Source organism: Marmota flaviventris, chromosome 19 (assembly GCF_047511675.1).
Source record: "Marmota flaviventris isolate mMarFla1 chromosome 19, mMarFla1.hap1, whole genome shotgun sequence".
NCBI lineage: Eukaryota > Metazoa > Chordata > Mammalia > Rodentia > Sciuridae > Marmota > Marmota flaviventris.
In genome coordinates, this window is record NC_092516.1 from 36,821,870 (window position 1) to 36,893,656 (window position 71,787).

Genomic DNA, 71,787 nt, shown 5'->3' on the forward strand with positions numbered 1-71,787 from the left:
TGATGCTGAGAGAAGAAAAAGTACCCAGAGAGGTCAGACCCAGGAAAGAGCAGACAGAGGAACGGGAGGCTGGGCCTGAGAGTGAAACTTAGGCAGCCATGCAGATCTAATTATTTGGGGAAGGACAGGGCAATCTGAGGTCAATAGTCCAGGAGAGGGGTGGCCTAGATGTGCACAGGATGACCAGCTCTGTGGGGCTGTTTTGAGGAGGACATTTAGGTCAGCTGGGTGAGGAGAATCTTTGGTAAGCTGGAGAAAGGGAGGTCCCAAGAGAGGGTTAAGAGGGGAGGGTCCAGCACTCTCAAATAGCAACAGGCAAAGAGGGGACAGCCATGCAAGCCTCTGGCCTCGGGCTCGGAACACACAGCACCCTAGGCAGAGTCAAGGTCCACCTGTCCTCTCTCCGAGAAGCTGCTAGGCCCTAAGGGAGATGGTGACAGTCACCAAGGGGCCAGGACCTGGGGATCAGCACATTGGAGTAGGTGGAAGTACAGAGAAGGACTGTGGGGGTGAGCAAGCCCCTCCTTCCCCACTCCATCCTGCTGGAACAGTGCCCAGTGGAGAACAACCTCGCTTTGTCAGACCCCCTCAGATGCTTGTCCCAGGCCAGGGGTCTTTTGAACAGAGCACAGGCATTATGTTGGAACCATCCCAGGCTTTGATGGGACCAAGGTAGCAGGGTGGAAAACCATGGCCTCTCTTGGAGAAGATTCAGGGTTGGAGCCCAGGGTTAGGTGGATGGGAAGATGACAGGAACATTCACTAGACAAGGGACAGTGACTTTGAGCTGAGACTCCACAGAGAAGCGACAGAGGGAGGGGTTGGGAAAATAATCAAATCTCTCTCTCTCTCTCTGGTGCCAGGGATCGAACCCAAGGCCTTGTGTATGCAAGACAAGCACTCTACCAACCAAGCTATATCCCCAGCCCTAAATATCTCTCTTTTTAAGAACTTTGAATAACCCACGAGAGCCCAGCATTATTCATGAATGCACCAACTCAGAATCAAGAGAGTTACTCAGGTCATTTTCTCATTTGATAGTCACACTGGAGTGTAAACTGGGCTCCATTACCCATCCCTCTGGGAGGAGGACATTTGGAGCCAGTGTCTTCAAAAGCTTAGTTTTCAAGGGAATGGTTAGAACCAAGCTTGGGTGATCTCAAGTTGGGATTTTGTTCAAGTATAGCATAAGTCTCTATCATCTAAGAATCTCTGCGGGGAGATGGGTCCTGAGTCCTCCAGAAACAGGGAGTTTCAGGCTAGAAGGGGCATCTTTTCTATTGGAAAGGTGCGGTGACTAGGAGTTTCTTCTCTGGGTAAGTAATGTGACCGGAGGGCACTAACTGGGGTGTCTCCCTACTGAGCAGCCTGGCAAAGACCTCACTGTGCACTGTTGCCCAGGTACACACACTGTCTCTTCTGTTTCATCTCGAGCCCACACCGTGTCTCCACATCTCACAGGTGCTTAGGCTCAGGGTCTAGATCCTTCAGCTCCTCTTCAGAGTCAAATGAGCCTTCCCTCTTCTTCTGACTGGAGCATTGAGATGGGAGGATGGATTCTACCCACATGGTTGAGTAAAGAAACTGGAGTAATGCTTCTATTTTGGGGATTCAGCCTTTCAATATCTAAGCCCCATCACTTCCCACACCCCAAACCTTCAACCATTGCCTTCTTCTGAGCTAGTGTTTCATCTCTCCCATTCACAGATATCCGTCTGCCCCTGACTCTCTTTAACATTGTCCCATCTTCCTGTTCCCCCCAAACCCTTCCTCATTATGGACACTTTCTCCCATGAGGGGAGTGACCCTCCTGGTATCCCTTCCACCCCTCTCCTCTGTTTGGATTACATTTTCTAACCTAATTCCTTTCTCTGAAGGTTTTTCTATCCACGTGGACTTCCTTGTCCCATGTCCTTTTCTCTCCTTCTCCAAGATCAGTTTCCTGAGTTCATCTTTCCTGACTTTCCTACTTCTTCCTCCTCCTTACCAATCACTGTCTCAAATCACTTCTCATTCCAGAGCTCCCTCCCCTGATGGTCCTAGAACTTCATCATCCGCCTCCACCTCCAGGCAGCACTCTGACATGCTAAGGGGAGAATTCTGGTCCTCAGACTGGGAGAATGATTGACAAATGGGCATAGTTCTGCCGATCTCTGTAGGCGACAGGAATCCTAAAGAAATTGAAGTCACAGGTAAATGGATGGAGTTAGAGAAGATAATACTAAGTGAAGTTAGCCAATCCCCAAAAAACAAAAGCTGAATGTTTTCTCTGATATAAGGAGGCTGAAGAACATGATGGCATCAGTCATTCCAACCTGGCAACCAGTTTGAAGGAAAACACCTGTAACTGCCAGGCTGTTTTATGTACATATTGCATTCTCCTCCCTCTGAACATTCCCATTTCAGAGCTCAGTGTGGTGGGAGAGGAAGGAGAATGGCAAGAAAGAGTAGGGAGGGCAGAAATGACAAGACCTCCAAGAGAGAACTAAGGACGTACCAAAGATCTCATGTACACTGAAAAATACATGATGGCATTGTCTAGTGACATAGGTGACGTCATATCTACTGTAAGTACATCCTATGACTTCTTACAACGACAGATTTCCTAATGGCACTTTTTTTCAGAGCTCATCATTGTCATTAAGGGCTGCATGATTATGTGAGAGATCATTATTTTGTCCCAACTAAAATTTTTCTGCTGGACCATGAAAATTATTTTGGCTTGAATTCAGGTCTAGTTTGCATATTCCTGTCTCTTGGTAGACTGTCTCTAGTGCCACCTGCTCAAGACAGGCTACAATTACACAGTGCCTTAAGATCTGTGGGTACCTTGCCCAAAAATGGAGTAACAAGCCCAGGGTTTTGTGCTATGTACTTCACCTCTCCACTTCTCTTTTCCCCCTATGGATGCAGTCGGATGCAATAATGATGAGAGTCATACCAGAGTGATATCAGCGTGGAACAGAAATGTTTTCCAAATACCAGCCTTTCAGCATAAGGTCACATGGAGGAACACTACAGAACAGGTTCTTGGGTCTAGCCTTATCAATTCTGTTTAAATGGGAATGAGAACATTTTCACTTTTGTATTTTCAGATTGGATATTTCTGTTTGGAGAAGGCGACCGGAATCCTAAAGAAATTGAAGTCGCAGGTAAATGAATAGGCTATGAATCAGCCTCCTTATATCAGAGAAAACATTCAGCGTTTATTTTGGGGGGGATTAGCTAACTTCACTTAGCATTATCTTCTCCAACTCCATCCATTTACCTGTGACTTCAATTTCTTTAGGATTCCTGTCTCCTACAGTGGGGTAGAAAGGGGGAGCAGGGGGGAACAGATGAACTCTAGATAGGGCAGAGGGGTGGGAGGGGAAGAGAGGGGACAGGGGGTTAGAAATGATGGTGGAATGTGATGAACATCATTATTCAAAGTACATGTATGAAGACACGAATTGGTGTGAATATACTTTATATACAACCAGAGATATAAAAAATTGTGCTCTATATGTATAATATGAATTGTAATGCATTTCACTGTTATATATTAAAAAATCAATAAAAAGAAAAAAGACATTGAAGTCACCTTGGGAGGAAATAAAGAGGAAACATTTTGGTAGGAGGCAAGGTATGATTAGGGCTTGACAGGGCAGCATTGTCACATGCCATGAGTTCTCCATTGAGTGGGACCCTCTGAACCAGGCTTTAGTCCTCCTGGAAGGTGACAGACCCTCATTCAGCCCTGGGATCCATGTGAATAGGAGCCTTTACAGGAAGTTCTGCCTGCCTCCTTCCCAGCAGATTCTCCACACCTTCCTGAGCAGATTCTCCACACCTTCCCTTTTCCTCTGATAAGTCAATGTCTCTGGACCTTGAAGAGAACTACCCCTTCTGTGACCCATAGAACCAGTAATCCTGGAGGAAACAGAGAATGAGTGCCAAAGGTAGACTTTTGTCACTTATGCTCAACATGGATGCACAAAGTCCAGATTCACTGTCCCAGATGAAACAAGTTTAAAAAGAGGACAAAATATTTGACACATCCATCTTTAGATATTTAGATCATTGAGAAAGAGGCCAGCCCAGCTCATTTCCCAGATGGGGAGTTTCCAATCTACAGAGCTGGGGACATGGGGGATCCAGCATTGTCCCAGTGTAGACAGGACAGAGTCAGATATATAAGGAGACATGGCAGCTTGAGGTCATCGTGCAGAGAACTAGAGAGTGGCAATGTGCAGAGCCCCCCCCCCCCCGTCTTGGGCTGAGAAGGGTGGGTGCACAGTAGGAAGTGAGAACTGGGGTTCAGGCAAATTCTGACTCTGCCCCTCTTCATCACATGGCTTCCTAGACATCCAAGAATGCTTCTATCATCCACCTGATGCAGAGAAACACATAGAGAAATGTTTCCTGGAGGTTGGACGTGTGGTCTCTCAGTCACCAATTGTCACTTTCACTCCCTCAACAAGGATTCAGATCATTCAGATGGTGATGGCACACAGTGTCAGAGTGCACAGCTGAATTATCCGTGTGGTTGTCTACAAAGGGCAGCTGTTAAATCCAAGGCTTTGGTACTGGATTTTTAAAATATATATATATATATTTATTTATTTGTAGATGGACACAATCCCTTTATTTTATTTATTTATTTTTATGTGGTGCCGAGGATCGAGCCCAGTACCTCATACATGCTAGGGAAGCGCTCTACCACTGAGCCACAACAGCAGCCCCTGATTTTTAGTATAGGGAGGAGTTCGTGGGAGAATTCAAGGACTGACATAACAGCATATATAAAGACATGGGGTGGTATATGGAAGAAAATACTTAAATTCTCCACCCAAGCATGCTCTATGCCTCTGCTAAAACAGTGTATATTTTCCAGCTGTAGATATGAATACATTGATAGCCAATATCACCTTCATGAACTTTAACACAGAATAATCCATTTCCAGTGTGAGATGTGGAGAAAGCCCTCTTCTCTCTCTGGTGCAACAACCACCTAGGTTGGAGATGGTGGCCATTTCATTAGCCCGTGTTTCTCAAGGACCCAATGACAAACTGTCTGCACATCTACTGAGGACATAGGGTACACACAGTATACTTTTCTTGTTTGAAGGCATTAAGATTTCTGAGATGTTGTCATTGCATGATCTAGTGCATTGTTACATATGACAAAATACCTGAAATAATCCACTTTAAAAAAGGAAAGGTTTATTTTGATTCATGGTCTTGGAGGTTTCAATCCACCCTTGCTCGTCCTGTTGCTTAGGGCATCATGGCTGCAGCATGTGGCATAGAGGTTCTATTTACCTCATGGCAGCCAGGGAGGAAAGAGAGAGAAACAGGAAGGGACCAGTGTCCCAATATGCCCTCAACAGCATGCTAACTCTTAAATAAATTAGGCCTCATGTTCTACAGTTCCCACCACCTCCTGCTAGCATGACAAGTTGGAGACCAAGCCTTCAATGATGGGCCTTTTAGGGACACTGCAGATCCAAACCACTATACCTAGTGCATCATGATTTTAGATCTCTATCAGAAATTCAAAAGGTTTTTATATGCAAAATTTCTGGGTTTTAATTTAAAGTGTTGACTGTCATTCAGCACAAATTAATTTTCTGAGATTGGCTAGAACATATCTGTTCTTGAGGAGGGATTCATGAAAAACAATACTGTACTATGCAGATGGCCAAAATGAGCCATGTTAGAAATGGTTCTGTTTTCACCTTGTATTCTTAGTGGGGTGAGTTGCTAGGACCTCGTGTCTACGACCGTGCCTGTGTGTTGTCTCTCTCATTCAGGATGAGTTTTTCCAGGTGTGGAAATATTTTGTTTAGTCTAACAAGTGACTTGTCACTTCTCTTGAGTCCAGCTTTTTAAAAAGCTTATAGATGGAGTGGTAGAATTATATTTTCGGTTCCTCTTTGGAAAGTGGTGAGAGAGCTATGGTTAGGAAAAGCAGATGACTTCAGGAAAATAAATTCTGCAGAGGTAATAGATTATAACCCATCCAATTCCCCCTTGTTTGATCTTTACTTAAACCTCAATAAATATTGTCTTTTCCCCCCATGAGGCAATTCCAATCAAGTTTTGAATTCAGGTTTAAGAGTCTGAATAACAGAAACTTGGATACATTTCACAAATTCATGTGAAGTCATTTGGATAAATACTAGTTTTGATCAAGAGGTACAGACTTATGATACACCATTATGATCTTATTAGTGGTTTCCTTTGAAGGGAATTTGGCAAAGTATGAAAGATTATCTGAAATATAAATACTAACAGTATTTATCTTTAAATGTGGAGGCATATCAAAGATGGATGCTGACAGATATTAGGTGATAGAAATAAATTTTAAAAAGCTATGAATAACCATAAATAAAGGTGCTAGTCCATTAATCTCTCACCAACAGAACTGTGCATGTTTATGTCACAAGATAGAGTTCAAGCCTGTGAACTGAAAGAGACTATTTACCAACTTGCTTGGAAAAATAGATTTTATGTTAGAAAAAATTAAAATTAATAAAAGTTAGTGTAAAAACAATAGGGAATTGATTCAGTATCTCAGAGTGGACAACTTCTTTGCGAGGAAGGGACAAAATCAATGCAGGATACAAACTAAAAGCACCATGAGAAGCCATATCACACATACAAGATGGCTAAAACAAAAGAAATGATATCAAATGCTGACAAGGATGTGAAGAAACCGGAACTCCCTTAACACTGTGGTGAGAATGTAAAATAGTAGGAAATAGTTTCCTGGCTCCTGGACACAACTCTCCCTGTGATCCAGCAATTCCACTCCTGCATACATACCCCAGGGTACTCCAACAAGGATCTGTACACACACGGTCATAGCTGCATGATTCACCACAGTCAAAGAGGGGAGACTACACCAATTTCCATCAGTGGGTGAATGTGTAAACAAAATATGTTTTATTCACATGAAGGAATATTTTTGGTCTAAAGAAGAAATGAAGTTCTGGATGTGCTGATGCATAGATATACATTCCTTATGCTTTTATTGCCTCTCACTTGCCAATTCACTCTCTTTGCTTGCTCTGTGAGAGTTGGTGCTTATAAGTTTTCTCTGCTTTGTCAATCCTAGCTCTGTTAAATCTTGGGTTGAAGGGATACTGGGAGAGATATGGAGTTTGATTTCAAACTTAGTTCCCCTCTTTTTAGACAAGGGAACTGGGCTCAGAATGTTGCCCAAGTCACACACACACAGCAATAAGTCACGGCTGGAGCTGAAGCTTGGGTCTGCTGCTGGGGTCCCCAAATTCATCTGCTAAGCAGCTCCCTTCCATGTGGCCCCTCCCCACTTCCTCTTAGGTGAGAGCACACATCTGGAAACCATCATTCCAGAGCTTGGTTTTCTTTTCTGGTTCCTCACCCTGATCTCTCACTCCATCTTGGTTCCCAACTGGCTTATCCCATCCAGGTCCTTTTTCCAGCTCCTGGCAAGGATTTTTGTTTCCATGGCATCTGACACACCTGCATTGGTGTGCAGAGGGCAGGTGAGCTCTCTTGGCTCAAGCAGGCACTGGAGTGGGGTCAGAGGTTTGACCCACCCATCCAGCTACTGAGCCTGGAGAGGTTGACACCAGTCATAACCTACCAACAACCTACAACTGTGAGTCTCTAATGTCAAACAAGGAAAGTAAATCACAGAAAAAAGCCTCCCTGGTTTGCCCAACACCATACAGACAAAAAACTTGCTGGTCTTGGGGTGGGGGGGTATTTTTTGTCCTATCTTAAGAGCATGTCCCTTTCAGTGTGCTTGCTAATATTATTTCACATTTTAATTTTCTTCTAAAACCCCTTTGGAGCAGAAGTGATTATCATATAAATTCTTCTCTTCTCTAGGTTTTTCATGAGAATGTATTTTTATATTAAAATACAGTGTGACATTATCCTGTGTGCGTTATTGTTGGTTAGTTCAGTTACTTGACCATTTTCTTGGATATTGTTAATTTCTTATTTATATATTTTTTAGATATAGATTAACACAATACCTTTATTTTATTTTACTTATTTTTAAGTGGTGCTGAGGATCGAACCCAGTGCCTCACACATGCGAGGCAAGTGCTCTACCACTGAGCTACAGCCCCAGCCCAGATATTGTTAATTTCATTGAATTAAAAAAAAAATGATTGGGCTGGGGGCGTGTGCTCACTGGTGGAGTGCTGGTCCAGCTGGGTTTCATCTGAAGCACTAAAAATCAGGAAATTATTTACTAAATAATGAATGAAAGATTAAATATAGCATGTTGCCAATAGGTAGAGACCTTTTCTTCTCTCCATTTTTTTACAGCATTTCCTTAAGAAAACCAGTGATTGAAATATTTCTTTGTCCCTGAAAAGCGAAATAAGCTTCTTGCCTGCATTCCAGCTGGTAATGTGCTTCTGAAAGCCCTGAGGGTCATCTCTCTGAAATGGGTTGTCTCCCTCAAAGTCCTCCCTGTTTCTGCTTCTAGTTTCTAGTTTAGGGTTTGCCACCTTATCTGTTGTTTTCCTGTATGAAAAGCAACTGAGGATTCATTTTCAGAGTTAAGAAATTTGGTTAATTAACAAGAACCCCGTTAATCAACAGTGTCATTTGACAGCAAAGAAGCAGTCCAGACTGACATGATCACATGCATCACGAAGGTGAGAAGGTGTTTATCTTATGTTAAGTTTCCCCAAGAACGTGCTGTGCTGTGCTCTTCAAAATCATGAAGCACATGTGTTCTCCTAAAATACACACCCTCTTTAAAATGAAGGACAAGTGTGTCAAGGCATGTTGAAAAAGGACAGTTCATTGTTCACAACTAAATAATGAAGACTAAACATCAAATGAAACTTTATATGTACAGCAATTCCGGGTACTACAACTGAACTAAAATATAATAGATATATAAATGAAAAAGATAACAAGAGGAAAATCTCTATTAAAAAGTGAAAATACTTGGGTACATATAACAGATAAAACACCCATCATATAACTGGTTAGGAACAATATGTTTTCAAAGCAATAACTATCTTAAAATTATTTAAAATCAATAGAGTAATAATTCAGTAGCCAACATATTCAAAATAAACCAATAAAATGCGAAATATGTAGCAAAAGTATAACAATACTATGGTTCTAATTTCTTGTTTAAAAGTAATTCCCTCTCCACCAGAACCCCTGCATGCCATCTTCAAATGGTCCTAGACTGTAGTAACTGTATATAAAAAGTAGGACTCTGACATTTTACCTCAAGGATGATTTGTATTCAACACTCTAAAATGTAGGGAGTGATTCAGGAAACCATGGAACCAGAAGAAACCAGTTTCTCATCATTCCCAGGGGAAGTATCCCCCCTACCCCCAGCTCCCAGGATTACAATTCTAGCAAACATGCAGCTGTTCTAGAAGAGTCTTGGTTCTTCTGGACTATCTATACAGAGGTTCTTCTCTTCCTTTCTCATGACTCCCTGTGTCCCCATAGACATTCTGCTGAAAATGTGTCTCCCCCAGTGATCTGGAAGGAAGAAGGAGTTGTTAGACTTCATGGACCCAGTTCTCTAGACGTGAAGGTGAGTTACACACTGAGCCAGCCCTAACTAGAGCTTAGACCAACTTACAAACCTTTATCTCTGATCCTCCATTCTTGACACCAGCTCTGAACCATCTTTTTAATTTTGGTTCTCATACTTTACTGACCCCAACTCTAAAAGGTGTTTCATATGGTCAGGCCCAGAGTTCTGCTTCATTGCAAAGACTTGAGTTGATTCTGCTGGTGGATTAGAGCACACTAACGGAGACTTGGCCATAAGTCACATCCTGGTCCTTGCCAATGACTTCACATCTGAACTGAAAATCAATAACATATCAACATCGAGGACCAGGGTACCAGTTGACTGATCCCTATCTAATCCCTAACAATTCCAGATAATGTCTGCTCCTAACTTGACTGCTTGCACATGATTTAAACCAAATCTTTGCTTTATGCTTTACCCAAATTTGTAACTCTGATGTATTGCTTGTAAGAAGATGCCCTGATATTTCTTAACCTGATGTGGTTCTGACAAACTTCCTTGACCATGAACTTGAGGGGGAATGATATCTTTGTGGGAGAGGAGAGTTTCATCCCCCAAGCAGTGAATCAGTGGACAGAATACCTTCAGGAGTTAGTTCTGTCTGTAAGCCATTTGTTTGAAAGCAAACTGGGATGAAAATAGAGTTAATGAAAATTATCTTCATTGTTGAATATGTGAATAGTTGCATGGAATATCCTAACGGGGCACATTCACATTGTTCTAAATTAATCTTCATACTTGGGGGCTGGGGTTGTGGCTCAGCGGTAGAGCACTCGCCTCGCACGTGCGGGATCCTGGTTCGATCCTATGCACCACATAAAAATAAATAAATAAAGTAAAGATATTGTGTCTAACTAGAACTAAAAAAAAAACTCCATACTTGGTATCCTTAAGGGATGAATGGTCCAAAATGAATTAAAAAGAGAGGGTAAAAAGGCAATTAATTTAGGGCTAGGAATATAATATAGATAGCTCAATTGGTAGAGTGCTTGCCTTGCATGCACAAGGCCCTGGGTTTGATCCCCAGCACACACATACACACAAAAAGGCAATTAATTTATAGGGGGAGAGGGGAACTCGTGGCTATTTCATGGGATATTATTCACGTTAGACAGAGACATTTCATCAAAGCTGGCATTTGGGCCCAACTGGTTTGGGTTAAGGATTGTTAGCACATGTGTGCCTCTGTAACAATTGTTTTTTCCTGAGGTCTGGCTGAGCAGCCTTATAGCACCCACTAGTACATCTGTAGTTTGTGGCTTTGAGGCTGTGAAGCTGACCGGGAGATTCAGATTGTGTGTGCATGTTTGTGCTGTTGCATGGTGTGTAGAGGGTGGCTGTGGGTGGGAGGTGACAGGAGTAGGTCAGCAGTTGGGTTCCTTGGATCTTACTCTTTTTTTTTAATACTTTTTTTTTTAAGAGAGAGAGAGAGAGAGAGAGAGAGAGAGAATTTTAATATTTATTTTTTAGTTTTCGGCGGACACAACATCTTTGTTTGTATGTGGTGCTGAGGATCGAACCCGGGCGGCACACATGCCAGGCTAGCACGCTACCGCTTGAGCCACATCCCCAGCCCATTGGATCTTACTCTTATCATAGACAATAAATGTCCCTGTCATCGGGCCATGGAAACAGAATTTCATACCTCCTCTCAGGCCAATGACCTCAGGCCTCCATGGACCTATGACTTCTAGGGATTGAGGGTACGATCTCGGCCCCACACCCAGAGTTCCGGATTGTAAGTTTGAATCTGGAAAGAAAAAGAACCCCAACAAAAACTGAAGGCTGCCCACTCCTTCCCTGTGCAGCCTGCAGAGTTTTCTCTGCAGATCCCACCTGCAAACCCCACCTTTCCGTGTCTCTCCTATCAGCCCATCCCTCTCCCCCCACAAGCACACACAGCACCACCCACCTCCTCACACTCCTCCCTGGAAACCCAAGTGTTCCAGCCCATGGAACGGATGAACTGATAGCGTAGCTTGTGGAACAAGGGACGCTGGGCGTGGCTCTTCCCGTAGAGGAAATGAAAGATGCCTTGTTTAGGAGCCTGGTTGTCCTCTTCCATATCATTGGCCAGGTAGCTGGGGAAAAAAAATCAGGTTGCTCCTCAGGGATACAACCAGGAAGGACCTCCTCCTGAGGTCAGATTCCCCCAAACGAGGCCAGGCTGACCATCTTTAGACAAGACCGCACCATCCCTATCCAGTGTTATGGATGATCATCCCTTGGTCCAGAGGCCCCTGATAGAAGCCTTCTGAAGGGGGGGCCTCTCTCACACCCTGAGGCTGAAGATAAACCTGATGCTGGAGCACCTGAGGCTCCTTCCTGCCACCCACACCCAGTGCAGTTGACACCAGTTTGCACATCTCTATCTTCATCCCCCTCCCTTCAGTTTCTTCCATGTGCTCATATCTATGTCCCCTACCACAGCGGGGTGCCCCTCTGCTTTCCTCCCACCATCCCTGATAATGAATCCTGACTGGCTAAGAAGCTAGGAGTGTGAGTGAGCACACCATACCCAGGTAGTATCCAGGCTTGTTCCTGACTCTGGATAATTTCTCTAGTCATTCCTTTCCTACCAATTGGCTAGCAGAGGGTCTGGTTCATATGTTTTTTTAATTCAACAAGACATTATTATCTCTCTCTTCCCAAGGTCCCTCTTCCTGGCCACAGAGAATACACTTCATAATGTTCTGTTGAACAGACGAATGAATGAAATCTTTATCTATAATAAATGCCATAATGACCACTTCATAGACTCAATGCTATAAAATAAATTCTTGCAAGATCAAGATCAAGATAATTGAGCTGAGTGTCTTAACAATGTATGAATATTTTGATAGGACCCTGCCTTCCTAAGGTGTTCCATCCAATGGCATTAGGGCAAGGAACAGGGGAGATAAGAAAGTGTAAACTGAAATAAAATATTATGGCCTTAATCACTTCCAGGGTGCAGTAGCTTACTGATCAGGAAGCACAGCACAGACTGTGGTGTTTTCTTTTGTTTTTTTTTCAGACAGAATCTCTCTCTCTGTTGTCAGGCTGCTGTCCTAGGCTCCAGTTTCCTCCCACCTGTGCTTTCTAAGAAGCTAGGAGTGTGAGTGAGCAAGACCATACCCAGGTAGGTTTCAGTGTTTTAGTTGATTTGAAGGATAGTTCATTTTCTTTAGGTACAAATGTGTGGAGTCAGCTCGACAGGAAACACAAGGTGATGGGAGAGAAGAGGGAATTTGGAAGGAACAGTGAAAGAAAGTCAGAAGGAATTTAATGGTAAAAGGATTTAATGATGGAGAGATTATAGAGAAGGCTAAATGCCACACGAGGACTCCAGTTTTGTTCTAGAAAGCCATGAGCAACACAGTTGCTGAGGAGGACTAAGAGGGGGTTGCACCCAGGTTTGGAAAGATTTTCAGGGAATACATAGAAAACTATGAGCTGAGGGATATCCACAGGGAGAATTTTACAGTGGACCAGTGCTGTGCAGACAAGACCTAAATTTGGCATCTTTCTTGGAAATTCAGAGGCAGAAGATAAATGTTGGTGTAGATGTAGGAAGAAAGACAGAGAGTAGTCAGATCACCGTCCCTCCCGACTCTCTACAGGATGTGCTGTCCTTTTCACCTCCTCCCAGGTGAGCTTTATGTTTCCCTTGATTTCATTTACTCTTTTAAACCTGCCTTAAGGTGGTTTGAGTGTTTGTTTTTAGTTGGAGAATTGTAAGAAAACTATATTATTATAATGCTATTTTTTTTTACCCAGAGCAAAAACAATAGAGGTTAAAAGGTTCAGGTCAGGTTAGTGCCCCTCTGCTTTCCTGCCCCTCTGCTTTCCTCCCACCATCCCTGAAAATGAATCCTGACTGACAGGATGAGGCCAAATACTCACAGAGCCAGAAAGAAGTGGATTCGTTGGTACTGCCAGGAGAAGAGGCCAGCCCGGCTAAAATAAGCTATGACCATAGACAGGAGGTACTGATGCAGAGAGAGAGAAAAAAATATGTAGAGATCACACCCTGTAAGGGAAGGAATGTGGGGACAGAGGAATGGGAGGCTGGGGAAGACAGTGCCACTATTCAGAGAATGGTGCCTTGTAGGGTGACCAGCTTATCCAGGGAATGGTACGGGGAGACAATGTCAGTCGATGGCAAGTCAGAGAAGTCAGGAGGAGGGGTGGCCTAGATGTGCACTGGATGGCCATCTCTGAGGGGCCCTTCTGAGGTAGGACATTTAGGTCAGCTGTGTCAGGGGGGTCTTTGGTAAGCTGGAGAAAAGAGGGTCCCAGAGAGAGCTGAGAGGAGAGGATCCAGGAACCTCAGGTTGCAAGCAAAGAAGGGTCAGCCATGCAAGACTCTGGCCTCAGGCTCAGAACACAAAGCACCCAAGCAGAGGCAAGGTCCACCTGTCCTCTCTTCAAGAAGCTTCTAGGCTTTGAAGGGAGATGTTGATAAGTCACAAAGGGGCCAGGACCTGGGAGCATAGGAACTACGAGAAAGCATAGAGGACCAAGGGGTTAGAAAGCCCTCCCCATTCCAGGCTGTGCTGGAGCAGGATCACTGCCCAGTGGAGAACAACCTCACCTTGTCAGACACCCTCAGCTTCTTGTCCCAGGCCAGGAATCTTTTGACAACAGGCTCCTCTGTGAACAGAGCTCATGTGTTAGTCTGGAAACCAGAATGGGCTTGAGTGGGAGTGAGATAGAGGGGAGGGAATCAGGCCTTCTTGGAGAATATATATTTAGGGTTGGGGCCCATGTTTAAGGTGGATGAGAAGAGGGCAGGAACATTCACCTGCAAGGGACCGTGGCTTAGACCTGAGACTCCACAGAGAAGCAACTTAGTGAGGGTTTGGGTAACAGCCAGGTATCAATATGATTAAGAACTTAAACCTTGAGGGCCCAGGATTACCTCTGACTGCACCACCTCCGAATTAGAGACTTATTCAGGTCATTTTCTCATTTGATAGTCACATCAGAGTGGGAACTTGGCTTCATTTCCCACCTCTCAGGGATGAGGATATTTGGGGCCAGAATGTCAGCAAAAGTTCACTTTCAGGGGGACAATTGGAATCAAACTCTGTGATTCCAAGCAGGGACCTTTTTCAAAGATAGAATAACCTCTGTCATCTAAGGATCTCTGAGGGAAGATGGGTCCTGAGTCCTCCAGGCATGGGGAGTTCAGGGCTAGCATGACATCTTTTCCACTGGAATAGTGCAGTGACTATGTGTCATCTTGGCAACTCAGGAGGCTGAGGCAGGAGGATCACAAGTTCAAAGCCAGCCTCAGAAATGCAATGAGGCCCAAAGCAGAGACTCTCTCTCAAAATAAAAAATAAAAAGGGCTGGGGATGTGACTTAGTGGTTACATGCCCCTGAGTTCAATATTTAGTACAAAAAAAAAGTACAGTGAGTGGAAGTTTCCTTCTTGTGTAAAGAACTGGACCGGAGGGCGCTAATTGGGGTATCTCCCTACCTAGCAGCCTGGCAAAGACTTCATGGTGCTCTGGTTGCACCAGGTACACACGCTGTCTCTTTAACGTCATCTCGAGCCCACACAGTGTCTCCACATCCCAGGGGTACTTAGGCTCAGGATCCAGATCCTCTAGTTCCTCCTGTGAATCAGATGAGCACTCCCTCTTCCTCTTTTGGCCAGAGAACCCACTCTGGAGGCCAGGTTCTACCCTGGGGTTTGAGTCCAAAAAGCCAGGCAGATCCTCCTCCAGCTCTTCCCCAGAATCTGATGACCATTCTGTCTTCCTCTTCTGGCTGGAGGACTGAGGTAGGAGGCTGGGTTCTACTGTTGGGGCTGAGCAAAGAAAGCCAAGTAAAGCTTCTGTTTTGGGAATTCAGCCTTTTATCATGTACATCCAATCCACCTCCCATCAGAAACCCTAACCTCTTCAACTATTGTTTTCTCCTTTGCTCATGACCATCTGTCCCTGATTCTCCTTGCCATCATCCCATCTCCCTGTTCCTCAAAAACTCTTGCTCATTATGGACACTTTCTCCCATAAAGAGGAGTGATCCTTCCTATGTTCCCTCCACCAGCTTCCTCTGCTTGAATCTCATCTCCTAACCCAGGTTGGATTTTCCTCCCCTTTGAGACTTCCTTTTCAGAGCTCAGTCTGGCAGGAAAGGAAGAAGAATATCAAGGAAATTTGGGGAGAGAAGAAATGATAAGACCTCCCAAGAGGGAGCTAAATAGGTACAAAAGATCACAGGTACACTGAAGAGTGGGCTGGATATGAAGACTAGGTTAGGCAAAGTTCTTCTGCTGAATGTTTATTGGCCTTCACTGTGTTCAGTAATCTGTGCTGGGAGCACATCCTGTACCCTTAGGCATCCTTGATACCTGGAGACATGTTGAGGATCTAAAATCATAGAATATTCTATACCTGCTCACCCTCTCTTCAAATAGTATTTACAATGTCATGGTGCCTGTGGATTACCTGTAGTCTGCTTCTCAATTCCAATTATTCTCTAGTCTACCTTGCTAATTTTGGTATACCAGTATTGCTCTTGACCTAGAAATTTTACTACCACTTATTTGCCCTAAAGAACACATCACATGTATAAAGAGACTAATGGAAAAATCTCCCATGAAAGACAGTATTTTTTTCCTGAAAAGCCAGGGAGAGTGCATGGGATGTGACACAGCACCCAATGGGACTGGGGAACTCTTTCTGAACTTCCTACTCAGTCTTCTGCTTTCCTGCTGGATAGTCGAATCATGCTTTATGCTTCTGACCAAAACAGTGTAGTTAAATATATACAAAATGTACTATTTTAACCACTGTAAAGTGTAGAGTTCAGTGGCATTAGGTATAGCCATGTATTGCTCAATGATTGGGGTATGTTCTGAGAAATGTGCTGTTAGTTGATTTCATAGTTGTGCAAACATGATAGAATACTCAACTGAGATGGCTGTGACATCACTGTGGGATATCATGTAATGGAACCAATTTGTGTAACTCCCCACTTCTGCTCCCACAGCTCCTGCTGACCACCATTCAACTTTCTGTCTCTGTAAATTTGACAACTCTCTGTACCACATCTGTCTTGCATACTGTGGACTCATACAGTATTTGCCCTGTGTAATTATCCCCTGATTATTTAACTTTGTGCACTATTCTAAGACCCTACGTTGCTGGAGGGTGGGTCAGAATTCTTTCTTAAGGTTGAATAATAGTCCCACGCATGCTAGACTACATCTTTTGTACATCTATTTATCCCTCAGTGGACGTCGGGTTGTTTCCACATTTGGATTCTAAGTCTTTCTTTTGCCAGTGTTGGACCATATTGACAAGAAGTACATCTGTTATTCGTGCTGTGCTGGAAGTTTCATTTTGTATTTTAATGTCTTGCATGATGCTAATGAACCCAGGCCAAACAGGAGTAAAGTCAAGTTAGTTCATGGAACATGCTGGGAATGAGCATCCACCTTGTTTGGCTGTCATGGATGTTTGGCGTTGGATGAGGTCCCAGAGATCTTCCACATGACATGCAAGTTCCCTGGCAGCTCCCTCACAGGCCTGTGCTGCCCACTGAATTTCTCCCTGATGGGAAAAATACTGTGCGTCAGGAAGCAGGTCCTTCTACTGTAGAAGACAAATTGTCTGGCTGCTCTGTTTATACAATTTCCATTAATGATGCCTTCAACCCTCAGAACTGATTGGGTCCTCCCATAGCAAATTAGAAGTTCACACACTCCTTTTTTACTAGAAAGTTTTCAAGTACAGTCATGTGCCACGTGACAATGTTTTGGTCAATGATGGACCACATATATAATGATGGTCCCACAATATAAGATATTGCCTAGCAACTTAGGAGACATCATAGCCTCTGTAAGTACATTCTGTGACTTCCCACGTGATATATGGACTCATGGCACATTTTCACTCTTTATCCTCCTCGTTAAGTGATGAATGACTATTGGATCAATATTCTGTTATCACTAAAATTTCTTTTCTGGACCATGAAGATCCTGATTATTTTTTACCAGGATTCCAGTTGTAGTTTGCATATTCCTGTCTCTGCTGGCCACCTGGTCTAGACATGCTACAATTAAGCAGTTCCCATTCTTAAAAAATGTGGGTACTTTGGCCAAAAATTAAGTAAACTGCCCAGATACTGTTGGATATGGACCATTGCCGCTCCACTTCTGTTTTCCTCCTATGGATGCAGTCTGATACAACAATGACTATCATTGCACTGGAGAGATAAGAGCATAAGGTAACAGGGAGGAATACTACACTACAGAGGCTGCTGGCACCTAGCCTTAAATATTCTTATTGATGGACTGAGACACCACCCAACTTAACATTTTCACTGTTATAATTTCAGATTTCAAATCTCTGGTTTGAGAAGGCCACAGAACTCCGCTAAAGAAATCAAAATCAATACAGAAGGAAATGACCAGGAAACATTTTTGTGGATAGGTGAGGTATGAACAGGGCTCTTCAGGGTAAGACTCTGACAGGCCTTGGATCCTCCCCTGATTGGACCCTCTGAACCAGCCTGCAGTCTTCTTATTGGGTGACAGCCCCCTTGCTTGACCCTGGAGTCCATGTGAATAGGAAAATTTCAGGGAAACTTTGCCCACCTCCTCCCCAGCAGGTTCTCCAAGCCTTGCTGAGTCTGCTCCTCTCACCTTCCCTTAATCTTTGGTGACTCAAGGTCTCTGGACTTTGAGGAGAACTACCCCTTCTGTCCTAAAACTAGTGAAATCCTTGGGAAAAAAGAGAATGAATGCCAAAGGCAGACTTTTGCTTCTTCTGCTCAACATGGATTCGCAGGATCCCAGCTAAAACAAATTTTAAAAGAGGGAAAATATATGGAATAGCAGTCTTTAGGAAGTTAGATCCCTGAGAGGTAATTCCATCTCATTATTTAGATAAACAGTTTCCAATCCACAGAGCAGGAGGGGCTGTGGGGGAGCCAGCATTTTCCCCGAGCAGAAAGGACAATGGGTAGAGTTGGGTATCTAGGGAGACATGGCACCTGGAGGTCACAGTGCAGAGAATCAGAGAAGTATGGTTCAGAGGCTCCCATGCTTGATATTTGTGAAGTGGGTACACAGTTTGAGGTAAGAACTGAGGCCTTGGCTGATTCCAGTTCCAGTTCTCTTCCCCATGTGGTTTCCTAGATGTAAAAGTGTGGCTTCCATTCTCTACATGATGCCAAGAAGCACCCAGAGAAATGTCCCCTGGAAGTTGGACTTACAGTCTCTGTGTCAGCATTGTCAACTTCATTCCTTAGTTAGGACTTAGACCCAGGTCATGCTCAGCAGCAGCAAAGGCTGGCCAAGAGGCTCCCAGCACCCCCAATCCCTTCTAGACTGCAGAACTGGACAAGCTCACATTTGTGCAGGGTGAGTTGAATGCTATAGAAGAGCTGCGGGCACGAAGATATCAAGATGGGTTATGTGCCCACTCATTTGGATGAGCCAGTACTTACTATTGAGGTAGTAGGATTTAGATGGCATGACACACAATGGCAGACTGCACAGCCTAATGATCGATGTGGTTACCTGCAAAGGGATGGCTATTTAATACAAGGTTTTGTCACTAAAGCATAGGAAAGTCATGGGGAATTCAATGACTGACATGATAACACTCTATAAAGGCATGGGATAGCATATGGAGGAAAATGCCCAAATTCTTAACCTGAGCATGCTCTATGACTTTGTGTGCTGCTATAATAATATATAGTTTCCTGCTGTGGATATGGACGAGTTGAGAGCAAATGTCAAGTTGTATAAAGCATAAACTTGATGAGGATTTTTATACACTTTGGACCATTGATTATTAATAGAATAATCTTAATAATCAGAAGGGGATACATGGAGTAGTCACAGGAACTTTTATAACAAGCAAACATTAAGTTTATTGGCCATTCCATACCAGATACACCAGCCTCTGGTCTGTTTTCTCCTTGGGCTGAAATGGTCCTGCTGACAGTTTTTATAAGGTCCTGAGGCTCACCTCCCGTGAACTGTCTCTATCCTCCACTCTTTAGCATAAGTAGTAATCCATCAGATCCCAGCATGGAGGTGGGAAAGGAGGATGGAGAATTAAATTTTTCAGCTAATAATCTTTTTTTTTAGAGAGAGAGAGAGAGAGAGAGAGAGAGAGAGAGAGAGAGAGAATTTTAATATTTATTTTTTAGTTTTCGGTGGACACAACATCTTTGTTTGTATGTGGTGCTGAGGATCGAACCCGGGCCGCACGCACGCCAGGCGAGCGGGCTACCGCTTGAGCCACATCCCCAGCCCAATTTTTCAGCTAATCTTGAATGAGAATATTTATACATGGAAGGACCTAGGGACCTTTATTGATTAAGTTTGTATCTGGAAGATCATCTGAAGACTCACGTGTTAAAGCCTTGTTCCCCACCATGGTACTTGTATGAAGTCGTGGGACCTCTATAAGGTAGAGCCTAGTGGAAAGAAATAAGTCACTGGGCTGAGCTGAGCCCTAGCATGGGATTGCTGGATCCCAACTCTTTCTTTTCTTTGCTCTTCTACACAATGCCCACCATGCTGTGCTCCTCACAGCCCCAAAAGCAATGAGTCAACCTATCCTTTTTTAAAGTTGATTATTTGAGGTATTTTGTACCATGAACAGAAAGATGACTAAATAATTAAAAATTATTTTTTCAGGGAACCTGTACAGAGACAGAATTCACAGATATTTGACCAAGAAGAGAAGGACTCAATTGTGTGTGTGTGTGTGTGTGTAGTGCTGGGGATTGAACCCGTGCTATATCCCGAGCCCCAGAGAAGAACTCAATTTTAAGGAAGACTCCATTATAAATGTTGGATGTTTAACTCAGATTCTGAATGAAAATTGCTATTTCCTTCATGAGAGTGATTCTCACCATATTTGATTGATTGTGTCAAAGCTAGAGCAGAGAAAGGAAGGATTAAATTAATTGAACTGCCAAAATGTGACTTGGCAAATACCAAGTTTTTGAAAGACTCCCTGTTCAGAATTTTGCATGTCCATGGTCAGAGCTTTGATTTTTTTTTCAGACCTTGATTTTTTCCATCTTTAAAATAGGGACCACAACAGTATCTACCCCAAGGACTTCTGTGAGGAGCCAGTGGGTTACAACATTTAAGGCATAAGAAGACCACCTAGAGACTATGTGGTTCCTATTGGGGATTTTCTATTTGTGGTGGGGGTATTGCCAAAATTTTTAATTCACTTCCTTTCTAATTTTAGGGTAGAGCTTCACTTCATGGATCCCTTGTACTTGGGTGAAACTAAGTGACTAATTCCTGCCAGAGAGTTGAGAATTCAAATCATGAGCTTAGCTTTCAGGGGAGAGTAATCCATTTCTGGTACTACAGGTGGAAAAAGCCCTGTTCTCTCTCTCTGGCACACCAGGATTTGAGATGGTGGCCATTTCATCAGGCTGTGTCCCTCAAGCATCCAAAGATTGACTGCCTGAACATCCACTATTGACACACAGCGTGCCCAAGGACTACACATTTGTTGTTAGAAGCCACACATTTATTCAAACACATGAACATGCTCACATGCATACACCAAATCACTTACATACAAACATGAACACATTCCCATATAAACACAACCTGCTCCTAAGCTCACAAGCATACTCAAATTAACATACTCACACATGAATACATCATTCATACTTAACATTATTTTCATAACCTAGTGTGGTTAGTCCATTTTTGCTACATATGACAAAATACCTGAGATAATTATCTTAAAAGAAGGAAAGGGTTTTTTGTTGTTTGTTTGGTTCATGGTCTAAGAGGTTTCAGTCCATGTCACTTGATCCTGTTGCTTTGGGCCTGTGGATGTCCAGTATATATATTATGGCAGGTGGCATAGGAAGTCTGTTTACCTCTTGGCAACCAGGAAGCAAAGAAACAGGAAGGGGCCAGGGTCCAAATATCCCTTCAAAGGCATCCATAAACTTAAGTATCTCCAAAAGCAAGGCCTTATCTCCTAATATAGCTACTACATCCCAATAGCACCTCAGGTTGGGGAGGAAGGTCCTGCAGGGGCTCAGACCCTAGGACACAGATTCAGGATCCTGGCAGTGGAAGAAGATGTGAGATGCAGTTGGGACAGTAGACATGTTTTATCCAGAGATGGAAGCATCCTCGCCCCAAGTCTTTCCATAGACCTTTTTTATATGCAGGCCAAAGAAGGCGCAGTGCCAACAGGTTACATAGGTGAATGCATACAGCAGATATTTATGACCTTGAGTCCATATGCTGAATCAGGGTCATAAAAGATACTCATGACCTTGACTACATACTAAAACAGCTGGCTGAAAGTCTCAGTGAGGGAGCCTAATTATAGCCACCTTGGGTCTTCCATACACAAGCCTTCAATACGTGGGCCGTTGAGGAACACTCCAGACAGAAACCATTGCACTTTGTCCATTCTGATTTTAAATCATTACAGAAACTCAAAGTTTTTCAAATTGAGAACTGCTGGATTTTTCAGGTGATATCTGTCAATCAGCCCAAGTTACCTTATGGAGATTGGCTAGAAGACATCTGCTCTAAAAGGGGATTACAGGGAAAACAGTATTGTATGACACAAGTGCCATCAATAGTAAAGTTCCACTGGCTCTTAGCAAGGTGAGCCTCTGGAGCCGCAAGTCTGCGACTGTGCGTGTATGGTGTCTCTCTCATTCAGCATGAGTTTTTCCATGTGTGGAAAGGTTTTTCAGCCTAAAAAATCAAATGTCGTTTCTCTTGATTCCTCCTTTACCAAGAATATAGATGGAGTGTTGGACTTCTGTTTGCTGTTTCTCTTTGGAAAGTGTTGAGAGTGTTGTGGTTAAGAGAAGCAGATGAGTAAAGAGAAATAAAACAAAATTCAGAAGTAATAGATTATAATCAGTCTCATTTTCAATTGTTTGATCTTTACTTAAACCTAACTACATCTCATCTTTTTTCTCCACAAAGCAAATCTAGTCAGGTTTTGAATCCAGGTTTGGGAGGTTTGATAGCAGAAGCTCAGAAACTTGGATCCATTTCACAAATCTCTGTGAAATCAGGTGAACAAAGACAATCATTGTTCAACAGATACAGAATGCAGCATTACGATCTTATCAGTGGAATCGTTTGGAGGGAATTTGGCAAAAAATATGAACTATTATCTGAAATATAAAAACTAACAGTGAAAAAGGAGAAATTATCAGAGACTTATGCTGACATATTATTTGGGTGACATATAAAACTAAGAATTATGAACAAACATAAACATAAGTGGCAGTGAATTAATAGAACAAGCGCAACAAACAAAGAGATGTATGTTATGTCATAAGATAAAGTTCAAGAATGTGAGTAAAAGAAACTTTACCAACTTGTTTGGGAAATGGGTTATGTTAGAAAGTATGAAAAGTTAATAATAGTTAATATAAAAATAATAATGATTGATTTGTATCCCAGAGTGGATCCAAACAGGGATCCAAACCAAAACCACCATAAGAAATCATTTCACTGAGGATGGCTATGTTAACATTACTCAAAATGGAAAACAACACATTTTGGAAATGATGCGGAGAAACTGAAACTCCCTTAACATTGCTGGTGGAAATTCGAATGGAACAGCTTGGTGGTTATTCAACAAGAACCACCATGTGATCCAGAAATTCCACTCCTGTGTATATACCCCAAAGAATTGAAAACAGGTACTTAAAACAAAGATCTGTACACATATGTTCACAGCAGCATGATTCACCATAGCTAAAGAGAGGAAACTAAACAAATATCCATCAGCAGATGAATGCAGAAACAAAATGAGTGTTATCTACATGACAGAATATTGTCAGCCTCAAGATGCTGGTATGCACTGATGTACAGAAATAGAAATAAAGATAGATATTGTATGTATTTATTGTCTCTCAGCTACAAATTCACCTTCTTTGCTTGCTCTGTGATCATGGAGTTGGTCCTTGTAAATCTCTCTCCTTTTACAACAACAATGCTAAACCTTGTCTGGAGGGAATGCTGGGGGAAATAAGGAATCTGATTCATTATCAGAAATTATTTCCTTTTGTTAGGCAAGGAAACTGCACTCAGAAAGTTGTGTGAGTCCCACAGCAATAAGTGACAACTGGAGCTGAATTGTGTGTCTATTGCTGGGGTTTCCCTCTTCACCTGCTCTGCATCTTCCTTCCAAGGTGGCCCCTCTCTACTCTCTCCCAGATGAGAGCACACATCTGGAAATCCTCATTTCAGAGCCTGGTTTTCTTTCCCATTCCTCACCCTGACCTGTTGCCCCATCTTGGTTCCCTGCTGGCTCATCCCAAGTGGATCTCTATTCCAGCTCCTGAACAAGGACTTATGTTTCTATAGCATCTGACACACCTGCATTGGCGTGCTGAGTGTAGGTGTGCTCTCTTGGCTCAAGAAGGCACTGGAGTGGGGTCAAAGGTTTAACCCACTTATCCAGATGGCCAGTGGCAACTCTGAGTATGGAGAATGTGACACCAATCATCGCCTACTTAATAACCTACAACTGTAAGTTTCTAAGGTAAAAAAGGAAAGCAAATCACAGAAAGGTTCCTGACTTACCCAACACCATAAAGACATTCTCTAATAAAAACCTAGTGGGGTATGTGGGATTTGATTTTTTTGCCCCATCTAAAGAGCATGTAATATTACTTTATGTTGTAATATTTTTTAAAACCTCTTCTGGAGTAGTTTGTAATTATGACATAAATGGATTTATTATTTAGATATTCTTGTGAAAGTGCATCTTTATATTAAAATATATTGTGTTGGTTATCCTGAGTATGTTATTATTTTTATTAACACCTTTAATTTTACCATATTCTTGGACATTGTTATTAGCATCTTATGGGTTTTTTTTGGGTTTTTTTTTAAGATGGGACTGGGGGCGTGGCTCAGTGGTAGAGTGCTGGCTGAGCTGGGTTCCATCCTCAGCATTGTAAATAAAGAACTTAATAAATAAGAAATAAAAGATTACATTGTGCTTGTTGACAAAAAGTAGAGATTGTCTCTCTCCTCCCTTTGCAGAGGTTCTCCTTTAGAGAACTAGTCCTAGAAATATTTCCTGTCTCCCTTTGATTCACATCTAAATCTTTAAAAAAGTGGTATAAGCTGCTTGCCAGCATTCCAGCCAGGAATGCATTTCTAAGCCTGAGTCATCTCTCTAAGATGTAAACCTTGAGGAAGACAGCGTCTCTATGTCCCTGTCACCTTGGGAGTTTGGTGCAGGCACCCTACTCTGAGCTATATCTACCTGCTTGTCATAGAGATGTGAGAAGTTTTGCTTTTCGTTGGGATAAAGGCAAGAGCTCGGACGACCACCTCGATTACCAGATGAACTCAGGATGAGTCCTGTGAGAATGGCGAGCCCACGGTGCGTCAAGTGCTTTCACCCAGGACCAGCTGCAGTTTATCCTGAGCCCGGGTGCGCGGGCTGGAGGGTCCCTGCTTGGTATTAGAAAGGCGAGGCGTCCTCCTGCAGTCTCCTTAGTGGTTCGCCTAGGATGCGCATCACAGTCTGGCTCAATGCTTCCTCGGGATAAAAACGGTTGTCTTCACTTTCTGCATTTGTGCAGAGGAGTTTCTGGGTTGGCAGATTTTGTTTTTACTATTTCCCCCACCAGCTTTTAAGAACCAATTAGGCCAGAGAACTGTTGCATTATTTCAGCCCAAAATAGTGAGAACCCATTGTGCTTATGGTCTCCTTTTGGAGGATGGACATTTGTCCCTAACTCTAAACGTGATCTTCTCGGACAGGCACAGTCACAGGTGGTTCCTTTCAGTTGGTGTGCGCTGTCTTTTTGCAGTTTGGGCACATTACTTGTGCGATCTGGAAAAGCTACGGTTTCTGTCTTCTTTCCCTTCCTTGGAGAGCATCGCTGGACAACTGCTGTAGCCTAGCCTTTGAGAAACTTCTGCAGGACACACCCTTCTTCGGTTTGTCAGAACATTGGTCCCAACCGAAGGCTCTGAGGAAGAGAGAACCTGGGCTCCCGGGACCAACCACACAACCGGCTGCTAGAAGCCGAAAGGGACCGGAGACAAATGCGAAACCGAGCGCGGGGTTTGCAGCGGCCAGGGCTCTTAGCACAGCACCTCTTAACAGCAGGACGAGGCAGAGACCTTTGCATCATTCCCTAAGTCCGGCGGCGCGCAGACTTTTGGGAAATAGAGTCCGAGCAGGGATTCCGCAGGCTTCCGGCAGCGTCCTGCGCATGTGCAGTTCTCCCTGCGTGCGTGTTCACGCATGCGCCTCGCCGCGGCATCGCCCTGGCTTCCTGTCCGTCCAGGTGACCGCCGCCCTGGTTTTCTGTCTGGGGCCTCTGGTGACCAGGACCGCGGAGTCTGTGGGGTGATCGCCGAAGGGCGCAGGCTGTGTGTCCCGGAGTCCCCCCTGGCTTGACCGCTACCTCGAGGACCGAGCTCGCGGCGGAGGGCCCGAGGATCAAGCAGCAGCAGTGGCGGCAGAGGGGCTGCGCGACCCGGGCCGGCGCTCCGCGGCACGGTGAGTCCTAAGGGGCGGATCTGGGTCCCGAAGGGAGGCGCGGCCCGAGGTTGTGCGTTAGGTCCAGCCCCGACTCCTTAGTAGCAGAAAGGCCTGGCGAGGGCGAGGGCGGACATCCCGGAGCTGCAGAGACCCACGGGAACCGCCCGCGCCCGGGGTCGATGCTGTGCAGCTCTAGGAGGGACAAGACGCTCGGTGGGTGGGTCTTTGAGGACAGTGTACCTGAGGAGGAGTGGACACCGGCCTCATCTGGGATTTCTGGCTGTAGTCCTTTCTCCACCCCGACTCCCTTTCCTCCTCCTCCTCGTAGTGCTCCAGATGTCTCTAAAGGTCCATCAGCAACGCTGTTCCTTACCGTTTGCCTCTTAGTTCTGCCTTTGTCGAGTCATGCAGTGTGGATCCAGGAAAGCCTTTTACTGCCTCGTTTGATAGAGGAGGACATGGTGGATGATTTGACAAAGGTTACCCAGGTGTTTTTAGGCACTTCTAGGCCTGGTTCCTTCTACTGTATTACATATAAGTTACTACATTTCTTAATAGGATATCTTTTTGAGCAGGCCACTCACATTTGTATGATTAAAGTCCCAACCATGGTGACTGTAAGTCAGAGAATTTCATGAATTTTCTGATCTTCAGTAGTTTGAAAAGTAAGAAAGTAAATGAGTTTTCTGTAGCAGAATTCCTTTTTTTTTTAGCTTACATTTAAGGATAACACATTATTTCAATTAAATTTGACGTTAATTCACACTTATTCACCTCTAATTATGTGTGGGTTGCGAACATATAGGTAGGCACCATCCTGAGTATTTTCCAATCCCTTCTGAAAAGGCCTAATGAGACAGTCTTCCATATTGTGTCCTCAGAACTTTCTGGGTAGGTTTTTATGCAGGAGATTCCTGCTGTGACAGGTCAGATAACTTATAATGACGCTGCTTGCATTTTTCTTTCCCAGATCCGCCTCTGCTTTCACAATTCTCCATATTTTTCCGAGAGCAGCAGAACATGAGTAAATCCCTGGTGAGTTTTTCTGTTCATGTGTTTATTCTGTCCTGAGGCAATAAGAGTTCCAACTTCAAAACATGAAAATAGAAAGAGTCAAGATATAATCAAAATGGTAGCAATCAGCACTCAGCAGATTTTCTATATTCATATGTATAAATAGCATGATCCCTAAAGAGTTCTTAAAACCATAGTACATGTATGTCTCCTATTTTTGGCAAAAAAGTATAAATATCGTACATTCCTTGACTTACATTGACCATAAATGATATGTTTCCTTTCTCGTGGATTTTAAAAATTTCTTTGATGTAATTGTGAATAGCCTTCCCAAATAATAACCTGTAAGCTGCTGCCACTGATACCTTACTTTTCTGTCATGTGAGCAGACAGCATAGTGCCCAGGAAGGACTCAGCACACACGATCTTTCTGGTGACTAAAACTTTGCCATATGGACATTTTGCTCCATGCAGGGATAAAGCCTGGATTAGCTGGAGGAATGGCTTCACCCTTAAGTGAGTCTAAGCAGTTCTTTCTGCAGGTTGGTCTGGGTTGCACAGCAGACAATGCAGTAGAAATCCCTGGCAGAGGTGTCCTCATTTCCCATTCCCATTTTATCCTGCCTCCCACGGTCTCCATTCTGTGCCTGACACTTCCCTCATCCTGTTCTGGTGAAGGTTGCCAGTGACCTAATGTACACTGGGTATTTCTAACATGCACACCCAGGGCTAATAGCCCATCGTTGTCTTAGACACTCTGCAGTCTCCCCTGTTATTTTTTATTCCATTTCTTTTGTTGCCCTCTTTTTGAATCTGAGGAGTTCTCCTGCTCTCTTCACATATTTTTCTTTTGCCTATAGCTCATGACTCTCCTTACTCCTGTCTAATCTCACCGTCCAGTGCTTTAACCTTGAGTCCATGTTGCTTCCCCAAGGGGATCAGATGCCTCTGTCCAGTTGCCTTTAGAGAATCTCCAAGGGGTGTGTCCAGAGGGTACCTCAAGCTTATAGATGCAGTGGATCCCCAAATCATCAATTTTGCCCCCTGCCCACCTATGTCTCCTATTCTTGCCCCTACTTATTCATTGAGGCATTGTCCAATCTGTGACCCTGTCCAGAAAAAAATGGGATCCTTTAAATTTCTCCATCTCTGTTGCCATGTGCAGTTGTTCCAGCATGTTAATTTCATATTCTAAGATTTTTATCCTTTCCCCTTACTCTCTCCCTGCCACCGTTGTTATCACATTTTGCGGGAGGATGTTTTTGTACTCTTGGAGAAACTCCCTTTCTCTGCTTCTACTTCTTTCCTTCACTAGCTCAAATGCACTTTCTGCCTTGAGAATTTCTCCTGAAACTTTAATTTGATCAGGTTGTGTGCATGTGGAAAGCTCTTCAGAGGCTCCCTGAGTGACTAGGAAAACAAGGTTTCTGTTAAATTGGAAATGGAGAGATGGTGGGAAAATCAGGTTTGAGAAAATTAGGTTTTAGCCATTTTTAATTGGTTCTGTTAACATGAGGTAAAGTGGTGATAGCAAGAGTGCAGGACATGTGTTGGGACTTTAGGAGACAGACTGGACTGGGAATCAGCATGGAAAACTGTGTTGGGAGGTAGACAAGGGGGTGAGTCCAGGACTCTCCCACATGCAAAGTCTGCTACCGAAGGAGGGACTGGGTGGGGCAAGAGTGAGAACTGGGAGCACGAGGTTTCAGAAACCAAGGAAATGAAAGGTTTGAGTGTGGAGGAGCAACTATGTCAAATGCTATTCATAGTTAAGCCTAAAGACAGAACTGGCCCTGGGATTCAATTCTGGGGAGATCCTCTGACTCCTTGAGGATTTGTTTAGCTAGATCTGATTTGATTTAAGAGAGAGTGGTAGATTTGGTATATTCCTGGTTTGTGTTTGTTTGTTTGTTTTTTGTTTTGTTTTGTTTTTTGAGTGGGGAATTTGGACCCAAAATTTTGGGGGGAAAAGAGAAATTGGCCAGTAACTAGAGTAGGAGTTGAGGTCAAAATAGGATTTTTGTTTTGTTTTGATGGGAGGAATAAAAAAGGGTATGATCCACTAAAAAAGGAAAACCTTTGATGCATGTAGGAGAGGGGTGCACGGCTGGATGGTGGGGGGTCCTTGAGTCAGTGAGAGGGGACACGTTGCAGGCTTGGGCTGCAGATGTTCTGGGTGTTGTTCAGTGGTGGGGGTAGGATGTGACATTCCTGTGTGCTTCTTTCTGTCTTCTAGGAATTAGCTCATGAGGCTAAGGTTTAGGGGGAGAGCAGTCCCAGACTGAGGGAGCACACAGGGTCAGCCATCTGACTTCCTGGTATCTTCCTTCCTTTGCCGGAAAAGTCATTTCATTTCTTACAGTGTGGATGTAGTGTGGTCTTTGGGTGCTCCTGTCATTGCCTGATGCTTCTCAGCTGGATGCTGTGGAGACCAGTCCTGCCCCCACAGACACTTTTCTCTCCTCTGTTTCCTGAAGGATTTCCAAAGGCAGCTTCCTGCTTACTTAGGCTTGCTTTTCTGGCCCTTTTCCTCATCTAGTATTTTGTCTCTTGACTTCAGCTTTGGGGATGGGGTTATAAGAGGCACTTCTTAGCCTTGAGGAGCCCAGATGCTCCTTTGAGGAACAATCCATAGAGTAACTGGTAGCAGTAAAAGGGGTCTGTACTCAATGCCTGGGAAACTGAAGTGATGGCAAAGCAGAAGTCATGTTTATTGTGTTGTCAAGGTGCCATTTCTGTTATTCACTGAGGGGAAAGGCTCAGGGGATGAGGAGGAATTTCTGTGGTGGTAGTGTGATCGGCTTGAGGAGTCATAGAGGTCAGTCAAGGGGTTTAGGAGACTGCATGGGTGCCCTGAGCAAGGCTTCCAGAGGACCAGTAACAAGTTTCACTTCCAGAGCCAAGAATGAAGGTAAATACTGAGACTGACGAAAGATCTAACAGTGCTGTACCAGGTTTGGGTTTCATCCTTCATAGAATTTGAAACCTTTTAATTGGGAAAGTGAGTCGTCTGATAAAAGGATGTAACAAATAGGCTGAAATGTGTAAAGGATGCCATGAGGGGGTTCTGGGGGCGCTGCACAAGGGGGCTCGGGTTTCCAACTAAAGTGCCAGATGGGGAATGTGACGGTGTTTCCATGACCCGGACCCAGGTATGTCAGTCTGCTGATGTTTTTCTTAATCATGAATGGGGTTATACATTTGTTATAGCTGATGATTTAGTATCAATACTTTATTATTTCCTAAAATGAGCCAGGTGCAGTGCTGTGGTGCAGGCCTGTAGTCCCAGTTATCCCAGAGGCTTCTGGTTCAGATTTTGACAAAATGTATAATGTGGTATCCACTGACTACCGTCAGGTTCATGCAGAGCAGTTACAGTGTCCTAAAATCCTATGCCCCATGTTGTCTCTTGCTTAGTCCTACCGTCAACTCCTGTTAACCACTTATCTTTTTACTGTTTCTATGTTGTTGTCCCTTCTGGACTGTCAAATCATGGAACTGTACAGGAGCCTTTTCAGACTTGCCCATTTATGTAAAATGCCTACTCATAACATCCATGCAGATCTTTCTATTATGAAATTACTTTATTTTGCTTTTTTCTTGTTTACTGAGTACTCTTGAGCATTTTTAAATTTTTCTAGTTTGGTCATGTTGGTAAACATTTTCTTCCAAGTTGATCGTCTTTATATTTCATTTTCCAGCATTACCATATATTCTGAAATATTTTCATTTTGAGAAATGGAGTATTTCACCTTTTTTAACATTTCTCAGAATGAGAAAGCTTGCATGGATGGGCTTCCCAGATCCAGAGCATCCTATCCTTCAGTGTTCCAGTGCAGGATCTTAAACAGGTGACATTAGTGGTGGGAGTGGGAGGGGTTTGTCCTCTGGTTCTCATTTCTGGGAATCTTGACCTTCCCTCCCTTTCAGTGCTGCATGTGACATGTTCCTTGGTTGGGGTGTAGGTGCATACTGATGGACTCACTCTTGAGTCTGTAAAACTGAGAATGTTTGGCATGATGTACAAGAGCACTCTTGTTGGTTGGGCAGACCCCAGTTTGCAGTCCTTTGGCCTTGGGAGGGTTTAGCTGTTCTCTCCTCATCTGGTTCCCAGTGATGCACATGAGATCACTGACCTTTAGAGGCAACCAAGCTAACAGGCCATTTGTTGAATTCCTCTTGGTCTTTTTCATTTTATGGTCTTGAGGAATATGCATTTTCTCTCATTGTTTACTTAATGGAGTTCCAGTGCTTTACCTTGAACTCCTATCCTCCCCAGCCACTCCCAGAAAGAGTCTCAGAGAGGTAAGGAGAAGGCTCCTTCCCTGCAGCAGTGGAGGACAGCATTGCCTGCACCGAAATCCAACTCTGAGGAAGTTGTCCATTGAGAAGTTCACAAAATTATCCTCACCCTCAGGCCCATTGCTTTGGCTTTGGTGAAAACATAATTCGGTCCTGAGTTTTATTATTACAAAACTATTTCTGGAATAATATATCTAATAAGCACTTTTTCTTTGAGATGGGGTCTCATGGTCTTTCCTAGGCTGATGAAGAGTTCCTAGACTCAAGGGAGCCTCCTGCTCAGCCTCCCAAGTGGCTGGACAACAGGCATTCCTACCTGGCTAAGCAGACATTACATTGTACCCTTGTCCTATAAAACTGACCTAAAGCCCTTAAATGCTACAGTTCTGATTGTTTCTAACAATAGTTTATCTAGGTTTATTGAAACCCATTTATCAAAGTTATTCATTGTAAAACTTTTTGTTTTATGCCAGAGTAGGAACAGTGAAATTTTTTCTTTTGTGGATAAAATTTCTCCTTTTGTGGATAAAAGTGAACTCAGGCAAATGATTGAAAGCCATCATCAAATAAAAAACTCAGTTTGGAACATTCATGAGAATGCTGTTTTCCAGCAGCATGTTGTGGGCATTAAAAACAACTCTAATTTTTTCATCATATACTGTTTATTTCCCTCATAAGGCAAAGTTATAAGCAATTTTTTAAAAAAGCAAATTGAGAGTTAAAATAAGGTGCATTAACATTTGACTGTTTCTTCATGCCCTGTTCCCTCAGTCTCTTGCATTTGGTGATGACTTTTAATATACAAGGCCCATTTAACTTTTTTGACCCCAGAATAGCCTTCCTTACCTCAGTTAGTATTCCTTATTAATTAAGTAATCACTAATTTATTCATTCATAAATGTAAGTACTCTCCTAAATACTGGGCTTCTGAAAATAATGAAATATTCCTTCTTAAACTCACTTTAAGACTCCCTTAGTGGGAAAGACTCAAATAAGCTCTATAGAGGAGACGTGTAAATGAAATGGTGTGTTTGTTTATTTACTGGGGATTGACCCTAGTGGTGCTTTACCATTGAGCTATATCCCAGTCCTTTTTAGTTTTTATTTTGAGATGGAGTCTTATTAAGTTGCTAAGGCTGGCCTCGGACTTGAGATCCTCTTGCTGCAATCTCCCTAGTTGCTAGCGTTACAGGCATTACCACCACATCCAGTTTAGTATGTTTATTTTAAGTGTGTTTTTGATAAAGTGCATGTCCCTAGGACATTTTTACCACAAGCACTGTTCTGGTTTAGAAAAGAGATTCTATGAGTTCACTTCGTTATAGTCATAGGTATGTATGGTCTTATTACATGTACTTTGTATTTATAAGACTCTTTCCTTACCTGAATTTTCCTGAATTGATGACTTCTCCACATTGCCCCCTCTTCTCCTTAAGAGTGATTTGAAGGCATTGTGCTGGTGATATGCCTATTGTTATCCAATCCACATGACTGTATTGGTAAATATCAGGTGGATAATTAAACATGGACCCATCGCCAGAGTAAATGAAACCAGTCTTATTTTTCTAAAAAATAAGTAAGTTATCATTGCTAGGTCCACTTAGTGAGGCAAAGTGATGCAGTGTACAAACTATGGGCCCTGTGGGTCCTCACCATGGTAGCCCCAAGTCAAGTCTTCAGATGCCTGCATGGAGTATGGGCAGAGCTTCTGGAAGCCATGCTTTACTTTCTATCACCTGCTGGGCAGGCATGTTATAGGTCATTCTGGCTGAGGGAGGTCCATTTCTGTCTCCATGTGTCCCATCTGCAGTTGGGCTTTCTCTGCCCTGACCACCTTTAGCCCTTCCAGACCCCTGAGCCTGGTCCCTGGACACCTAGCAAATAGAACTGAAAGACAACACAGTATCTCCTACCAGCAGGACCCTTCCTGTCCTTGTGGATGGTTTCACATGGAGAAGCCAAAACATTCAGAAATATCAGAAATTTATCAGTGTCCCACATGGCCCCTGAACATGATGGAGTCTTTCTTTTCCCATTTAGATGAAATCAACTGGAACTATTGTTTTTACCTGTTTCATAATCCTTTCTTGGCAAGTGTATAAAACTTAATAGCCACCTAAAAGTGGTAAGATAGGCAGTAGACATCATTGCTAGGTCCACATCATGTCCACAAAGCTGCATCAAGTATATTCTATGGAGTTCCTGTTTCCTGCTGATGTTTCAGTATGTGATCGGGACCATGTTATATTATCTTATCGCAGAGGTGATGATTCTAAAGGAAACCGTTTTAGTGCTGGTGTGTTTTTGTGAGTGGGACAGTTTTTTCAAAGGATGCACATTTAAATTTCTTGGTAGGCTGTTTGTCCATTCTCAGAAATGTGCTTCTCCTCTCCTAGAATGTGTAAATAGAAAGAAAGGAAATTCTCGGTTCCCAGCTGGGAATTAGAGAAACCAAGTCATGCTATTACTGATACTTCTGTAGCAGGCTGTGGACTTTCCTATAGTGAAAGAGAAAACTAGAACATAAGCCAGAGTATTTGGTGATTGTGGCAAATACTGGCTTGCTTATTGCTTTGGTGATTGTGGCAAATACTGCAGAGTGGTTCAGAAGGTTAGAGAAGGTACAGGCTTGATCAGGAATAGCAATTGAATTTCAGGTGTGGTGAGTATGTATTTCAGGTATGGGACATATGTATCTGTGTGGAGTTTAGAATAGAGGCCTGAACTGGTCATGTAAGTTTGAGAAGTGTCATTGTATAGATGGCAATTAAATTAGCCAAGAAGCTAGGCAGACTCACCATCAAAGCAGCAAGCACAGATAAAAAGAGTAAAAGACCAAAGACTGAGCCCTGGGGCCCTCCAACTTTATGATTACTTGAAGGAGAGAGGAACCAGCAGAAGAGATTGAAAAGGAAAATGGCCAGAAAGGTTAAGGGAGAACTAACGTTTTGTTCTGGAGGCAAAATGAAGAGTATTCAATTGAGTAGCACAGTGCGTCCTGGGATTTTTCAGACCTGTGTCCCTGGGGACAAGAGTTGTGCCTGCTAGTTTTAGTTTCCCCAACAGCCAGGATTATGCCTGGCTCCCAGTGCAAGTCCAGCATTTTCATTTTCTTAATGTATATGAATAAGCCCCCTGCCACTATATTTATGATATATGTGTTTTTCTTCCACGGCCTGTAATGTAAAATAAGGTATACAGTGTTGTGTTTTGTTTTGTTCTGTTTTGTGGTGCTGGGGATTGAACCCAGGGCCTTGTGCAATCAAGGCAAGAACTGTACCAATTGAGCTATAGCCTCAGGCCAAGGTATACAATGTTCATGGTTAACTTTACCAGTGAGCTTGAAAAGATCTTGTCTCTGTGTACCTTTTCCATGTCACCCAATTCCAATTGTGGTGCCACTGCAGGGGCCGGTGTCATTCAAGGATGTGGCTGTGGACTTCACCCAGGAGGAATGGCAGCAGCTGGACCCTGATGAGAAGGTGACGTACAGGGATGTGATGCTGGAGAACTACAGCAACCTCGTTTCTGTGGGTGAGGAAAGCTTGCTTTCTCAGTTGTTAAAATACATGGGATTTCTCTGATTTAACTTTGAATTGGATGGGACAAATGTGAATAGTGTTTTTGGCACCAGGTAGGGCATTGTGGTCTTGACCTTCCCAGTGAAAGGCTCTGATTTTAATAAAGCACCAGGGCACTTTGTTGTGCAGCTGGCACAGCAGCACTTGCCCCGCATGACAGAGGCCCTGCAGCCAAGCAGCCAGGTTCAAGTTCTCTTTCATTTCTCATTAACAGGGTATCACATTATCAAACCGGATGTTATCATCAAGTTGGAGCAAGGAGAAGAGCCATGGATAGTAGAAGGAGAATTTCCACCTCAAAGCTATCCAGGTGTGTTAGTGGAGGCAGAGAGGAGATTGGTAATGGGGAGTTTCTCTCCCAGGGACTTTTCTAATGGTCCCAAACCTTTAGAAATACTAGTTACTTTTACACTGTAGGTACCTGACTCTCGTTCCCCAAGACTCCTTCCTTTCTAATGAAAATGTATGTCTGCAGAGCTTTGCCCTACTTAACCATTGCCCAGAATCAAAAGTCAGCCCCTTCCTTCTTCCTCTTAAACCTTGGGTCTTTGCTCAATCTTCTAGCATTTCAGTAATCCATTATCATAGGTTCCTTTTGTTTTTAGATATTCTTAAGGCTGTTACCAAAAATAACATGTGACTCTTATGTTCTAATTACCTTCCTGTTTTAAGTGTTTTTATTTTCTTTGCTGTGAAATGCCTCAGACTTACTATTATCCTCAGTTCCACTTTTTACTCCTCTTTCCTTGAAGTCAGATGCCAAAATCCCTACCTGTGCCTAAACAGTAGATTTCATCCACCTTCATTGGTATATACATTAAGCTTTATTGGATGGTGCTGATCATTCCTGAAATTTAGCCCTCCTGGAGTTTGGTAATAGTAGTAACTCCCTAGTGACTCCCTCTTTTCCTAAACGCTCATTTTTATCTTGACTCTAATTTACTGTTGTTCCTAATGCCTTGAGTAACATTGCTGTTGTAGCAGCTGCTTAATAGGTTTTACATACATAAATTATATTTATTTGTCCTTCCACCTTCTCCAGAAATGTCTCTGAAGGATCTGTTTCCACCTGCTGTGATTTCCCTGTTTCACGAGGTCCTCAAAAGGGTTTCTCCGGTCTCAAGTCTGTCAGTTTTTGTTTGTTTGTATGTTTTTATACTGCTCACACTAAGGTTGAAATCTTTGCTACTGTTCTGTAGAACACTGTTCTACAGACCAAGTGTTTTCTGTTCATAGCAGTACAGAGCTTCTCTCATTCTACATGTCTGAAAATGATCATGATCTTTTTAAAATTATAATTACTAAGAACCTTTCCCCCTTCCCTTATTTACTAAATTACACTATTCTTCTCTTTCCCTATAGTGCCCCTGTGGACTCACTAAAAATGCCCATTTGTCACCAGCTATTACTGATCTGGCCAGGATGAGTGACTGGGTTTTATTCCTTGTGAGATGTATTAATTTATCCTTTGAATTTTGTCAGTTTCCTTTGCCTTATGTAAACAAGAACTGTACTCTCTCATAGCTATATTACTGTGAATCATAATTGGATTTCAAGACATCTTCATCTGACGTCTCCAGTTAGGTTATCACTAGCCTTACAAGACAAACCTGCTCTATCCATTACGACTTCTTTGTCTTTCAGGGATCACCACAGTATTGCCCTGTATTGCCTAGAGGAATTAATTTCCCCACTCACTAAACTCATTCTGCCCATGCTCCTGACATCTTCTCTTCATGAGATTTTCATTCCTGCAGCTTCACACTTCACTAGGGTGGCTCTCCTTACCCAAGTAACATGTTCTTAGTGTCCGGGCTTGAATTTTCTACCTATTTGAAGTTTGTTTCCTTCCTGCCTCTTACCATTCCAATTTCTTCCTTCTTTCAACTTCAGTTCAACCAAAAAAAGAAAAAGAAAAGTAGTCTGTAATCCAACAGGATATATATTTTGCTTAAGCTTTTTTGGTCTCCTGGATTATAATCCTATAAAGAAAATGTTATGTTCTCCCTCAATATAGTATGTAACATAGAGTAGACATTTGTTTCTTGATTTTTCTGTGGAGCCATTCAGATCAAAGAACTTTCTTGTCCATCCATTCAAAAATAATTTATAGGCAGTTATTTCTAAATATGCATGCCTGAGTCACATCCCCATATTTTCTTACATACTAGAAAAATACCTCTGTGATTCCAGTTAAGAATATCTGATTCTGTTCAAGGATAGAAAAGCCTTTACAGATAGGCTTTGAGTGGATGAAGCCAGGTAAAGAGGGAAGCAATAAGATCAGAGACCTGTGTCTACAAATGCACTGGGGGTGTGTTGGGCACCACAATAGTCTTAACATAAGTCGAGGCTCTGAGATCATGATCAGTCTCTGACAACCCTCTTCATCTAACAAATAAGCTTGGCTTTCCTGGGACAGAGTATTTTTAGTAACAACTCATCCTAGCCATTGTGAATCCAGATGGTAAAAAGTATTATCAGATTTTTTTTTTTTTTTCTTAATTATTTCCTGTCTTCTACTGGTTTTTGGGTTAGTTTATTCTTTTCCTAAGGCCTTGAGGTAGAGCATAGGGAATCTAATTTTTTTTTTTTTTAATTTTTTATTGTTGGCTGTTCAAAACATTACATAGTTCTTGATATATCATATTTCACACTTTGATTCAAGTGGGTTATGAGCTCCCATTTTTACCCCATATACAGATTGCAGAATTACATCAGTTACACATCCATTGATTTACATATTGCCATACTAGTGTCTGTTGTGTTCTGCTGCCTTTCCTATCCTCTACTATCCCCCCTCCCCTCCCCTCCCTTCCCCTCTTCTCTCTCTGCCCCCTCTACTGGCATTCATTTGTCCCCCTTGTATTATTTTTCCCTTTCCCCTCACTTCCTCTTGTATGTACTTTTGTATAACTCTGAGGGTCTCCTTCCATTTCCATGCAATTTCCCTTCTCTCTCCCTTTCCCTCCCACCTCTCATCCCTGTTTAATGTTAATCTTCTTCTCATGCTCTTCGACCCTACTCTGTTCTTAGTTACTCTCCTTATATCAAAGAAGACATTTGGCATTTGTTTTTTAGGGATTGGCTAGCTTCACTTAGCATAATCTGCTCTAATGCCATCCATTTCCCTGTAAATTCTATGATTTTGTCATTTTTTAATGCAGAGTAATACTCCATTGTGTATAAATGCCACATTTTTTTTATCCATTCATCTATTGAAGGGCATCTAGGTTGGTTCCACAGTCTTGCTATTGTGAATTGTGCTGCTATGAACATCGATGTAGCAGTGTCCCTGTAGCATGCTCTTTTTAGGTCTTTAGGGAATAGACCGAGAAGGGGAATAGCTGGGTCAAATGGTGGCTCCATTCCCAGCTTTCCAAGAAATCTCCATACTGCTTTCCAAATTGGCTGCACCAATTTGCAGTCCCACCAGCAATGTACAAGTGTACCCTTTTCCCCACATCCTCGCCAGCACTTGTTGTTGTTTGACTTCATAATGGCTGCCAATCTTACTGGAGTGAGATGGTATCTTAGGGTGGTTTTGATTTGCATTTCTCTGACTGCTAGAGATGGTGAGCATTTTTTCATGTACTTGTTGATTGATTGTATGTCCTCCTCTGAGAAGTGTCTGTTCAGGTCCTTGGCCCATTTGTTGATTGGGTTGTTTGTTCTCTTATTGTCTAATTTTTTGAGTTCTTTGTATACTCTGGATATTAGGGCTCTATCTGAAGTGTGAGGAGTAAAGATTTGTTCCCAGGATGTAGGCTCTCTATTTACCTCTCTTATTGTTTCTTTTGCTGAGAAAAAACTTTTTAGTTTGAGTAAGTCCCATTTGTTGATTCTAGTTATTAACTTTTGTGCTATGGGTGTCCTATTGAGGAATTTGGAGCCCGACCCCACAGTATGTAGATCGTAGCCAACTTTTTCTTCTATCAAACGGTGTGTCTCTGATTTGATATCAAGCTCCTTGATCCATTTTGAATTAACTTTTGTGCATGGCGAGAGAAAGGGATTCAGTTTCATTTTGTTGCATATGGATTTCCAGTTTTCCCAGCACCATTTGTTGAAGATGCTATCCTTCCTCCATTGCATGCTTTTAGCCCCTTTATCAAATATAAGGTAGTTGTAGTTTTGTGGATTGGTTTCTGTGTCCTCTATTCTGTACCAATTATCAGATTTTTTAAAAAACCATTTTATCTGTTGATGAGCAGTGGATTCAGGGAAGCTCTTGGTTTGAGAGAATAAAATTGATATGGCTTCATTTGATATGGATGACAGCAGGTACATTAGTTAGGTTCATCCCAGAATTTGTAAGATAAGTTAAAAAAAAAAAAGTTTAAAACCCATTATTAAAAAAGCAGGCTGAGGGATCTGATGCTTAAGGTTTATACACTAACTTAAACTGAGGGGTGGGGAAGCATTCACACTCAATTAGGTAAGAGCAAAATGTCAGGAGCAGGACTGGTTTAAGGAAATTATCAGGAGATTGAAAATAAGAAAAATAATTGCTCAAATCATTAAGCATGTGTTTTGGGCCTGTTCTGAGCGCATCATTAACTTCAGTAATCCCATAACAACCCTATGAGGTAGGGGCCATCATCTCCACTTGACAGGTGGGGATACTAACTATGGAGGCTATTAACTAGCTCACCTAGGCTGCCTCGTCAGAGTTCATGTGAGACTGTCTAAATAGGAAGAAAAGGAATTTCATGGCCAGAATAAATTTAGTATTAAATCAGTGTTGTTAGAATATTTAGAATCTAAACTTTCAGAAGGGTGGTGTCCTGTGGACCATTTTATACTTCCTGTGGACATGGATGTTCCAGAACTCTCCTTCCAGGTGAAGCTGAGTTAGGGAAAACGCTGGTTATAGGTTCTAGACATGAGAAAGTTTAGATGTAAATTTATTCAGCACTACTGTGGGGGATGGAGGTGAAAAGGCATAGTAGTATGTAAGGATGTAGAGCAGTGAGAGTGCTGCCACAGACATCTTAGAATAATGCCTTAGACCGTAATCCACCTCTCCCAGCTGATAGGAAGTGATATGGAGTAAAGTGCTCATCCACCTCCAAAATGAATCCCTGCCTGGATATGGCATGTGACCCTCCTTGTTCAGCAGAGCTCCTTGTCATTCATCCTGTTTGTTCCCAGTCCTTTCATGTTTGTCAGCCATTCATCCATCATCCTTTTTCTGCCAGTTATTGCTGTGTCTGTATTTTACCTTGTGTACCCTTGAACAAAATACAAAGTAGCAAAGATCAGAGGTGCCATGTTTTTGTCAAGTTTACTTTGTTTCTCCACCACTTTCTAGTGTGTTTGTCTGTTATTCCAAACAAAAGAATGAGGGAGAAAAGCATTTGGAATTTTATCCATCTGTCCATTAAGCTAGCACCTACCCACAGTAAGGTGCTGTGTGCCAGTCTCATTCCATATCTCTTGTAGGAAGATGTACAAAAGTTGGTTCATTTTGCCTCTTTTTAGATGAGGTGTGGCAAGTGGAAGACCCAATGGAGAAGCTCCAAGAAGATGAAGATATGTTCTTCATCAACAAAACCCTGGGTGAAGAGAGAGGTAATGTTTCTGGTAAAGCTTTTAATGTAGAAATAAACCCTGTTCCTTCAAGAAAAGTGGCCTCTAAATGTGACTTATGTGAAAAGAGTTTAACATCTGTCTCGGAGTATATCAGTAGTGATGGAAGTTATGCAAGGATGAAACCCAATGAATGTAGTGGATGTGGGAAATCACTTCTCCACATTAAACTTGAGAAACCTCATCCAGGAGATGAATCTTATGAATTTAATCAAAATGGAGAAGCTTATGCTTTAAGTGAACAAAATATTTATCAGAAAATTCATATTTTGGAGAAACCCTTTGAATACATCGAATGCCAGAAAGCCTTCCAAAAGGACACAGTTTTTGTTAATCACATGGAGGAGAAACCATATAATTGGAATGAATCTGAAATAGCCTTTCTCCAGATGTCAGATCTCAGTGTTCATCAGAGATCTCACATGGAAATGAAACCCTATGAATGCCGAGAGTGTGGAAAATCTTTCTGTAAAAAATCCAAATTCATTATACACCAGAGGACTCACACAGGGGAGAAACCTTATAAATGTAACCAGTGTGGGAAGTCTTTCTGCCAGAAAGGAACTCTCACTGTACACCAGAGAACCCACACAGGGGAGAAGCCTTATGAATGTAATGAATGTGGGAAAAACTTCTACCAGAAGTTACACCTCATTCAACACCAGAGAACTCACTCAGGAGAGAAGCCCTATGAATGTAGTTATTGTGGAAAATCCTTTTGCCAGAAGACACACCTCACACAACACCAGAGAACACATTCAGGAGAGAGGCCCTATGTTTGCCATGACTGTGGAAAGACCTTCTCCCAGAAATCAGCACTTAATGATCACCAGAAAATTCACACAGGTGTGAAACTCTACAAGTGCAGTGAATGTGGGAAATGCTTCTGCCGCAAGTCTACTCTCACAACGCACCTGAGGACACACACAGGAGAGAAACCTTATGAATGCAATGAGTGTGGGAAATTCTTCTCTCGGTTATCCTATCTAACTGTACATTACAGAACTCATTCAGGAGAGAAGCCCTATGAATGTACTGAATGTGGGAAAACCTTCTATCTGAATTCAGCCCTCATGAGACATCAGAGAGTACACACAGGAGAGAAACCTTATGAATGTAATGAGTGTGGAAAACTGTTCTCCCAGCTGTCGTACCTGACTATACATCATAGAACTCATTCAGGAGTGAAACCCTATGAATGTAGTGAATGTGGAAAAACCTTCTACCAGAATTCAGCCCTTTGTAGACATCGGAGAATACACAGAGGAGAGAAGCCCTATGAATGTTACATATGTGGAAAGTTCTTCTCTCAGATGTCATACCTCACTATACATCATAGAATTCATTCAGGAGAAAAACCTTATGAATGTAGTGAATGTGGGAAAACCTTCTGTCAGAATTCAGCCCTTAATAGACATCAGAGAACACATACAGGAGAGAAAGCTTATGAATGTTTTGAATGTGGGAAATGCTTCTCTCAAATGTCATATCTCACCATACATCATCGAATCCATTCTGGAGAGAAACCATTTGAATGTAACGAATGTGGGAAAGCCTTCTCTCGGATGTCATACCTCACTGTGCATTACAGAACCCATTCAGGAGAGAAGCCCTATGAATGTACTGAATGTGGGAAAAAATTCTACCACAAATCAGCATTCAATAGCCATCAAAGAATTCATAGGAGAGGGAATATGAACGTAGTTGATGTGGGAAGGCTTCTCTAAAGTTGTGCCTCAGAAACCTTTTAATATAATAGACAAAAACTCTACATGAAGTCAAACACTATTGTACACTGGGCCCTCTGTATCCATCGGTTCCATGTCTACGTATTTGACCAACTGAAAATATTTGGTGAAGAAATTGCATCTGTTCTGAACACTGACTTTTTTTTCTTGTCATTATTCCCTAAACTATACAGTGTAACAACTATTTACATAACATGTATGTTATGTATTGTAAGTATTCTGGAAATGATTTCAAGTATATGGAGAGGATTATGTTAGTTATATGCAAATACTATACCGTTTTACATAAAGACTTGAGCATCTGCACATTTGGGTATCTGAGGGGTCATGGAAATAATAACTAGCCCTCCCTTCATCCAGCCCTGGATACCAAGGCACCATTGTTTATCACAGTTCGTGCAGGTGAGTGTGGACAGGCCCTTGCGTATAGGTCAGATTCATCATCTGAACATTCACGAGGTAGAACAACAACTGTTAACAAGACCATGCAACTCACTAAGTACTAGACTATACAGAAATAAAAATGTCAATATTTAGAATGTGTATGTCTCACCATAGATTTGAACTGCTTTACATATCAGGGAATTTTAACAGATTAAGGAATGTGGTAAACGTACTCCTTTGGAAAATGTTAATACGTAAAGACGTGTTTCTCATATAACAAACTTTTTGTAAACAGTTTGAACAAAAACAGAACATATCTGCTGTGAATAAACATACTCTTTTTGTAAATAGAAAATGTAAAATTATTGGGATAGCTAGCCAACTCTACTAGATTAAGCTCATGTAAACGGTTCCTGAGGAACAATAGGATTTAGGGGGGTTTTGTTTGTTTTTTACTATGATACATTATAGTAATTGTTATTCAGTTTGAATCTTGTTTGAAAAACCTTGTTTCCTTATTAGTTTATAACACCTAGGGTAAGATTGCCCACTCTAAATAGCATCACAATGTTAATATCTTAATATGTATTTTCAGTGAGATAATATTTGTCATTTACAAACACATTTGATCATTGTTAATGAACTATGTCATCCATTAAGAAGCCATTTTTTGTAATACTTTCACCTATAGATAAAGGAGATAGATCAGCAAAGGAGATAGATCTAGATGTATAAAATAGAAAACTCTGCATAGATAATTTTAAATTATTAAGCCAGAAGTCTCCAAGAGTGACAAAGAGCTTTAGAACTTACTGCATTCTATACAAATAAAAAGGGGGAGAGGGTTACTTAAAATATTCCCATTCTGTTTTTCACCTATTTTTTATTTGGATGCTTACATAAATGTGTGTAGAGCACAAATACTGTGTAACATAGAAATTAGATTTCTTTTTATGATAGAGTTTGTGAATGTTGTGCTCTGCTCCTTTCCACTACTGAAGGAATTGAGAACACATTAATTGGGCAGACATCGTTGAGTGACTCCCCCAGTCCTCCCTCCTTACTCTTTGCAGGCAGAGTCTGGGTATCCATTTGTCCTCACAGGATAGGAGATAAATCCTGATTAGTTTCAATCAGTAATGATCACCTTTCTCATTGCCAGCAGTTGGTTTAGAGTGGTCCTGGGATCAGTCTAGATAAAGAGGTACCTGACAGGTGTTTTCTGGAAAAGATTTCCTCAAAGGTTCAAGGACTCAAGCAAGGTGAAATGGAGTCTTTGGTCAATGTCGCCTTTCCTGGATCTGGTGCCTGGCATCGCCTTTCAACAGTGATTATAGTTTAATCCTGACCAGAAAGATTGGAAGAACTTGGGACCTGGATGATGTCACTGAGCCTGGGAACCAGCCAGCCTTGTGGCCATTCCATGTCTGGACTGTTTGTTTTGTGATAGACTAAATTTATTTTTTAAGCCAGTTGACTCAGAATGCTCTGTTGCTAATAATTGAAGACATTGTAACTGATAACAGAGTTACACTTTTATAGGAGTTATGCAATTCAGAAGTGGACTTTAAGCACTTATTTTGAGGTGTTGATAAAAAAATGTATTTCCTGTAAATTTTGATGTAAATAGTTTGAGCATTGGATATCAACTTGAAACAATTAAATGTGTATGCTTCCTTGAACTCTCATAACCCAGACTTGGAGAATTAACCTTTGGAACCTGTCATACCTCAGGTGCACCTCCATTTTTCTAATATGTGAAATAAATTTTGAGGTAATTTAATTTTATTATTCATGGATCACTGCTACATTAGTTGGCAATATATGGTGTGAGGTAAGGATCTAATTTTGCTTTCAAATGATTACTTGCCAGGTAGCCTGTCTCATTTTACTAATTTACCCCTTTACACCACTGAACTGAAATGCCATATTTTTCATGTGTGAAACACACATCACTCCTGTTTTATTGCTTAGCACTTTTTCTGCGTATTTTTCTAGATGATTGTATGCTATGTAACAGGAATTAAAATTCTGGTAGATTGTATAGTTTAGGGTAGGAACCAAAAGTTGATAGCATATTTGTTGAAATTTTATCTACAAAGGTTTCCACCCTGGAATGTCATTATAGCTTATTACACAATGTACATTTTGACAAAAATAAAGACATGATGTTAATACCAGAGCTACATTCTATTTGAGACCAAGATTCAGCCTCCCTTCCCTGTCTTTATTCCATCTCACTATGTTCAGCTGTGCTGTCCAATCAGGATCCTCAGAACTATATAATAAGCAACGTGACTGCAGCCTAAATAATGACCAGCTTTCTAGAACACCTCTAGTTAAATAAAATGAAGCCACAAGGATATCCATATTTTAAATTATGTTGCTTTTTTCTTATGACAAAGAAAAACTATATCAAAAGCAAATTGGTTTTCCTTGATTAAATTTTAAAGTCTGTGCCTTCTGCCAAAGTGATGACTAGTGTGAGCTCCTGGCTTGTTTCCATGGCCCATTACTGGAGATGCCATAGCAAGTAAAGCTATGTGTGGATCCAGAGAACTAAAGACCAGTCATGTAAGGGCCGAGAGACAGATGCTGAGGAAAACCTGAACTGTAATCTTTACACAGACTTTGCTTTTTCTCCTGTACTTATTATCTCCCATCTCCCCTGGGCCACATATTAGCATGGAATTGTACATGAGATGACAGTCTCTGTCTCGGCTAAGCCACCTTCCTCGGCAGCCAACTTAATAGACAGAATTAGGAAAAATTGAAAGATAGTCATTTCTTCTAAAATGCAATATATGCATTTCTCCAAAACCTAGTAAGAGTATTAGCAGAATCGGTAACAATCCTAGTACAAGAACTAGTTTAATTCCTAAAGGAATATGCCGTAATTTTATCTTTAGAAAAACACGTGTCCAGACCTTGGTTTCTAGTTATCATCTCCCACTAAGTGGAACCATTAGTAGAATCACAGAATCAGATTATTCCAAGGCCAAACAGGCTGGAGAGTGGGGAGCTGAGGCAGGAGGATCACAAGTTCAAAGCTAGCCTCAGCAAAAGTGAGGTGTTAAGCAACTCAATGAGACTCTTTCTAAATACAAAATAGAACTGGGGATGTGGCTCAGTGATTCAATCCCTCTTACCACCCCCCCAAAGGGGGGGGGGGATTGAAGGGAAGTGACATTATAATGGATGGCAGAGCAAGGAAATCCCCAACAGGAATAACTGTTGAACTGACAAAACTGATAGGATTATCCTCTGCAGAATTATAGAATCTAAACCTTCCAGCCACCAGATGAAGGCTTGGTAAAGAAGCGGGTCAGGGTCAGGGTTGTGGCAGCACCTTTGTAGTCAGAAGATGCTGTGGCTGTTTAAAGTACCCATCTGCCATGGCCTGCACCCCACCCAGAGCATCAGCCTAAACGATGAGCCAGTGTTCCAGGTTCAGGTTGCATGAGGGGGAGGAACTGTGGCTGTGGGTTCGCCTGTTTGCTGCTGTCTATGAAACTGTCACCAGAGCTTCTCTTAGTTTTACTAAACTCTGAATGGTCAGTGTCTTCCTAGGTAGTTTGCACCTAAAGCATTTAGGTGCCTACAGATACTGGCTGCAGCAGCTTGGGGCAAGGAACTCTTGTGATGGGCAAGAGACAAAGGAAGACATGAAGAGGAAGAGGGTGAAGGGAGATATGTGGAGGAAGGCAGCTTTTAACAACATTCATGGGTACAGGAAAGGTACACATTGCCAGAGAGGGACACATCTCAAAATGACCCAAGGAAGAAGGCCCTGTGTTCTCAGCTTGAACTCACCTTCAGGATCTAAGCTGGAAGTGAAGGCCAAGCTCTGAAGGGGCCCCCAGCAGAAAACCAACCTGCAAAAGCTAAGAGTATTTTCCCCCCTTTTCCTACCCTACTTCCACACACAATGGGCTAAATGATTATGTCCTCCCCGTTTCATATGTTAAAATCCAAACCCCAAAATGATAGTATTAGTTAAGATCTTTGGGAAGTGATAGGGTCAAGGGGATGGCACCGTCATGAATGGGACTAGTGGCCTTATAAAAGAGACCTCAGAGTTACTCTTACTGCTAAGTGAGGACACAGAAAGAAGTTGGTGGTCTCTAACCCAGAAGAGGCCCTCACCTGAACTTGACCATGCTGCACCCTGATCTCAGACTTCAGTCTCCAGAGCTGTAAGAAAATAAATGTCAGTTGTTTATACACAACCAGGCTGATGCTGTCACAGCCACCCAAGGCAGATGGCTTCCACTGTCCTACAACTGCAGCATGTCTACTCTGCGGACATTCCCATACGTGTGTATCACAGGTGTGTTTCTCTAGAGCAGTGTTTTCCAATTTTTTTTTCCACTTTAAGCCTTAGAAAGTAATGAATCTCACTTTGCCACCCAAGACAGTGTACACGTGCACTCACTCATTCAGCAAGTTTTGATGAGTGCTTACTGCACACCACGCTGTGTTCCAGGTGCCACTATGGCAGTGAGCAGAGCAAACCAAGGTCCCTGCCCTCTCATGGGGAAGAAGACAAGCAACAGAACACGGGGCATGGTGGAGGGTAATAAAAGGGTTCTGCAAAAAAGGAAAAGGAGAAGCGGACAGTTGAAGAGGCGGGAGCTTCGTTTGAAGCAGGTTTATTAAGGTGACTGAAAAAAAGAAGTGGAGATGGTGCGGGGGAGAGGCACCGAGGGACCTGAAGGAAAGTGAATCCCAGGAAGAAGGGACAGAGAGAGGATTTCACAGAACAACATGTCTTATTATCATGCTGCTTCCTCATGTTTTCTGAACTATTTATTTTAAAAAGCACACCAGTCCACTAAGTTGATTCCACAGCCCAGAATCATAGGTCACCATGTCCCACAGTTTGAAAGCAATGTTGTTGGAAAGGGGGCAGCATCCTCAGGAGAGCTGGCTGCCATCTGTAGCACCTTCCAAAGGCTCTACCTATTCACTAGGGACACCTTGCCGTGAGGATTCCCAAGGACTCCCAGGAGCCTTGGACCTGCACTGTGCACACACCCTGACTGCCTTGGGCCAGGGAGGAGTGAGCTCTCTCTGGTCTATTTTATAAGGGCACCAATCCCACTCAGTCACCTCCCAAAAGCCCAACCTAACACTTGCACAGGCAGATTAGGGTTTCAACAAATGAATTCTGAGGGGACAAACATTTAAGAGAATCAAAATCAAATTATTACACATTAATGAATACACAAACATAATAAACTGGAGTTGGATATTTTAATATCAATAAGCCTCAAAGCCGTAGTTTAAGATGAAAATTAAGTATAAAATAATACTACCAGTGATAGAAGAATATGCACAACTTTGGATACATGCTGAGAGCGCCACGTAGGACACACTGGACCTTGATAACACCAAAATTTGAAAGGGACTGTAGCCAGGAGGAGGTGTGTGGGATTAAGGGAGACTCAGAGGTCTTTCCTCCACTGGAGTGGCGACAGTACACTGGAATTTATGGAAATATCTCATACAAAGTCTCCACAGTGGCCAGTGGCTGGGCAGGATCTCAGACCAGAACATGACAAGAGCTCAGACATAAGACAAAAAAAAAAAAAAAAAAGGAAATAAAAGGCATCCAAGTCAGAAAGGAAGAAGTAACATCATTTCTATTTGCAAATGACATGATCCCCCAAAGAGTGTACCCAAAAAGTCCTGTTAGAATTCATAAATGAATTCAATAAAGTTGCAGGATACAAAATCAATATACAAAAGATCAATAGTACCTCTATATACAGATCACAGCCTAGTTAAAAATATGTCAAGAAAACAATCTTGTTTATGATAACATAAAAAAATACTTAGGAATAAACTTCACCCCAAGGGGAAAATGTTTTTACACTAAAAACTATAAAACAATGAACAAAACTGAAGATGACACAAAAAGGCTGTGTGGATCAGATATTCTGTGTGGATCAGAATAATTGCTATTGTTAATATTCCATATAACCAAATCAATATACCTATTTAACACAATCCCTACCAAAACGCCAATGGTATTCTCCCCAAAAGAAAAAAAAAATCTATATAAAAAAATTTATATAGAACCACATACACACACCAACCTTAATAGCAAAGCAATACTTGGGAAGAAAAACAGGTATCATACTTCCTGATTTTAAGTGATATCACAATGTTGTAATAGCTAAAGCAGTATAGTACTGGCATAAAAACCCAAACAGACCAATGAACAGGACAGAGAGTCCAGAAATGAACCCACACATAGGTAGTCAACTAATTTTTAAGAAGTGCACCAAAAGGACACAATAGGAAAGGGACAGTATCATCAACTAAGGGTGTCTGACCAAATGGAAAAGAATTCAGCTGGACCTTTACCTCACACCATATACAAAATCCAACTCAAAATTGGTAAAAAAAAAAAATTATATATATGTATATTCCAAAAGTTCATGCTGTAAACATTAAAAATATGTGAGACTGTATCAGACTAAAAAGCTTCTGCATAGTAATGGAACAATCAACAAAATGAAAAGGCAACTTACAGACTAGGAAAAGATATTTGCAAATGGCATGTCTGATAAGGGATTAATATCCAAAATATATAAAGAACCCTTACAACTCAACAGCTGAAAAAAAAATCCCAACTTAAAGATGGGCAAAAGGGGCTGGGGTTGTAGCTCAGTGGAAGAGTGCTTGCCTAGCATGCATGAGGCATTGAGTTGGATCCTAAGCACCATATTAAAAAATATAAAGTTATTTTTTTAAAAAAAATCACTTAAAAGGGGGTATGGAAGGCAAAGGACCTAAACAGGCATTTCTTCAAAGAAGATATTAAAATGGGCAACAAATATAAGTATCCAACATCACTGGTCATCAGGGAAATGCAAATTAAAGTCTCTATGAGATACCACCTCACACCCACAAGAATAATGATAATAAAAAAGACAAGAAGCTGGATGCAGTGACCAACAGTGGCTCAGGAGGCTGAGGCAGGAGGTTTACGAGTTCAACCTCAGCCTCAGCAACTTAGTGAGGCCCTAAGTAACTTAGTGAGATCCTGTCTCTTAATAAAGTATGGGAAAAAAGGGCTGGTGGGTGCTGGGATTGTGGCTCAGTGGTAGAGAGCCCCTGTCTTTTCTCACCATGATCCCAGCACCCTACCTGGTTCCTAGGACAAATGACAAGAGTAGTGACGTGGAGCTGGGAGGTGGGCCAGGACTTGAAGAATTCCTATGATCTTAGCTGAGCACTGGTGCTTGACCTTGGGGGTGTGATGAACCCTCTTTTGGGAAACATGATATACTCCCACATAGGTGACTCAGCAAAGTGGCTCAGCAGCTTCAGGGACTCCTGGGTCTCCTCAGCAGGTCCTCAGTGAGGAGGGTGCCGCTCAGTTGGGAGAGACCATTTGCTCAGGAAGTTTGAGATTATGATCCAGAGAGAAAGGATGGGGCTCCAGGACCCAAGAGGGAAGAGAAGAAGGAGGCACTTGCCTGACTCCTGCCCTCTGTACCTCCAGGGCCATGGAGGAAAAGTCAAGTAATTCTTGAAAAATAGAGCAGAGGGATTTGCTCTTCAATACGTCCAAATCCACTGTAAAGCAGAGGCAATAAAAACACAGCCCTCTTGAGCATAATTAAGAATCATCCCAGTAAAAAAGAACAAAAATCAGTCAAGCAGTCACACAAATGCATCGAGACTGCAGGCCGCAGGGTGTGGTGGCATACACCTGCAATCCCAGCCACTCAGCAGGCTGGGGCAGGAAGATCTTAAGTTGGAGGCCAGCCTCTGCAACTTAGAGACCTTGTCAAAAGTAAAAAATAAGGCAACCCTGGGTTTCATCCCCAGTATACACACACACACACACACACACACACACACACACACACAACTGAAGAGAAAGCCAATGCAACTCCAGGGTCAAAGCAAAGAAAATACAGCTCTGTAATGACCTCTCATCACAAACCCCTCATGAGAACCCACACTGGCTCTCCCTGAAAAACCAAGCTGGACGACATGGTGGGATGGTGACTGGTCTCCAGGGCACACAGGCCAGCCCTGGGGCTCAGCAGCTTAGTACAAGATAAAGATAGTATCATTAAATGGCATGAGGACAACTAGCAATTCACTGGGAAAAGACCAGATCCTTAAATCAAACCACGGTTTATTTTAAAAATGGAAAAAGGAAGCTGGGCCTGGTGCACACAACTACTGTACCCAGCTACTAGAAAGACTGAGGCAGGAGGATGGCTGAGTTTGGGAGTTTGAGACCAGCCTGGGCAGCACAGTGAGACTCTCAGAAAAAGGTCAATGAGTAATGTGTTTGTTTTTTTAAAGGACTGTTTTGTATAAAGAGAAATAAGGATACTTATACACAACTAGGTCCCCAAAGGAAATTCCCTGCACTATCTTCCTTTCAAACAAGAAATAATATCTCAGGGCTGGGGTTGTGGCTCAGTGGTAGAGCACTTGCCTAGCACATGTGAGGCACTGGGTTCCATCCTCAGCACCACATAAAGATAAATAAAGGTATTGTATCCATCTACAACTAACAATATTTTTTTTTTAAAAATAATATCTCTTCATGACATGGACATTTACAGAACAGAAAACAAATGCTGAAATAATTTTCTCCTCAGACAGCCACAGAGTGTTCTTGTAAATTACATAATTGGAGGAATGGTAACTGGAGACTGAACCCAGGCCTCATGCTTGCTAAGCACACCCTCTACCACTGAGTTAGAGTTCAGAACCTGAATTACATTTTTAAAAAGGTATCCCTCTTCAAAGTGAGGATGTCTTATAGCTCCAAATAACCAAAGAATCTTAACTCCAACAGGCTTGGATTCTCTCAGTGGCAGAGCTGATTCACTGAGCCCTGCCCAGCAGAGTGAGGTCTTCCATCAGCTCACAGCCTCCACCCACCCAGCCCTGAGTCACAGGATGCAACCGTGTTCACACCCATGTGCTCTGTGATCTTTACCTAGATGCACTAGGGGATGCTACCAAGCAGGTTCTAAAATTCTACCATTCCTTCTGCCTGTATTAGCTCATAGATTATTTTGGCCCTTCTTATGTGTGGAGATTACTGCAGTCTCAGATTTTTGTTTATTAAAACTGTTCAATCAGTTACAGTCATCCTTCTTGATCGCCAAATTACTTCTAATTTGGCCACTGGAGCCCCTCCAAACTAGCTGCTGTGTTCTTTCATTGCCCTTCAATCTGAGCATTTCCTTGGTTTCCTACCCAGGAGGCCCTAGGTTCACTGTGGATGCCTCAGGACCCCAAATCACCAGCTATTCCTCCACAGAGTTCCCTTTCCCTTGGTGGCAATGCTAGGCACAGAATCTACTGATCACTATACTGGTAACACTCTTTTTTAATATTTATCTTTCAATTTTCAGTGGGCACAACATCCTTATTTTATGTGGTGCTGAGGATCGAACCCAGCGCCCCGCGCATGCCAGGCAAGCGCGTTACCGCTTGAGCCACATCCCCAGCCCTGGTAACACTTTTTAAAGGCCCTGTCAATGAACAGATGTGGAAATAATTTTTTAAGTTTCCAACTCATATTTATCACTACGGGGAGTTTTCCCTGAAGAATTTGATTCTTGTCACCTCTTAAACTGGAAATTTTTGCTTCATCCTAAAATATACACAAAATAGGTTAAAAATAGCATCAATATTACTAACATGGAAATTAATGAGTGACATTACCATTTTCTTTGACCCTTCTTGTTCCTGAAAAATGTTTCAACTAAGGATGCATAGTTATGATACTGGGTTCAAAAGTCTCTGATAATTTCTGTGTGGTTGATTTACCAATGTGAAATAACCTTGAGTATTCTCTTCATTTTCAATTTTAAAACCTGCTTTTATTTCCTTTTGCATATATAAATAATCATTTTCAAAAGTCAAAACTTCATAAAAAGGTATACATATATATACACATGTCCCCTCAACTCTTACATAAAAGATAACATGCTACATATAGTTTCTTATATTTTGCTTTCCTCAGTATAATAATATGCTGTGGTACAGTACTCAAATTTGTCAAATGTCACTCAATGAATACTGTACTGTTAAGCTACAAAGAAGCATTGGTGGCATCAGTGTGGGAAGTCTGTCCTAACAGTTATTAAGCTGTGGGGCAACATTTTTCACTGGCAACTGCACTGAGTTTCACCATGAAAACCAAAGGTACACAACATAAGCATGCTACCTACTCACATTCAGAAGCCCTACTCACCTCAAGTCCTCTTCAAATAACTAAAGTGACAGCTTGCTGCAGCAACTTGTGTTTTTTCAAAAACCTTTATCATCCAAAGATTAGACACATCTCACATCATATTTTCAAAATTTGGAATCAAGTCTGAAACATGACTTCAGCATTACATTTCTAGAAGCATCAGGAGTGCCCCATCACCTAAATTAATAATGTTCCCTTAGTGTTATTCTATTTACTTTTTCAATTTAGTTTGATTATTTTGGAGCTTACGTGCACATGAAATGCCCACACAATTTCACACCCATATCAGTTACCTGATGTGCAGTAAGCTGTGACCATAAATGGCTTTACACTCTCACTGTTCACCTTTCCCCGTGCCTTCTCTGCAATGTGCACTTGATATGTTGGTGGATACTAATGTACACAGGATGTCTCAGGGCGCTCTCCCATTTGAGTCCTCTGACATGTAGTTAAGACATGACACAAAGTCCTCCCATATTCATTTTGTAGAGAGTCATCTAGCCCATCTCCCTTGTGTTGAAGACTGAAGTTATACATGAGGGCTGCCACGTGATTACATTCACGTCACCTCCTGGTGCAACAAAGTCTGACTCCACACAGGAGGAAGCGGTACATTTATTACAATTCAGGGTGTCATTCTCCTGTGAATCACCTGATGACTAGTGAGAGCTGCCTTCTTGCAGAAGGCTTTCCCACATTTATTACATGCATAGGGCTTCTCCCCTGTGTGTCCCTGTTGATGAACTGTGAGGGCCGACTTCATACCGAAGGATTTCCCACATGAACTACATATATAAGGCTTCTCCCCAGTGTGAGTCCGCTGGTGGTTGATGAGGTTTGACTTCACATAAAAAGCCTTTCCACATTCATAACATTCAAAGGGGTGTTTCCCTGAGTGAGTTCTCTGATGTACAGTGAGGTGTGATTTCATACAGAAAGACTTGTCACATTCACTACATTTGTAGGGTTTTTCATCTGAGTGAATTCTCTGATGTATGGTTAAGGCTGACTTATAGCAGAAGGATTTCCCACATTCATTGCACTCATGGGGTTTCTCCCCAGTGTGTGTTCGCTGGTGTTCAATGAGGTGTGACTTCTGGAAGAAGGTTTTCCCACATTCCTTACATTCATAGGGCTTCTCTCCTGTGTGTGTCCGATGGTGTTTAGTGAGGTGTGACTTCTGGAAGAAGGCTTTCCCACACTGTTTACAATCATAGGGCTTCTCGCCTGTGTGTATTCTCTGATGTTGACTGAGGGCTGACTTCATATAGAAGGATTTCCCACAGTCATTACATTTGTAAGGTTTCTCCCCTGTATGAGTTCTCTTATGTACAGTTAGGGTTGACTTGTGGCGAAAGGCTTTCTGACACTCATTACATTTGTAAGGTCTCTCCTCTGAGTGCGTCCTCTGATGATCGGTGAGGTTTGACTTCATGGTAAAGGCTTTCCCACATTCACCACATACATGGGGTTTCTTTCCTGTGTGATTCCTCTGATGGATATTAAGATGAGACTTCACGTAGAATGACTTTTCACATTCATTACATTTGTAAGGTTTCTCTCCAGTGTGAGTTCTCTGGTGTATAATGAGGGTGGATTTCATATGAAAAGACTTCCCACATTCAGAACATTCATGTGGTTTCTCCCCACTGTGAGTTCTCTGATGTTTAGTAAGAGCTGACTTTTTGTAAAAGGATTTCTCACACTCGTTGCATTTGTAAGGTTTCTCCCCTGTGTGGGTCCGATGGTGTACAACAAGGATTGAATTCATAGAGAAAGATTTGCCACACTCATTACATGTATAGGGTTTCTCTCCTGTGTGAATTTTCTGGTGTTTAGTGAGATTTGACTTCACACAAAAGGTTTTCCCACACTCATTACAGTCGTAGGGTTTCTTCCCTGTGTGAGTTACCTGATGGATAATCAGGGCTGACTTATAGCAGAAGGATTTCTCACACTCAGTACATTTGTAAGGCTTCTCTTCTCTGTGCTTCCCCTGATGGACATGTAGGGCTGACTTATAGTAAAAAGATTTCCCACACTCAGTACATGTATAGGGTTTTTCCCCTGTGTGTGTTCTCTGATGGTCAGCAAATTGTGACTTCTGGAAGAAGGTTTTCTCACATTCGCTACACTTGAAAGGCTTCTCCCCTGTGTGTGTCTTCTGGTGTTTGGTGAGGTTTGACTTCACAGAGAAGGACTTCCCACATTCCTGACATTCAAAGGGCTTCTCTCCTGTATGGATTCTTTGATGATGAGTGAAGTTGGACTTGGCATAGAAGGATTTCCCACACTCATGGCACTTATAGGGCTTCTCTCCCGTATGGATCCGCTGATGGACTTTGAGGGCTGAGTGATAGCGGAAAGGTTTCCCACAGTCATCACATACATACAGCTTCTTTCCTGGCTGTGTCCTCTGCTGGTCCCCGAGAGGGGACTTCACAGGGGCTTTTCCACGTGCCTTATGTTCACGGCGTTTCTGTCTTCGGTTAGTTCTCTTCGAGTCAGTGAGCTGTGATTTCTGGAAGGTTTTCCCACGTTTACTACTTTTACGAGGTTTCTCTTGTGTATGGGTCCTCTGATGGTTAGTAAGTTGGGACTCCTGGCGAAAAGATTTCTTGCAATGACTGCATTCAAAGGTGTTCTCCCCTGTGCAAGTTCCAGGAGCTTGAGTGAGATGGGGCTCCTTGCTGGCACCCTCATTTTCACTGGCTTCCTGGGTTTTCTCCTCCATGTTAACTTGCTGGTCCTCACAAACCACTGATTTCTCACACCCATTAACTTCAGAGCAATCTATCCTCATCTGACATTCTTGAGGGATGTCAGGGACTGACATGGCACTGGTACTTCCTGTGGGTTCCTCGTGGTCACAGGGCTTCTCTCCTGCCTCTGCCGTCTGGGGTGAGGTGGTGGCTGCCTGTTCAGGGGCGGCTTCTCCACCATCATTATCTTCCAAAGGTGGTCCCATAGCTTGAACTTCCTGTTGCTCAGTAAGACCCTCATTACCACCCAGAGATTCCTCACCGTGGTTACACGCATCAGACTTCTGCTCAGTCTGACTGTTTTCTTGCTCACAGTCAAGAGGCAACTTCCCATGTTCAGTGAGTGCACTGGAGTTCCTACTTGAATCCTTTTTATCAGTAACACTTGATTCTGAAATACATTTCTCACTCACTCCACGTGAGTCATTTTCACAGGGTGTTTTTCCTGAAGAAACAGGGTTTGTGTCCAGATTAAGTGTGTTTCCAGAAATGTTCTCTCTCTTCTTACTCAGTGTGTTGTTGTGTAGGAGGGACGCACAGCACAAGTGTTCATCTGGGTTTTCCTGGCTTCTCTTTACCAGATCACTTAGCTTCTGGGCTTCTAGAAATGAGAAAAATTAAGTGTACATTAAAAACATTAACACATATCCACAATAGTGACTTGTTATATCACTGAATCCCTATTTTCAGGCCCAGGCTCCTGGGATGAAATCCCATGGCTTACATTTCTCCTTGGTTTAGAAAAATATAAGACACACCTGCTAGAGTAGAAGTGGACGAGTAAAACTAGCAATGAATACACATATATTTGCAATTTGAAAAAATATGACCTGCACAGCAGAAAAGAGAAGGGGAAATGAAATAGTGAGCTGAGGGCTGAGCACATCCGAGAAACCCACAAAAAAGGATAAGCACAAGAGGTGCAGTGAGAAGGGCGTCCTGGAGAAGGACCTCAGGGCGGCTTAGCTGAGGGGTAAGACATACCCATAGAGCCTGCTGTCCAGGTGCCAACAGATGAATACATTTATGTAAGCAAGGTACCCTTACAAAAATCCACAATCAATACCTCCTAAATAATCAATCACTCCCAAACACAAGTCACAAGTCTGACACATAATTTTACCCCCAGGGCTTACTGTTCTGGCTTTTGCTCCACTAAAACTTACATACCCTCCAGAAAATGCATTTCTGTCTCTCTCTCTCACCTTTTTAAAATCAGGCCTCTTAGCCTGCATTTTCTTAAAAAATTGGAAGCAGTCACTATGTACACTTTTCATTAACACAACTTTGGAAAGTATAAACTTTATCCCAATAGCACTTGATAAACAGTAAACTTCAAAATATTTCATACCATTTGTTTACTTGTCAGGATTATAACATATGCTCCTAGCAGGTGTTACTGTGCTCTCTCTAGTTGCCTTTGAATGGCTCTGAGTAGACACCTGGCCAGTGGTCCTCAACAAGCAATGTGCAATAGAGTTACTGGAAACTTTTATTCAAAACCTAGGGTATACTGTTATGGATGATATCAACCTATATTTTTATGACTTGGAATCTATGGGAATGTGATGTAGGCCTATGTACTCAAGAAATGCTTTCTACATAAACATATCTATTAATGCAACAGAAGAACATATCAATTATATATTACACATAAAAAGAATAATAAAAGGAGACCCTTCAAATGGTGATTAAAGCCTCAGGTAATAAACATATGGATGTCATACGGATGTCATGGGATATGATTAAGTCTGAGTCTCCTGAAGCTCAGTAACCAAAAAAAAAGGGGGGGGGGACTTTATGAAGGGGAGATTAATTTTTTAAAAAAATTTTTTAGTTGTAGTTGGACACAACAACTTTATTCTATTTATTTATTTTTATGTGGTGCTAAGGATCAAACCCAGGGCCTCGCACATGCTAGGCGAGCGCTCTACTGCTGAGCCACACAACCCCAGCCCAGAGATTAACGTTGACCAGAGTAATTAAGAAGCACTTCAAAACAAAGGTAAAGCTGGGTGCAGTGACGCACACCTGTAATCCCAGTGGGGGCAGGAGGATCACGAGTTCTAAGCCAGTCTCAGCAACTTAATGAGGCCCTAAGTGATTCAGCAAGACCCTGTCTCTAAATAAAATACAAAAAAGGGCTGGGGATGTGGCTCAGTGGTTAAGCACCCTGGTTTCAATCCTTGGTACCAAAAAAAAAAAAAAAAAAAAACCAAATAAATAAAAAAGGTAAAAACTTTAGCACAAACAAGTCATGTGTAAAATAACACCTGGAACATCAACCACATGCCAGGCTCAGTATGAGCCCTTTCTCACAGATCCAGACTGGCAAACCTCAAGAAGAAGAGGCGAGGATGTTGTAATAATTAGTAATACTGGGCTGGGGATGTGGCTTAAGTGGTAGCGCGCTCACCTGGCATGCGCGGGGCTCTGGGTTCCATCCTCAACACCACATAAAAATAAAAAATAAAGATATTGTGTCCACCTAAAACTAAAAAAAAAAAAATATTTCTTTAAAAAAATTAGTAATACTTAGGAGGTCAGGTCATATGGAACTTATAAGTTTTTGAGCAGTAACAACAACAACAAAATGAACACAGACTGGTGTGGTGTTTGTGTTACAAGGAGGTGTCTTGAACTGGGCATGGTGGTGCACACCTGTAATCCCAGCAACTTGGGAGGCTGAGACAGGAGAATTGAAAGTTCAAAACCAGCCTCAGCAACTTAGCAAGACCTTGTCAAAAAATAAAAAAGGGCTGGGGAGGTGGCTCTGTGGTTAAATGTCCTTGGGTTAAGTCTCCAGTACCTAAAAAAAAAAACAAGAGGTGTCTTTAAAGAGGGCAACACTAGGTTTATAGTAGCCCAATGACAACACAAAATGGATTGATTTGCACTTAATATATATAGTTGTCCCTCAATATTAGAGAGGGGTTAGTTCCAGGACTCCTGGCACATGCCAGAATCTGATGCTCAAGTCCCTCATGTAACATGGCATAGTGTTTGACATAACCTACACACATCCTCCATCTCTAGATTTCTTAAACCATCTCTAGATTTCTTATAGTAACTAACACAATGCACATACTACATAAATAGTTGTTATACTATATTGTTTAGGGAATATTAAACAAAAATGTCTATGTATGTTCAGTACAAACACATTTTTTTCATGGCAGGGGTACCGGGCATTGAACTCAGGGGTACTCAGCCACATTCCCCAGCCCTATTTTGTATTTTATTTAGAGACAGGGTCTCACTGAGTTGCTTAGTGCCTTACTTTTTGCTGAGGCTGGCTTTGAACTCGAGATCCTCCTGCCTCAGCCTCCTGAGCCCCTGGGATTACAGGCATGCGACACTATGCCTAGCTCACATATTTTTGCTCCACAGTTGGTTCAATCTGTATCCAATGGGACCTGTGGATACAGAGGATCAATTGTGCTTACAGTTAGGAACTAAATGATCAAAGCACAAGAGAATAGGTTCTGGTTTTGAGTAAGGTCACCAGAAAATAAAAATAGTAGCTACAGAAGAATTTTCAAAGGAAAATTAAAACATATGAGGAACTACAGAAATCAGTATGATGGCCAGATGATTTTCATAGTTGTCAAGACAGAGCAGGAGATAAAAGGGTGGAGTCTCATTATGTGGAAATAAGGAATGTGAAAAGACAACATGGAGATGATGTGAAGGCTAGTCTTTGCCATTTTGATGATGAAGGACTGAAACAGCTCAGATAAAACTGAGAAAAAAGTACAGATGAGACCAGGAGGTAAAGGAGGCAGTTCTCAAAGCACCTGGTAAAGCAGAAAGCTGAAAGCTCAGGGACAGGTGAGGCCCTGGGAAAATGTTCTAAAGAGACAGCAGAAGACCTCTTCCCAGAGGAGTGATCATGTGATCAAGACTGCTTGAAAATGTGTCTAAATTTTTTTGCACTATTTAAATGTATAAAATACTTAACTGCATGAAAAGTAAAACACACACACACACACACAACTGCTTTTTTGCCTGCTGTTTGGGAAATCCTTTCTTGCTTCAAGGTCACAGATATATTCCCCAGTATTTATAGTTATGACCATTGCTTTTGTCTGAGAGGAACAGGTTGGGCAAGTGAGAGGGGTATGGCTACCCCCAGGGGGCCTAGTTCTTCTGAGCCTTCAGAAATGCTTTGGTTATTTTGGACTTTGTTCTTCTTTACAAATTTTAATATTTCATATCTAATAATTCTAAAATCTGCAGTGCTTCGCATTTTGATTCTCTGCATTCTACTGGTTCCCACAAATGACTTCTTTCTTCCTCGGGGCCCACTAGCTTTCTGTTGTGAGCTTCCTTCTGGTACCTTTCACTTGGGAGTCCTGGGGGCTGAAGAGAGATCCATTCCTTGAGAGAACATGTGTTCTCAGCTGCTGGAGGCCAGGGAAAGCCATAACAGGAGCACGGATGGATCAGTCCAAGCTCTGGTGCCCTAGCCTCATCTCCAAGACTCGCTGACCTGGGCCCCAGATGATGAGAACCTGCACATGCCTTCCGACACCTCGATGGCATATCCATATCCATTTTCTGCTAAGTAAGCACTTCTCTGGCTTCATCTCACTGCTAGATTTCTGTTTTCTCTTGGGCATTACAGATTTCCCTTACATTTTAAACAGTCCAGCCACGTGCTATCATAATTTACTAAGTTTCTAGTCCTATTGCACTGACAAGGCCCTACAGAGGGTCTGGTTTACTGTTTTGCTGGGAGTGGAGATCCTAGTCTTGCATGAACTCACACACAGCAAGATTTCACCAACCATCCCTTAGGGACTTCTCTTAAGAACAGTACACCACATTCAGCATTTAATTCTCAGTTTTCATCCTAATCTCTCCGTATCATGTAACACAGCTGAACTCCTCCTTTACTTTTTAAAAAAATTAAAATAATACATTCATACAGCTCAAACTTAAAGAGATAGAAACAAAACAAAACAACCCAGGAAGAATGCCATATGCAGTGGCACATGCCTGTCATTCCAGCAGCTTGTGAGGCCAAGGCAGGAGGATGGCAAGTTCAAAGCCAGGCCAGGACCCCAGAGCTCAGACTGATCCATCCATGCTCCTGTTATTGACTTTCCCTAGGCTCAGCAACTTAGCAAGATCCTGTCTCAAAATTAAGAATTAAAAAACAGGCTGGGGATGTGGTTCCATGGTTGAGCCAATGACCCTGGATTCAACCCCTGATATTAAAAAACAACAACAACAACAAAGAATTCCCTCTTTCTAGTGCTGATCACCCACTAACTGCCTTCACAGGGCACTGGATGACTTTGGTTCCCTGAGCACCTATCAACAAGTCTGGTGAGTTACTGGTGTGCATGTAGATTACCCTAAGAGAACTGACATCTTTAGTACCCAAGTCTGCCTACCTTCCCGAGTGGCTTCCTAGCCAAGAATACAACATAATTGGAGTCTATTATATTCACAAGTAGTATTTTAATATTTATATATGTCTTTATACATTCATATCTGTATCGATAATTATATATATATATATATTAAAAATTTCTTAATACATTTGTTCCTAGCCTTTTTTCCCCTCTTTTTGTTGCTATTTTATATAAAATCATTTCTTTTTTCTTATCTTCTGACTGGATGCTTTTCATCCAGGTGGAGCATACACATGGTAACAATTTTGTGTCTCCCTTTTAAATTTTTATGCCAATAACTTGCTTTATGGGCTTATTTTCTAATTCATTCAAAATAATATTAAATAATGGTAGTTATCAGAGACATCTTCATTGCTATGATTTAATAAGTCTATAATTCCTCATTAGGTATTAATGAGTTTGGATCGACATTTTTTTTTTCATCTAGCCCAATTTTACTGTTTTTTTTTTTCAATTAAAAAAGGATGTTAAGTTGGTCACAGTGGCACAAGCCTAATCCCAGAGACTCAGGAGGCTGAGGCAGGAGGATCACAAATTCAAAGCTAAATGAAAAATAAGTAAAAATAAAAGGGCTGGGGATGTGGGGATGTGAGAATGTGTCTCAGTGGTTAAGCACCCCTGGGTTCAATCCCTAATTTTTAAAAAGGGGGAAAAATAGTTAAATTTTATTTTAATGCTTTTTGAGCAGCCACAGAGAAATTTTTTCTTCCAGAATATTTTAATACATAGCACATTATCATTTAATTTGCTACTAACTGTATGTGCTAACGTTCTATTTGTGATTCTGACACTCGTATGTAAATAAAAATGACACAGACCAGGGGACCACATGCCAAACACTTCAAAGTTCATGGGCAACACAGGGTTTCTGTCCCACCTCCTCTACTATAAACTTTTTAAAATGTAAAAGCCATCCTGAGCTCCTGTTTCTGCTGGGTTTACTGAACATTTCTTAGTGTTCCATTTTAATTGATCTATTGGCTTGGGCTATCATTTCTTTGTATTTATTAAAAGGCTATTGTAGGGATGACAACACACACCCAACCACTTAGTCTACTCTGAGTTAACATTTCACCACAGCAAGTAAAGTGCAGAGACCTTACAACATACAGATCCTGTGTACACCACTCTGTTGTGGCCAGATACATCACCTCTGCAGACGTAGACATTGACGAACTCATTGCACAGTGATATGGTTTTCATTGTCAAGTCCTAAACTTTCCTTTCCTTTCCTTTTTTTTTTTTTTTTTTTTTTGTGTGTGTGTAGCTAGGGATTGAATCCAGGACCTGGCACATACTAGGCAAGCACTCTACCACTAAGCCACATCCCCAGCCCAACAGCCATAAATATTCTAAAGAACTTATAAGAACAACTGCCATTTATATTTACACAGCTATTTATCATTACTGTTACTTTTCCTTCATTTCAGGTTTCCCTCTAGTATCAATTACCTTCATCCTGAAATTTTAGGATTTTTAGAATGACTAGGGAGAATTTTTCTTAGTTTTCCTTCATTTCCATCATTCTTGAAATATATTTCACTGGATCTAGATCCTGGGTTGATGGTTCTTTTTGTTTTGCATATAAAGATGTTATTTCATTGTCCTCTGTCTATGGCTTCTGATGAAAAATCTACAGCCATTCAAACCATTCTTTTCCTGCCTGTAAAGTGCTGGTTTTCTCTGGCACCTTCAAGGTGTCTGACTTGTCTTTGGTTTGGGTGTTCTGACTATGGTGCTGCACCTGGGCCTTTTTGGCCACCTCTCTGTTACCCCCACCACTGCTCTCTGGTGCTTCCCTGCCACACACGTGCTGTCTCCCTGCTGCATTCACACACATCAAGCACACTCTCACCCCAGAGCCTGGGGCCAGCTGTTCCCTCTGCCTGCAGCCCCCAGAGTCTGGGGACTTGCTTCCTGACTTCCCCCAACTGTCTGCTCAACTGCTGGTCTCTGTAATGGCATTCTCCAGCCACAGTCTCCTGTCATTGCTTCAAGAGCCTTCATTGTCTTGTCGCTGCTCAACACATACATCTGTTTAGTCATGTCCTCCTGCTAGCTTGTGTGGTCGACAAGTTCAGGGATACTGTACTCACCACCATGTCCCCAATGCCAAAAATGTGAGGGGCACATAGTGGGTCTTCAATGAATATCTGCAGAATGAATGCTTTAATTAGTTAATGCCTGGAGGTGGGAATCACATAGAAAAGCATTCATGAAAATGGAGGGAAAATGAATTCTAGAGAAGCTAAGAAAGAAGGTGTCAGATGCGGCAGGTGGGGTTTAGATTCTAGGTGTCAGAATAGTTAATGCCCCTAAAAGTTATGCACCAAGGGAAAGCGTCTATATTTACGAGTGGCAGATGGAAGAGTGCCCCAGGTTAACCAGGCCATTGTGGCCTGCGGTTCACTTACTTCCAAACGCCTGAGGTCTTTATCTAGAAGTTTCTGAGACACAGTCCAAAGGTTCCAACCCTAGAACTGACTCCCACTGGTTTCTTTTCTTGCCTGGTAACACTCACTTGGATAAGCCTGGCCTGGATGCTCTCCCTCTAATGTCCATGGATCTTCTCCTTGCTCCAACCTGAGGATCACGTCTGGTTTGGTGAGGCAATATCCTGTAATGAGACAGAGGTAGGACGTCTGAGGGCTGCCTGGACACGGTGGCCCTGCAAGACAGGAAGGTGCAACTTCGGAAGTCCTACAAAAAGGTGCCTATTTGAAGCTTTCACTGGGGAGGTAAGGACACAACGGTTCTGGCCATGACCACCTTTGACCCCAGAAACACACACAAAAATATCACCAAGCCCCACCAAGGGCTCTGACATTTTGGCAGAGCCACAAACTAAAGGAACAAATATACACTTTTGGGCATTGCACGGGGAAAACTCCTCACCCACGAAGACCAGGTGGCTGTAGTTCTCCAGTGTCACATCCCGGTACAGGATCCTCTGAGTACTGCTCAGGCATAGCCACTCGTCCCGGCTGAAATTCACAGTCACATCATCGAATGACACAGATCCCTGGACGGCACCTTCCTGGTCAATCTGGTGTGATCAGTATTGGGTCACATGAAAGAGATATGTGGAAAATAATCCTTAGCACATTTACTTTGAGAGTCTACCTTGAAACATTATGTAGGTTGCTAATTCCATATCTTATTCTGTTTATCTCTTTATTGGGGAATAAAGAGATAGCATGATAGAAATACCCAGTCAGTATACTTATTAACTCAAAAATTAAGATCCCACCATGTGTCTGAAACTCTTCTAGCTTCACAAGAATATTAAGTTAAATAAATCATTTTTCCCTCCTGCCTTTAAGGAGCTTAAATTTTAGCAAGGAGTCATATCATAAGTATGAACATTTAACTTGTTCCAAGGAATTACAAGAGCTATGCTAGAATCATTTACTACCAGTGTGGATGCTGGGCACAGTGGCACATGCCTATAATCCCAGATACTTGGAAGGCTGAGGCAGGAGGATCACTAGTTGAAGGCCAATCTGGGCAACTCAAGAAGAATGTCTCAAGATAAAGTGTGGAGTGGGGTTTGGAGGTACGAGATATATAGCTCAGAGGTAGAACACCAATACAAAATAATCAGTGTCAAATAGCAGCAGAAAATATGGTCCTGTTTTACATAATCAGGCTGGGTTTCAGTGCATGTGACATCATTGCTAATGTGGCACAATTATGAACAAAGATGGAAGCAAAAAACACAGAGCAGATTGAAGCACAGAGCAGGATAAAGGAGAGCAGCCGAGGCTGGGAGAGGCTGAGAGCCATGAGGGTCCTCAGGGTACACAGAGAGTAATCTTGATGTAGCCACTAGGTGCCCACACCAAAGACACCCCCACCATAACTGTAACACATAAGCCTCTGTCCTACCAACAAGAGGTTGGCAAAGAATGTCAGCAGGATTTCTGCAGAGAACTCATGGTGGTTGGCAGCTTCCTCTGTCCTATAAAAGCCAGGTTTGCAACTAGATGGTGTCATAGACTCTGCCTCAGGAAAGGGTGCGATGCAAAGGTCAGAGAGCTTGTTGTTGTGCAAAGTTCCTGTTTCTATCTTCCTTAATAAAAACTTGTGAAACCTCTGTCTGACCTAAGAATACCAGATGTACCCGCCCACCATCATGCAGTCACCACACTGAGTATAAATCTAAAAGAATTTCCAAACCTGGGAGCCAGAGATTTTTAGGTATTAGCCCCTCTGGACCACTGCGGCTTAAATAAGCCTGCCTCCTAAAAATTACTGAGTGTCCAGCCTCATCTGTCCTGCATCAATCTGGACCCATCAGCACAGCTTAGCACACTCCAAAATCCTTGGCCACCCAAGCAATAAAATGTTGAGCAGCCCCAATTTATTTATATTTAAGTAAACAGTACGCATCCTGCCCATGCACACAATAATAAGCCCGATTTGCCTCTTTTTCTAGTTAATCGTTCATTGTAGCAATCTACTGTTTTCCTCCCATATGTCAGTGGTGTGTCCTGCCTAGGAGACAGGTGTGACTGCTGAGGACAGTGAGAAGCCAGCTGACCACAAAAGCAATGACAGGCCCCAGGAGAAGCTTCACATTTTACAAGAAATGATACTGCTGCAGTAACGTCCAGCAGGACTGTCTGCTACGGGGAAATGTCCTTCACCGGCACCTACAGGAAGCCACCAGCTATGGGTGGTGACTGAGCACTTGAATGTGGGAAACATGGCTGAGGAAGTGAATCGTTAATTTTACATTTTTCTTTTCTTGTAATTAGTTTAAATAAAATGTAAGTAGCCACATCTAGCTGGTGTCCACCACCCGGTCAACAATACAGAGAGAAATATGAAGAGTAGGAGGAGAAAAATGAGAGGAATAAGAGACCCACACGAAATTTCTAGACACACACACAAATATCGAAACAAAAAACGGATCAAAAAATCAGATATCAAAAAGATCAACTAAACCAAAAGTCACAGCAACAGAAACTTAAACAAAAAGAAGCACCTAAGAAAAACGAGAATGAAAATCAAATGACAGAGCACGACAGCCCCGTGGGACCTCATCAGACAGGCCACACGGGTCACTGGAGATCCAGAAGTTGGGGTGGTGGTGGGGGGGGACAGAAAATGTATTTAAAGAAATTAAAGCCAAAACTTTTCCAAATTAAACAAAACTATAAATCCATAGGTACAAGAAGTTCAAAGAACCCTGAAGAGAACAAATACAACTAAAAATACTCTAAGGTGTAGCACAATGAAACTGTTGAAAATCAGGGATGGAAAACTTAGACGTGGGAAGAGAAAGTGCTGCTTTCTCTTTCCTGTCTTTTTTTTAAAGACAGGAACGACAGCAGACCTCCCTCCAGAAACAGGAAACTGCACAAGACTAGAGAAGGACATTTAAAGTACTAACGAAGAAGAAGGAGAAAAAATATAACACTGACCTAGAATTCAGTATCAAGCAAAAAATATCTTGCCAAAAAAGAAGACAAAATAAACACTTTTACATAAAAGCAAAAGCGAGAGCATCTGTCACCACCAGACCTGTAACACAGGAAATGTTGAAGGAATTCAGAAGGAAAAGGGTGCCAGAGGAAAATTCAGATCTTCACAAACAGATGAAGCAAACCAAAAGACTACATGTTGGGTGCAGAGCAGGCTGAACTGTGTTGTCTGCAGGGCAGGCTGAGCAGATGTTGGCTGCAAGATAGCCCATGCACTCAAACCCCCCTCTATCTGGTCCTTTATCTCCTGTTTGCCTCAAGTCTGAATATTCAACCCTGCTCAAGGCTGAACACTTAACCACCCCCCCTTGGGCCAACAAGGCAAATTGCAGACCCAGAGGCCCCATTAGATTTGGGCTATAAAAACTCCCTCCTGCCGGGCCCCTCTCTCTCTTGCTATCTCTCTTGCTTTCTCTGTCTCTCTCCTGCGTGCGCTTCCCACCCCCCCCGCCCCCTCTCTCTCTTTCCTTCTTTCTTTTCTCTTTGTTGCACTGCTGCAATAAAGATGTTCTGGTTGCTCCAAGTGTTGTGGTCACTTTCCTTTCACTACACATATGTGTAAATATAAAAGACATGCCCCTCCGATTTTTGGATTTTCAAGAAGATATTTAGCAACACAAGCAAATAATAATAATGCTAATAAACTCTAGGAATTAAGGACATGACAACAATACAAAGGCAAGAAAGAGGAAATTAAAGTATATGTATTGCTTAAAGGGAAAGTGAGGAATCAAATATGTATATGGTACACCCTGGAGCAACTACCAAATAAAAAAAAGAGGTATCCCTAAAATGCCTAAGGGAGTGAGAAAAGAAAACCCTAAGGGTACTGAAGACAATGAGGAATAAATTTAAAAAAGGAAATGGAGAGTAAAACAGACTGTAAGATGCTAACTATAAACCCACAGTGCCAATAACACTAACTGTAAAAGTTAGGCTTCTGTTAAGGACGGGGATCATTAGAATAATAAAAACACAGGTGCCAACTACAGACTGTCCCCAAGAAACTCACTTTACATATGAAAACAAAGAAAAAAACTTAAAAGATTGGGGAAATACACAAAAGGAAAACACAAATCAAAAGAAAGCTGCAGGGGATATAGCTTTGCCTCCCAGGCACAAGTCCGTGGGTTCAACCCCCAGCACCACACACCCCCAGCGGTTCAGGAGTCTGAGGCAGGACGATCACAAGTTCAAAGCCAGCCTCAGCAACAGCAAGGCACTAGGCAACTCAGGGAGACCCTGTCTCTAAATAAAATACAAAATAGGGCTTGGGATGTGGCTCAGTAGTCAGTGCCCCTGAGTTCAACTCTGGTGCCCAAAAAAGAAAAGAAAAAAGAAAGCTGCAGTAACATATTCTCATCAGCCTAAAGAGAAGTCAATGTGAGAAACTCTCCAGGTGTAAGAGGGTCATAGAGGTCAATTCAGCATGTGATGTAATAATGCTACATGTGTTTGGACCTAAAAACAAAGAAAGGCTGTGCCCAACAACCCAGGGACCTGTCATAGGCCTTACCTCCAGAAAATTCCACAACTTCCCAAACACTGTGGAATCTTCTGGAGTTGAGACCAAGCCTTTAACACCTGGATGATCGACATCCAAGCTAAAGCACCATATTATTTTCTCAATGCAGAAAAAGAATCTGACAAAACCCAACATTGATTCCTAATTAAAAAACAAAAACAGCAACAACAACAACAAAAAACTGTCAGCAAATAGTATAAGGAAAAAAAAAAACGGGAACTTCCTCAAAGTGATAAAAAGGCATCTATGAAAAGTCTGTATCTGCCATCACAGAAAAAAATTAAATACTCAGTCCTGTACCCTTAAGATTAAAAATAAAAGCAAAAGGCCAGGCAATGGTGGCACACACCTATAATCCCAGCCACCTGGGTGGCTGAGGCAGGAAGATCACAAATTCAATGCCAGCCTGGACAACTTAGCAAAAACCTGTCTCTAAAAAGCGAAAAAGTCTGGGGAGCACAAATCTTAACACAAAAATAAAGACCATAAAACTGCTAGAAGAAAACATGAGAGAAAATTCAATGGCCTTGGCTCTGGCAAAGATTTCTTAAATATAGTGATGGAGGGGGGTATTAACTATCAATAATCAAAACAATGTATCAAACTGTATACCATCAAAATGAAAATCTTTTGCTGTTTAAAAAATACTGATTGTTAGATATGGAAAATGACAAACCCCAAAATATTATAGTCTGGGAAAGGGGAATGCAAAGAAAAGCAGCACATTGATGGCACTGATTCTTTCCCAGTGACAGAACAATCCCTAGAGAGGAAGCCAGAGCTTTATCCTTCCCCAAATAAATCCTTTCCCAGTGACAAAGGGACCCTGAAGGGAAAGAAAGAAGCTCTGAATGCTGACCCCAGGCCCCCCCATTCTTCTCTAAGTAAAAATGTTGCCCAGTAAAAACAAATTTTCAAATTCTCATAATCCTGTTTCCTGAGCTCCCAAAACTGACCACTGACCCCAGACTCCCTCCCATTTCACCCAGTAAAACAGACCCCAAATTCCTAAGTGTCCCAAACTGACAAGCTTGTTCAGTCATATCTCAGTATAGGAGCCCAGTCCCTTTCCTTGTCCAGTGGCTCATTTTCCTCCAGGAGAGTGAGTCCACCGGCGTCGACCTGTTCCTGCATGAAACCTTGTCCCTGAATAAACAGCATCCGTCCCAGTCCTTTTGTGCTAACACTGATAAGATAAAAAGGCAAGGCACAAACAAGGAGAAATATTTTCAAAAATGGTATCTAGTTGGGTATGGTGGTGCACCACCCCTGTAATTCCAGCGACTTGGGAGGCTGACACAGGAGAATCACAAATTCAAGGCCAGCCTCAGAAACTTAGCAAGACCCTAGGTAACTTAGTGAGATCCTGTCTCAAAATAAAAAAGGGCTGAGGATGTGGCTCAGTAGTTTAGCACTTCTGGGTTCAATTCCCATACCCTCCAAATGTGTGTGTGTGTGTGTGTGTGTGTGTGTGTGTGTAACATATACATGAAATATGATGACCAAATTAGATTGATTCCAAGAATGCAAGATTGGGTTAATATTTGAAATGTGATCAATGAAATTAAGCTTAGAGAATAAAGGAAAAAGCACATAATCTACAAGGGAGCACTAGATAAAATTGAACACCCATTCATGATAAAACCTTAACAAATTAAGAAAAAAACTGCCTTAATCTGATTAAACAACCAATATACTTAATGATGAAATATGGAAAATTCTTCCACAGACACTAAGAAGGAGACAACAATTTCAGCTTTAATTTGTAAGGTAAAACAATAAGGATTCCAGAAGAAACAAATACTTTTAGAACCTTGGGATAGGAAGCTACTTTATAAACAGGATGCAAAAAAGACCTACTCCTAAAGGAAAAGAAAGCCACACCCCATTAAAATTAGGAATTTCTGTTAATCAAGTCAACATTAAGAAAGTAAAGAGTCACGGATTTTCTCTAGTACTGTGTGTCTTAGTCTGTATCCTGCTGTGAGAATCCCTGGACTGGGTAACTGTGAAGAACAGAGATTTATTCAGCTAGTGATTCTGCAGTCTGGTGAGGGCCTCCTAATACCTCTTAACACTGTTATAATGGCAATTAAATTTCAGCCCACATTCTGGAGGGAACATTCAAACCACATATAAATGACAAAGCACACCTCTTAGGATTACATAGAGAGTTCCCATTAATTTATACACACTGTCAGGAAAAATGGGCAAAAGATATGAACAGGAGCCTCACAAATAAGGGTATTCAAATGACTCAGACTGAGGGAAGGATGCTGAACACACTAATGAAAACTGCACCCTGGAAGACCAAAACAGCACTCAGAGATGGGAATGGAGAGCCCAAATCTCCTGGGTGGCCACTCAGCTCAGATAGGGCATCCATTCAGTAAGAGTCTGCTTCCAAACAAGATCAAGTTGACCACATGTTTAGTCCACCCACAAGTGTGTAATGAGCAAGAGGACGCAACCCAGGGAGAGGACCTTCAGAACGCTCTCTACTGAGTCCGGGATGCTTTGGCCCCCAATATGATCTGAGTTCTACCCTCCACTTAGAACAAAGAACAATCACAGGCAACAGACAGGTTTATTACAGGGTTCTCCACTCCATGAAGTCCTTTAAGCACTTCAAAGCAGGAAGTCCTGCCCAGGAAGTCCTGTCCCAGGAGTAACTGTTTGGTCTCTGCTGACTACCATATGCAGATTAGGATGACGCTGAACTTCCATGACTGTGGGATCATGACCTACAAAGATCTACTAGAGCCTTGCCTGTTCATCACTGGCCACTCACTCACCTGACCCTGAAGTGGCTTTTTAAAATGTTCATCTTAATATACAAACACTTATAAAATATCATACCAAAAACACTTATAAAAGCCATGAAATCTCATAGCAGCTAAATAGGAAGAAAAGAAACAATTCACCTGAGATTTGTTCATTTTCTGATATTCCTCTAAGAGCTCAGAAACCTGTTCTTCAAAGAGCAAACCTGGAAGAGGAGGAAAGAGGAAAAGAATGAGATCTATCAGGGCTGCACTTGCTAAGTTCTCCCTAAAACCCCTACACACCAGCGTGTGACCTTTGATTCTGCACAAGGACAGCAGGGAAACATCCCGACGTCCCTTTGCCACTCCAATCTGATTTCATGAAGCTTAATTAAGCCTATAATGCTTATCAGTGCATGTCCCCTCTTACTAATACATATTTGAACAGAACTGATTGCAAAAAGGCCAGCATCTCAGGAGATGACCTACCACGCCTACACGGAAAACTGAGATACAGTTTGGGGGTGGGCAGCTTCAAGGCTGTTCTTTTACTATGAATAATGTTAATACTTGAATATGAGAATCCACATAAAATTTTGGGGGAAAGGCTAGGTGTTATAAGCATAGATCTTTCATAAAAACTGTCAGTTCTAATTTGACTGTAGGTGGCTAGGGACATAGCTCAGTTGGTAGAGTACCTGCCTCCCATACATAAGGCCCTGGGTTCAATCCCTAGCACCACACACACACACACACACACACACACACACACAAAAGTAAATTTAATTTGACTGTAGTTTCCCAAAAGGATCTTTTAATTGCAACATATTTCAATTTTACTCTGTGGATAGCATTGGAGGACTCAGACTTCTATTCTGGAGCTACTAATCTGAAACAAGCCATTTCCCAT

At 42.1% G+C, this 71,787-nt stretch overlaps 3 protein-coding genes across 4 annotated transcripts; 1 reads left to right on the forward strand and 2 right to left on the reverse strand.

The window, feature by feature from the left end:
• Positions 1 to 9,155: 9,155 nt before the first annotated feature.
• On the reverse strand, positions 9,156 to 25,566 carry LOC139702948 (speedy protein E4A-like). Its single transcript, XM_071605694.1, has 8 exons — positions 24,814 to 25,566; positions 19,010 to 19,096; positions 15,027 to 15,359; positions 14,136 to 14,194; positions 13,445 to 13,530; positions 11,472 to 11,640; positions 11,205 to 11,309; positions 9,156 to 9,501 (listed from the first exon to the last, which is right to left on the reverse strand). The coding sequence occupies exons 2-7, from the start codon at positions 19,035 to 19,037 to the stop codon at positions 11,250 to 11,252; spliced, it is 735 nt and encodes a 244-aa protein (XP_071461795.1). The 5' UTR covers positions 19,038 to 19,096; positions 24,814 to 25,566; the 3' UTR covers positions 9,156 to 9,501; positions 11,205 to 11,249.
• A 236-nt stretch (positions 25,567 to 25,802) lies between these two features.
• On the forward strand, positions 25,803 to 44,847 carry Znf12 (zinc finger protein 12). 2 transcript variants are annotated; one of them, XM_071605683.1, is made up of 5 exons: positions 25,803 to 26,064; positions 27,017 to 27,081; positions 34,770 to 34,896; positions 35,158 to 35,253; positions 40,428 to 44,847. In XM_071605683.1, the coding sequence occupies exons 2-5, from the start codon at positions 27,067 to 27,069 to the stop codon at positions 42,260 to 42,262; spliced, it is 2,073 nt and encodes a 690-aa protein (XP_071461784.1). In that variant the 5' UTR covers positions 25,803 to 26,064; positions 27,017 to 27,066; the 3' UTR covers positions 42,263 to 44,847. The 2 variants fall into 2 exon arrangements, with proteins under 2 accessions (XP_071461784.1, XP_071461785.1); XM_071605684.1 differs by lacking the exons at positions 25,803 to 26,064; positions 27,017 to 27,081 and having other exon boundaries at positions 34,770 to 34,844.
• A 7,695-nt stretch (positions 44,848 to 52,542) lies between these two features.
• LOC114084246 (zinc finger protein 268-like) lies at positions 52,543 to 55,881 on the reverse strand. Its single transcript, XM_034635507.2, has one exon. It carries the CDS (start codon positions 55,879 to 55,881, stop codon positions 53,539 to 53,541), a length of 2,343 nt encoding a protein of 780 aa, XP_034491398.2. The 3' UTR covers positions 52,543 to 53,538.
• Between the last annotated feature and the right edge of the window lie 15,906 nt (positions 55,882 to 71,787).

Excerpts from the sequence above, each read along its gene's own strand:
- LOC114084246 (XM_034635507.2), bottom strand. The coding sequence starts at position 55,881 with ATGGGACCACCTTTGGAAGATAATGATGGTGGAGAAGCCGCCCCTGAA.
- LOC139702948 (XM_071605694.1), bottom strand. The coding sequence starts at position 19,037 with ATGCCATCTAAATCCTACTACCTCAATA. Across the intron at positions 15,360-19,009 it reads TAAATCCTACTACCTCAATA|CCCCAACAGTAGAACCCAGC; the intron begins GTAAGTACTGGC and ends TTCTTTGCTCAG. Across the intron at positions 13,531-14,135 it reads AGCTGAGGGTGTCTGACAAG|TACCTCCTGTCTATGGTCAT; the intron begins GTGAGGTTGTTC and ends TCTCTGCATCAG.
- Znf12 (XM_071605683.1), top strand. Across the intron at positions 34,897-35,157 it reads CAGCAACCTCGTTTCTGTGG|GGTATCACATTATCAAACCG; the intron begins GTGAGGAAAGCT and ends TCTCATTAACAG. Across the intron at positions 35,254-40,427 it reads TCCACCTCAAAGCTATCCAG|ATGAGGTGTGGCAAGTGGAA; the intron begins GTGTGTTAGTGG and ends GCCTCTTTTTAG.